Here is a 72,089-nt window from a genome sequence, read left to right as displayed (position 1 = left end):
TTTGGCCTGGGTTTCCGCAGTGATGTCTGGTGTGGAGAGATAAAGCTGAGTGTCGTCAGCATAAAGATCATAGTGGAAACCATACAATGAGATCAGGGAGCCCAGGGAAGAAGTGTAGATTGAAAAAAGAAGGGGTCCAAGGACAGATCCCTGAGGAACTCCAACAGAGAGCGGGATAGGGGTGGAGGATGATCCATGAGAGTGTACTCTGAAGGTACGATTGGAGAGATAAGAGGAGAACCAGGAGAGGACAGAGCCCTGGAACCCAAAAGAGGACAGTGTGTCAAGAAGTAAGTTGTGATTGACAGTGTCAAAAGCGGCAGAGAGGTCGAGGAGGATGAGAATGGAGTAGTGACCTTTGGATTTGGCAAGAAACAGGTCATTGCAGACTTTAGATAGTGCCGTTTCTGTCGAATGAAGGGGGCGAAAGCCGGATTGAAGCGGATCGAGGATGGCATGAGAGGAGAGAAAATCAAGGCAACGGCTGTGAACGGTGCGTTCAAGTATCTTGGAGAGGAAGGGTAGGAGAGAAATGGGGTGGTAGTTGGAGGGACAAGTAGGGTCAAGTGATGGTTTTTTGAGGAGTGGTTTAACTACAGCATGCTTGAAGGTGTCCGGGACAGTTGCCGTGGAGAGAGAGAGGTTGAGGATATGGCAGATGGTGGGGTGACAGTAGGAGAGATGGTGTTAAGTAAGTTGGTAGGGATGGGGGTCAGAAGAACAGGTGGTGCATTTCGAGGAGGAAAGAAGATGGGCGGTATCCTCTTCGGTGATATCAGGAAAAGAGGAGAAAGAGGCCTGGGTTGGTTGGTTGAGAGAGTGGGTTATAGGGTGAAGAGGAGGAGATGGTTTGGTGGTGAATTCAAGGTTGATCTTCTGCACCTTGTCGCGGAAGAAGTCAGCCAGTGATTGAGGAGAGAGTGAGGGGGGGTGGGAGTGGAGGGCACTTTGAGGAGAGAGTTAAGAGTGGCGAAGAGAAGACAGGGTTAGAGCTGAGGGAATTAGTTAATTGGGTGTAATAGTCCTGTTTGGCGAGGAATAGGGAGGACTGGAAGGAGGATAGCATGAATTTATAGTGAATGAAATCAGTATGGGTGCGAGATTTCCTCCAGAGGCGTTCAGCCAATCGGGCACAAGAGCGAAGGTATCAGGTGCAAGGGGTCAGCCAGGGCTGGCGATTAGTACGCCTTGTGGGACGGGAGATGGATGGTGCAAGGGTGTCCAGAGCAGAGGAGAGAGTGGCATTGTAAGTGGAGACAGCCTGGTCAACAGACTCGGAGGACATGATGGAAGGGAGGAGATTAGAGATACTAGAGGATAAGGTGGGAGGGTCAACAGCCTGGAGATTCCTGGAAGTAGTGGTTAGTGTTGGGCGGAATTGAGGGGGAAGGTGATGAAGTGTGAAGGTGATCAGATGATGGTCAGAGAGAGGAAGAGCTGAGGCGCAGAAATTGGAGGGTGAGCAGGTAGAGGAGAGGACAAGGTCAAGACAGTGGCCAGATTGGTGAGTAGGGGTGGTGGAGCTCAGTTGGAGGTTGAAGGAGGAGGTTAGAGTGAGAAACTGAGAAGTGTATGAGTTAGATAGGTTATCAGTGTGTATGTTAAAGTCTCCAAGAATGAGGGATGGGGATGAGGGCTCAAGAAAGACAGAGAGCCAGGCATCGAAGTCGGTAAGGAAGGAAGAGAGGGACTTATCGGGGGGCAGTAAATGACTGCAACTCTGAGTGGCAGTGGGTAGAATAGACGGATGGAGTGAACTTCAAAGGATGAGAAGCAGTGAGACTGCGTTAGGAGGAGAGGTTGAAAACTGCAGGAAGGCGAGAGTAGTAACCCGGCGCCGCCACCGCGGCCAACTGGGCGGGGAGAATGAGAGAAAAGATAACCTCCATGACATAAGGCCGCGACTGAGGCAGAGTCATCAGGGGTGAGCCAGGTTTCAGTTAGGGCGAGCAGTTGAAGGGAACGGGAGATGAAGAGATCATGGGTGAAAGAAAGATTGTTGCAGACCAAGCGGGCATTCCACAGGGCACACGAGAAGGGGAGAGAGGAGGGGGGAGGAGGGGAATAGAGATGAGATTGGAGACATCTCGGAAACGTTTGCAGGGATGAGACGAGGACAGGTGTGGGGGACCTGGGTTGGGATTGATGTCTCCCGCGGATAGCAGGAGAAGGAGCAAGAGAGTGCGGAGGAGGGTGGGGGAGGTAGGGTGACGAAGACGGGATGCGCTTCTACAACACAGCTTACCATATAGCTGAGGGGCCAAATGCAGATGGGGACAAGATGCATGGTACAGAATCAGTTGAGATAAATAAATGGGTGGCTAAACTAAAGGCAAGTTCTTTGTACAGTTAATCAAGATATAAGGAACTTGTCTATTTTACAGTGCATGTAACAAGCTAGTCCAGGTGCAGAAAGGTTGTATACTCAGTCACCCTATATATTAAATGCTTGGGAGAAGAGCCAGGCTTTTCCCTGCTTCCTGTAGTAGAGGTAGTCTCAATTAGAATAAATTCCAGAGTGTGGGGTCTGCTCCTGAGAAGGCTCACTGGCGGGTATAACATCGTACATATTATTTTGATGAGAGGACAGATAGTGATGATCCTAGAGAGAATCTTAGAGGTTTCAAAAATGTGTAAAGGGCTATCTTATTCTTACGTACTCTGCCCAATTTGTCTGAATACCTTGAAAATCAGACATAGGGTTTTCAATTTAGCCCTTTAAGGAGGGGGTATAGGACGAAGGTGAAAAGAGATAGACTCAGAAGTAATCTGAGGAAATATTTATGGAAAGGGTGGTGATTTCAAGGAACGGCCTCCCATGGGAAGTGGACATGAAAACAGTATCTTAACACAAGAATAGCCATACATGGGTCAGACCAATGATCTATCTAGCTCAGTATCCTGTTTCCAACAGTGGCCAAGCCAGGTCACAAGTACATGGCAGAAACCCAAATAATAGCAATATTCCATTCTATCAATCCCAGGGCAACTACTACTACTACCACTATTTAGCATTTCTATAGCGCTACAAGGTGTACGCAGCGCTGCACAAACATAGAAGAAAGACAGTCCCTGCTCAAAGAGCTTACAATCTAATAGACAAAAAAAAGTAAGCAAATCAAATCAATTAATGTGTACAGGAGGAGGAGAGGAGGGTAGGTGGAGGCAAGTGGTTACAAGTGGTTACGAGTCAAAAGCAATGTTAAATAGGTGGGCTTTCAGTCTAGATTTAAAGATGGCCAAGGATGGGGCAAGCCTTAGGGGCTCAGGAAGTTTATCCCAGGGCAAACAGTAGCAGAGTCCATAGTCCATAGCAGACTATGGACTTTTCTTCCATGAATTTGTCCAAACCATTTTAAACCCAGAGCTTAACTAATCTTGGAGTGAAAAAAAATATTTTCTCCCATTTGTTTTAAATTATATCCATGTAAATTCCTTGAGTGTACCTTAGTCTTTGTACTTTTGGAATGAGTAATAAATTGATTCACTTCTACTAGTTCTCCACATCTCTGGATTTTGTAGATCTCAGTCATACCTCTCCTCATTCATCTCTTTTTTACGCTGTAGAATAACCTCTTTAGCCCTTTCTCTTATGAGAGGAGTTCCATCCTCTTTATCATTTTTAATTCAAAATAGCTTACTACAAGTAAATTTGCTTCCAGATTCTATATATGATGCGTGAAGGCATGTGTGTAGATTAGTGTGCACGTCTAATCTATGCAAGCACCTAAGTTGGTTAATGTGCCACTTAGTCTTTATAATTGGCATATAACAACCCTTATCAATACCAATAGGACATAATTGGAATTTACATGCGCACTTTGCTAGGTGTATGCTGAAAAGCAGTACGTGTAAATTCTACTGCATGCAGCCAAACAGAGTCAAGCGCACACTGTGGGCATCCTGGACCTATCAATCAAATCTACAGAATTTATGCCAGTACACACAATGATTTTGGTGTACACATTTACACCATCTTTTCACTAGTGTAAATGAATATATGTCAATTTCTGTATGTCCACCAGCCCAATGCATATTCTATATACTGCATCTGAATGTAGGCACATCTTACAGAATATGCCTAGGCATCTATATTGGATGCACCTAGATTCTAGGTGCCATATTTAAAATCTTGTCCAGAATCTCTAAGGGAGTGATAGAGAGAGTAGATGGCATGGATGGGCAGATTGGATAGACAATCTAGCTTATTTTCGAAAGGGAAGGATGCCCATCTTCCGACACAAATCGGGAGATGGGCGTCCTTCTCCCAAGGTCACCCAAATCGGCATAATTGAAAGCCAATTTTTTGCATCCTCAACTGCTTTCCATCGCAGGGATGACCAAAGTTCATGGGGGTGTGTCGTCAGCGTAGCGAAGGCGGGACAGGGACGTGGTTAAGAGATGGGTGTCCTCAGCCGATAATGGAAAAAAGAAGGGCGTCCCTCACGAGCATTTGGTTGACTTTACTTGATCCTTTTTTTTCACGACCAAGCCTCAAATAGGTGCCCGAACTGACCAGATGACCACTGGAGGGAATCGGGGATGATCTCCCCTTACTCCCCCAGTGGTCACCAACCCCCCTCCCACCCAAAAAAAAATTTTTTCCAGCTTCTATGCCAGCTTCAAGGGTCATACCCAGCTCCCTGACAGCAGTATGCAGGTCCCTGGAGCAGTTTTTAGTGGGTGCAGTGGCGGACCCAGGCCCATCCCCCCCACCTGTTACACTTGTGGTGGTAAATGTGAGCCCTCCAAAACCCACTCGAAACCCACTGTACCCACATGTAGGTGCCTCCCTTCATCCCTAAGGGCTATGGTAGTGGTGTACAGTTGTAGGAAGTGGGTTTTAGGGGGGGTATGGGGGGCTCAGCACCCAAGGTAAGGGAACTATGTACCTGGGAGCAATTTGTGAAGTCCACTGCAGTGCCCCCTAGAGTGTCCGGTTGGTGTCCTGGCAGATGAGGGGGAGCAGTGCACTATGAATGCTGGTTCCTACCACAATTGGATTTGGTCGTTTTTGAGATGGGTGTCCTCGGTTTCCATTATCGCCAAAAACCAGGGACGACTATCTCTAAGGATGACCTAAATGTTGAGATTTTGGCATCCCTGACCGTATTATCGAAACAAAAGATGAATGTCCATCTTGTTTCGATAATACGGGTTTCTCCGCCCCTTTGCCGGAACGTCCTTAGAGATGGACGCCCGTAGAGATGGTCGTCCCCGTTCGATTATGCCCCTCCACATGGTCTTTATCTGCCTTCATTTCTTCTATTTCTATGTTTTCTTTCAATTAGCATGCAGTAACTGTTTGGAAGAGGAATACTTCCTGAGCTGTTACTGCCTAAAAAATGTGCTCGTATGACAATTTTTTAAAATGGTCGCATACTGATTGCAACATTAGCACAAAGCCATTAATGAACAGAATGAACAGGAAGGTCACAAACAATCCACACAAACCAAGAAACGACAACTAACAAAAGTCCACATTACACTGAACGCAGAAGACCTATACCAAAAACTTCAAATAGGCTATGTCAACGCCAGATCCATAGTAAACAAAACAACAATAATAACAGACTGGATCACGTCAGCGAAACTTGATTTACTCTTCATCACTGAAACCTGGATTCATGATCAGAACGACCCTATCATCTTAAACCTATGTCCCCAGGATATAAAATCACTCAATGGACCAGAAAAGAAAAAAGAGGAGGGGGTTAGCGCTTATATACCGATCTCATCTCACGATTGAAACCACTGCAGAATCTACAACAACCCACCTCGAAATAGCCTCAATCAGAATCCAACATAAAACCCTGCTCGACCACCTAAATTGCGTCCTATTCTACAGACCACCATGTAATTGGAACGAAAGCCAGGCGGACTTTATGGACTTCGTTTCAAATATATGTGTATCCAACTCCAATATACTAGTATTAGGAGACATTAACCTTCACCTTGAAGACCCAAACTCTACCAACGCATGGGAATGCAAGGATTTCCTTCATCTATGTGATCTTACATGGCCACACATGCAAACAACCCACGCGAAGGGTCATACACTCGACCTCATCTCATACAAACTGTTCACTGATCAGAACCTAACCATAACACAAACTAGATGGACAGAAACACCATGGACCGACCATTACAAACTAAACCTATCCCTAAAATGGAGAAAAAGGGGTTCTCTCCACACACGAGAACACACAACTCACACCACGAGAGGCCAAATAGACCCGGTTACTTTCTGGCAACAAATATACAACAGCGATTGGACAACACAAACGGAATCCATACATTACCTCTCAGAATGGGACAAAAGATGCAGACACATACTAGATGAAATAATACCCTTAGAAACAAGAACTTCACGTAGACACAACTTGATACCGTGGTTCAATGAAGAACTGAAAAAACTAAAAACACAATCTAGGAAACTGGAACGCGCATGGAAAAAAATAAAAGACAAGCACACTCTCAACGCAGGGAAACAACTACAAAGGAAATACAAATACGCAATAAAACAGACCAAAAGGTCGTACTTCAAAACTAAAATTGGGCTGGACTACAAAAACACGAAAAACTATACCGCCTCATGAACAAACTACTAGACACATCACCAGTCACCACAACCAACACTGACATCCCATCTGCAGACAACCTTGCTAAATACTGTGATAAGGAAGAGGCTGTCCTACCCTGGTTAGGCCCCTAGAGGGCGCTGTTCCCCTAAAATGTCCATGGAGAAGGGCTGGGTGAGTCACTAAAGGGAGCCAGTAAGGGGAGGTATAGCTGGAGGTCGCTAGGACCGGGGAGAGTCCTGGAGGTGGAAACAGGTGCAGCAGGTTATGGGCTGGGTCCTGTTTGGCCATTAACCACTTAAGACCCCACCTGAGTTGTGAGGGAGAGAGGAGAGCTAGCAGCTGAAGAAGAGAGCTGGTAACTGAAGCAGGGGGATCCCCATGAGAAGTACTGGCTGTGCCCTTTGGACTGGTGGTAGAACTGTGTGTTCCCAAGAAGGAAGCTGGCTGGGGTAAGAAGGCCCTAGAGTATCAAGAATAAGAACTATGTGTTCAAGGAGAGACTGTGTGTCTAGAACAGTGAAGAGGTACTGTGTGTCCCAGCTGAAAAGACTGTGTGTCTAGAACAGTGAAGAGGTACTGTGTGTCCCAGAGGAAAAGACTGTGTGTCTAGAACAGTGAAGAGGGACTGTGTGTCCAAGATGAAAAGACTGTGTGTCTAGAGCTGTGTGCTACAAGGAGGGACTGTGTGTCCAGGGACTGAGTTAGTACTGAGCCCAAATGCCTGTGTGAGAGGGCTCAGGGGGAAGAAATCTATGGATATTGAACTGTGCAAGAAGAAATGTTTAAAATGGAAGATTGCACTGAGTAGGAAGAAATGAAATGGTTAAGCTGGAAGAACTGTTTAAGCTTGTGAAAGTGTTTTAAGCTAAAAGAAGTGTGCCCCAGAGGCTGGAATAAAGATGTGTATGAAAATAGCCTGATTGGTGAGACCTGACGATGTTTGCCTTTTGAGAAGCAGGTCACCCTGAGCAGAAAAGGGTAGTAGATTAATTTGCATAAAATCTGCATATTGAGAACCAGCTCACCCTGAGTGAAAGAGGGATCTGGGATCCTGAGGTGGGAGCTTCATCATCACAATAGCCTGATCTTCACAATACTTCAATAAAAAAAATTGTAAATCTACAAAATATTCAGCTGCTATAATCAATGTTTTTAAATGCTGGCAGCAGGAGCTACTATAAAAGAAATATGGCTATTCCGTGCTGGTATCAAGACTGCATCTGGTGCTGAATATCTGTGCGATGCAGCACTGCCTTTATAGCCATAATATTGAGCCCATTTCACATAGGACAGTATCATTTGTTTTGTTGGGAATATTGAAGCATTACATTTCCAAAGAAAATGATAAAAATCAAGAACAAATGTATCAATAAAAAACAAACAATCAAACATAATTTGTTCCCCCATCATACAAAAGTAGCCCACATTGAAGAGGACAGTAATCAAGGTCAGAAGTACAGCAAATGCCACACTACAACATATTACAGTGATTTAAAATACAGAACAATAATTTATCTAGTTCAAAATGTTTTATTACGTTTTACAACACAAAATATAACTTACAACTATTAGTGAACAATAGCAACTACAAACAACACAGCAGATAGTTGTTAACATCTTCCAATTTTGTGAAGAGGTGCTATATGTATTGATCGAAGGAAGGCCACCACCAACTCCGACACAATACAGGTGGATTTTTATTATCCATAATGTTCTCATATAGACAAATCATGTTCCACCAAAAGTTGTAATCCATGGCAACATTGTATTCCCAGAGATTGATTATCATCTTGGTTGCACTGGTTAAAAGAAAGTCTTGTAAGTTCATATTTATTTATTTCTTTATTGCATTTGTATCCCACATTTTTCCACCTCTTTGCAGGCTCAGTATGGCTTACAATACATCATAGATAGTGGAAATAAGAAGAGAATATCTGATTTTGACAGAAGGTTATCTAAAACAGTTCAAAGGAAGGTGAAAAATGGCATGAAAATACATATGAGACCTGAAATGTATATCCAAGAGGAAAGGAGGGAGAGAAGAGATATGATACAAATCTTTAAATACTTGAAATATATTAATATACGAACAAATCTTTTTCAGAGATGGTACAGTGATTGAACTAGAGGATATGAACGGAAATTTATGTGTGGTAAACCTGCATTCAACAGTTAACAATGAAGGATTTATGGAATGAATTGAAATGGACAGGGATTAATTTACACATTCAAAAATGGGTGCAGGAAAAAGATTTGCAATAAGTATTCTTTTATAAAGGGTGCTTAGCACTTATTCCTGTGCACCAGACTTACACCTGCTGAAACCTAACGTAAATCCCAGTCATCAAGTTAGATGTGGAGACCCATTATTCTTTAACACTGTAAGCAACTTTTTGGAAAAACTCTGACCTGCCCCTCCCATGGTCTTACCCCCTTTTGGGTTGCTCATTGTGGTAATTAGACGCCTACCCAGATTGTATGCATGGTGAGCAGAGTAGCACATGTAAATTTGTGCATATGGCCAATTTTCAATTTACAAGAGAAAAAGGAAACCGATATGGTTCTCCAAGCAAGTGGCTGAAAAAATAAAGGCTAAAGAGTTGGTGTTCCTGAAGTACAAAAAAACTCAAGAAGAGGAACACGGAGAGGAATACCGGATGAAACTAAAAGACGCCAAGAGAGAGAGACGTCTGGCGAAAGCACAAGCGGAAGAACAAATGGCTAGAAAGGTAGGAGGGGTGACAAAAATTTCTTCAGGTATATTAGTGAAAGGAGGAAGACTAAAAAGGGAATTATGAGACTGAAAGATGCTGTGAACCGCTATGTAGAAAATGATGAAGAAAAAGCAAATTTGCTAAACAACTACTTTTGTTCTGTTTTCACAGAAGAAAATCCTGGAGAAGGACCACGATTGACTGAGAAAAGTACATATGAAAATGGAGTGGATAGAGCACCATTCACAGAACAGAGTATGTATGAACAACTTAAAAATCTAAAGGTGGACAAAGCCATAGGACCGGACGAGATCCACCCCAGGATATTGAGGGAGCTCAGAGAGGTTCTGGCGGGTCCTCTTAAAGATTTGTTTCATAAATCCTTAGAGATGGGAGAGGTTCCATGGGAGTGGAGAACGGCGGATGTGATTCCTCTTCACAAAAGTGGTGATAGGGAAGAAGCTGGGAACTACAGGCCGGTAAGCCTCACTTCGGTTATTGGAAAAGTAATGGAAGCGATGCTGAAGGAAAGAATAGAAAAGTTTTTGGAAGACAATAAGTTGCAAGATCCGAGACAACATGGTTTTACCAAAGGTAAATCGTGCCAAATGAATCTCATTGAATTCTTTGACTGGGTGACCGGAGAATTGAATTGTGGATGTGCTAGGAACGTAATCTACTTAGATTTCAGAAAAGCTTTTGACACCGTTCCCCACAGGAGGCTCATAAATAAACTTGATGGGCTGAAAATAGGACCCGATGTGGTAAACTGGATTAGGAACTGGTTGACAGACAGATGCCAGAGGGTGGTGGTAAATGGAATTCGCTCTGAGGAGGGAAAGGTGAGTAGTGGAGTGCCTCAGGGATCGGTGTTGGGGCCGATTTTGTTCAATATATTTGTGAGTGACATTGCCGAAGGGTTAGAAGGTAAAGTTTGCCTTTTTGCGGATGATACTAAGATTTGTAACAAAGTGGACACCCGGGAGGGAGTGGAAAACATAAAAAAGGACCTGCGAAAGCTAGAAGAATGGTCTAAGGTTTGGCAATTAAAATTCAATGCGAAGAAATGCAAAGTGATGCACTTAGGGTGTAGAAATCCACGGGAGACAAATGTGTTAAGCGGAGAGAGTTTGATATGTACGGACGGGGAGAGGGATCTTGGGGTGATAGTAGCTGAGGATCTGAAGGCAACGAAACAGTGTGACAAGGTGGTGGCCGTAGCTAGAAGGTTACTAGGATGTATAGAGAGGTGTGACCAGCAGAAGAAAAGAGCTTTTGATGCCCCTGTATAAAGTCATTGGTGAGGCCCCACCTGGAGTATTGTGTTCAGTTTTGGAGGCCGAATCTTGCTAAGGATGTAAAAAGAATTGAAGCGGTGCAAAGAAAAGCTATGAGAATGGTATGGGATTTGCGTTACATGACGTATGAGGAGAGACTTGCGTACCTGAACATGTATACCCTGGAGGAGAGGAGAAACAGGGGTGATATGATATAGATGTTCAAATATTTGAAAGGTATAAATCCACAAACGAACCTTTTCCAGAGATGCGAAGGCGATAAAACGAGAGGACATGAAATGAGATTGAATTGGGGAAGACTATGCCCTCCCACGGGAGGTGGTGGAGATGAAAACGGTAACGGAATTCAAAAATGCATGGGATAAACATAAAGGAATCCTGTTTGGAAGGAATGGATCCTCAGAAGCTTAGCCAAGATTGGGTGGCAGAGCTGGTGGGGGAGAGGCGGGGCTGGTCAGGGCCGTGCCAACACGGTAAGCGAGGTAAGCATGGCAGGGGGGTGCTTCCCTCTAGGGGGCGCCGCCGCACCATGCTCACCTCGCTCGCCCTCCCCCCAACATCCCTTTTCTTTTTTTTCCTTTTTAAATGTATCTCCGTAGCGGTTCTGGCAGCGCAGCGTCAGTGAAGGAGGCGGCGCTCCCGACGTCGCTAGCCTTCCCTTCGTTGTGTTCCGCCTTCTTCTGACGTCATTTCCTTGATGTCAGAAGAAGGCGGAACACAGCGAAAGGAAGGCTAGAGACGTAGGGAGCGCCGCCTCCTTCACTGACGCTGCGCTGCTGGAACCGCTACGGAGGTAAATTTAAAAAGAAAAAAAAAGAAAAGGGATGTTGGGGGGAGAGAAGAGGGCGGGCAGTTGAACAATGGGAGTGGGAGGGCAGGGGAGAGATGAGAGCATGGATGCGAAGGGGGAGGGGAGAAGAGGGCGGGCCAGGCCAACTGGGACATAATGGGACATTGGAGCGAGAGGAGAGAGAGGAGCATGGATGCGAGGGGGGTCATGGAAGGGAGAGAGGGGAATTGCTGGATAGTGATTAATGGAGGGTGACAGAGGAGCATGGATGGGAGGGGCAGGGCTCAGGGAGAGAGGGGAATTGCTGGATAGGGATTAATGGAGGGGGGCAGAGGAGCATGGATGGGAGGGCAGGGCTCAGGGAGAGAGGGGAATTGCTGGATAGGAATGAATGGAGGGGGAAGGGGACAGAGGAGCATGGATGGGCATGGATTGGGAGGGCAGGACTCAGGGAGAGAGGGAAATTGCTGGATAGGGATGAATAGAGGGGACAGATGGGCATGGATGGATATGGATTGCAGGGCAGGCCTCAGGGAGACAGGGCAATTGCTGGATAGAGAAAAATGGAGGGGCCAGGTGACAGATGAGCATGGATGGGCATGGATTGGGAGGGCAGGGCTCAGGGAGAGAGGGGAATTGCTGGAAAGGGATGAATGGAGGGGGCAGGGGACATAGGAGCATGGATGGGCATGGATTGGGAGGGCAGGGCTCAGGGAGAGAGGGGAATTGCTGGATAGGGATGAATGGAGGGGGCAGGGGACAGAGGAGCATGGATGGGCATGGATTGGGAGGGCAGGGCTCAGGGAGAGAGGGGAATTGCTGGAAAAGGATGAATGGAGGGGCAGGGGACAGAGGAGCATGGATGGGCATGGATTGGGAGGGCAGGGCTCAGGGAGAGAGGGGAATTGCTGGAAAAGGATGAATGGAGGGGGCAGGGGACAGAGGAGCATGGATGGGCATGGATTGGGAGGGCAGGGCTCAGGGAGAGAGGGGAATTGCTGGAAAGGGATGAATGGAGGGGGCAGGGGACAGAGGAGCATGGATGGGAGGGCAGGGCTCAGGGAGAGAGGAGAAATTGCTGGACATAGAGGGGAGGGAAGAGAGATGAAGGAGATGAAATGAGGGAAAAGGAAGAGAGGAGAAAAACTGCACATGGATGAAGAAAATAGGCAGAAGCTGAGGACCAGAAATGAAGAAGAAAGGAGGAAAGGAAAGAAATAAATGGAAAGGAAGCCCTGGAAACGGAGTTAAGAGGACAGATAGCAGCAGAATCAGATACTGGGCCAGCATGATCAGAAAAAGAAAGTCACCAGACAACAAAGGAAGAAAAAAAATCATTTTATTTTCATTTTAGTGTTTGGAATATGTCCACTTTGAGAATTTACATCTATCTTATTTTGCAATGTATAGGAATTTGTTTCTAAGAATATTGCTGACAATTCCTGTCAGTGTGGCAAGTGGTGAGCGATCATTTTCACGGGGGGGAGGGCCACCGCCGCCGCCGCTGCCAACTGATAGTCTGCAGGGGGGCGCCAGAGACCCTAGGCACAGCCCTGGGGCTGGTGGTTGGGAGGTGGGCCTCATGCTGAGCAGACTTCTACGGTCTGTGCCCTGAAAATGGCAGAAACAAATCAAGGTCAGGTGTACACATAAAATAGCACATATGAATTTAAATTGTTGGGCAGACTAGATGGACCGTGCAGGTCTTTTTCTGCCGTCATCTACTATGTTACTATGTTACACGTGCTACTAAATTGTTTAACATCATGATATGTGGCCGGTAATAACAAATTATCATCACTAATTGCAATTAATTCAAATTTATGATTCTTATTTCTAGGCATATTCTATAAAAACCTTTTTTCCCAAGAAGCATCTTCCGTACCCTAGTACAATCATTAGTAATAAGCCATCTGGACTACTGTAACATTCTTTTTTTTATTATTTCTTTATTCATATATTTCCATATATCATCACAATACGTGAATATGCAATCGGCATTTATACAAAAGGCAAAAATAAAAAATAAAGAGAAATATCATTAACAGCCTTTCTGTCCACAAGTTTAGGAAATTTTGGAATCCAAGAATGTAGAATTTAAAGTAAAACATATAGCAATAATTAAGGACTAGTGGTTGCAACCTCTGGTTCAGACCCCAGCCTGCATTTAGGGAGGGCACACAACATTCAATTCCACTCTAGCATCTAGAAATTGTTTTAACTGTTTTGGGTCTACAAATTGAAACTGTTTACCCTCAAGCATTACATTACAATAACAAGGAAAACGTAATATAAAAGTTGCTCCCAGTGCCACCACCCTAGGGCGGAGTTCCAGAAAGGCAGCGGCAGGTGGAAGCGGACCTCGGCTGGCGGGGGTTGGGGTCCTCCACCAGCAAAAGTAAGCAACGGCAGCGGGGGAGGGTTGATGGCGGTAGGGGGGTCCAGGGCAAAATCTGCGGGGGCCCAGGCCCCTGAGGCCCCACGCAGATACGCCCCTGGTGCCTAGATTTAACGTGCCATGTATAGAATAGGGTCCCTTGTATTATAGAAGAGCACACAATCAGAGGGGAACACAAATTCTAATTGGTGCCAATTAATGTCAATAATTGGTTGTTAGCATCCAGTTATTAATGGTTAACAGCTCATTAGCTAATTAAGTTGTGTGAGCAACTTTTAAGTGTGACCAGATCTGAGCACCATACATAGAATCCAGAGGTTAATGTGGAGTTAACTGTCATGTGTTAACTGTAAATGAACAAACTATAGAAGAGTTAACACCATGCAATTAATTTGCAATCTCAACTTTTTACTATCGCATGTAAGGCCCTGTTTACTAAAGCGCACTTGGTAAAAATTAGTGTGTACCTCTAGCGCGGCTTAGTAAACAGGGCAATTTTTTTATGACAGCAGCAGTCAGGCCCAGAATCAGATTTTGTTTTATAAATACTACTAGTAAAAAAGTCCCGTTTCTGTTTTAAAGGAAACGTGCGCTAGCAAGGTTTTCCTCGGAGTGAGTATGTTTGAGAGAGAGTGTGTGAGAGTGACTGTGTGAGAGAGAGTGAATGTGCGACTGTATGTGTTTGTGACAGAGAGAGAGTGAGACTGGTGCGAGTGTGTGTGTGAGAAGGAGAATATGTGCCAGGGTCCCCCCTCCCTCCCAGTTCCAGGGTCGCCCCCCGGTCTGTCTCCCAGTTGCAGGGGGGTCCCCCCTCTCTCCCTTCCTTCCTTCCTTTTTCCCATTTGCAGGGTCTCCCTTCCTCTCTCCCAGTTGCAGGGTCTGTCTCCCCCCTCCTTTTGTCCTCCACGTTTTAAGGCACTGTCTATCCAGTTGAAACAGCTTTAGACTTGTTTCACATGGAACAACAATTTTAAAACAACAATGTGAAGCAGCAGCTCCTAGGTTTGCTTATTTTTGAGTGTATACGAATGACGGCTGCGAAAGGGAGTGGAAACAGAGATTAACCAATGGGCTTTCTTGCTTACCATAGACTTGCTTTGCTCACTTCCACTGCTGTCTATTAAACGTCCTGCAGCATCTCATAGGTTTGCTTGCTTTGTTTTGAGTGAACGTGGATGACGGCTGCGCTGAAGTCGGACCCGCTGCTCTTTCCCTCCCCCCTCTTCCGAGGTGCCACTGGACCCCGACCCCCGCCCTGAGCCCTCACCCACCTCCTCCACATTGGACACTCGCAGCAGCCACTCGCTCAGCGTCTCGCCGCTCTCCCTCCTCGTCCTCTCCGACAGTCTGAATCCAGACTTGGAGAGGAGAGGGAGGGTGGCGGCAGTATTTTGAGGGTGGTTAGTGTGCGTGGGTGTTTCGGGATGTTGGCAGCCAGTCTCGAGCGATTCCTAGGCAGTGTTTCCCTACTCCTCCCCCTGCCTGGGTCGCTGTTTGCTGCTGGCTGGGTCGCGGTTTGTAGCTGTGCATCCGGCTGATGACTTCACCCGAGGCGCAGCCAATCAGTGGGATTCATGACATCAGTTTGATCTACAGCACCTAGCAGACCACTGTTCCAGGCAGCCTCAGAACATTAGAGGTGAGAATTATTATATACTAGGAAAAAATGCCCGTTTCTGAGCGGAATGAAACGGGCGCTAGCAAGGGGCCCCCTCCCTCCGTCCCTCGAAGCTACTTGCCTTGTTCGCTGTGGGCCGTTTCGGCCCTCGAGTGTCAATAGCTCCGCCCTCGACGTCATGACGTTTTGACGCGTCATGACGTTTTGACGCGAGGGCGGTGCACACACTCCAGGGCACACCGGATATCTCAGGCGCCTCAACTTCCGTGGAGGCTTCAGAACATTGGGGTTGCCTTTTATATATATAGATAAGTAATGCCACACTGGGAAAAAAACAAGGGTCCATCGAGCCCAGCATCCTGTCCACGACAGCGGCAATCCAGGCCAAGGCACCTGGCAAGCTTCCCAAATGTACAAACATTCTATACATGTTATTCCTGGAATTGTGGATTTTTCCAAGTCTGTTTAGTAGTGGTTTATGGACTTGTCCCTTAGGAAACCTTCCAACCCCTTTTTAAACTCTGCTAAGCTAACCGCCTTCACCACATTTTCCGGCAATGAATTCCAGAGTTTAATTACATGTTGGGTGAAGAAACCTTTTCTCCGATTTGTTTTAAATTTACTACACTGTAGTTTCATCTCATGCCCCCTAGTCCTAGTATTTTTGGAAAGCGTGAACAGACACTTCACATCCACCTGTTCCACTCCACTCATTATTTTACATACCTCTATCATGTCTCCCCTCAGCCGCCTCTTCTCCAAGTTGAAAAGCCCTAGCCTCCTTAGTCTTTTTTCATAGGGAAGTCGTCCCATCCCCGCTATCATTTTAGTCGCCCTTCGCTGCACCTTTTCCAATTCTGCTATATCTTTCTTGAGATGCGGCGACCAGAATTGAACACAATACTCAAGGTGCATTCGCACCATGGAGCGATATAACGGCATTATAACATCTCACACCTGTTTTCCATACCTTTCCTAATAATACCCAACATTCTATTCACTTTCCTAGCCGCAGCAGCACACTGAGCAGAAGGTTTCAGTGTATTATCGACGACGACACCCAGATCCCTTTCTTGGTCCATAACTCCTAACGTGGAACCTTGCATGACATAGCTATAATTCGGGTTCTTTTTTCCCACATGCATCACCTTGCACTTGCTCACATTAAACGTCATCTGCCATTTAGCCGCCCAGTCTCCCAGTCTCTTAAGGTCCTCTTGTAATTTTTCACAATCCTGTCGCAATTTAACGACTTTGAATAACTTTGTGTCATCAGCAAATTTTATTACCTCGCTAGTTACACCCATCTCTAAATCATTTATAAATATATTAAAAAGCAGCAGTCCTAGCACAGACCCCTGAGGAACCCCACTAACAACTCTTCTCCATTGTGAATACTGCCCATTTAACCCCACTCTCTGTTTCCTATCCTTCAACTAGTTTTTAATCCAGAATAGGACATTTCCTCCTATCCCATGACCCTCCAATTTCCTCTGTAGCCTTTCATGAGGTACCTTGTCAAACGCCTTTTGAAAATCCAGATACACGATATCAACTGGCTCCCCTTTGTCCACATGTTTGTTTACTCCTTCAAAGAATTGAAGTAAATTGGTCAGGCAAGATTTCCCCACACAAAAGCCGTGCTGACTTGGTCTCAGTAATCCATGTCCTTGGATGTGCTCTGTAATTTTGTTTTTAATAATAGCCTCTACCATTTTCCCCGGCACCGACGTCAGACTCACCGGTCTATAATTTCCCGGATCTCCCCTGGAGCCTTTTTAAAAAATCGGCGTTACATTGGCCACCCTCCAATCTTCCGGTACCACGCTCGATTTTAAGGATAAATTGCATATCACTAGCAGTAGCTCCGCAAGCTCATTTTTCAGTTCTATCAGTACTCTAGGATGAATACCATCCGGTCCAGGAGATTTGCTACTCTTCAGTTTGCTGAACTGCCCCATTATGTCCTCCAGGTTTACTGTGAAGTCAGTAAGTTTCTACGACTCGTCCGCTTGAAATACCATTTCTGACACCGGTATCCCACTCAAATCTTCCTCGGTGAAGACCGAAGCAAAGAATTCATTCAGTCTCTCCGCTACATCTTTGTCTTCTTTGATCGCCCCTTTTACACATAGGATGACTGTATGTTTTGTAGTTCTCTTCTAGTTTTAATATCTCTCTCTACTATTTGAAATGGTGTTCCTTTTTTGTTTGTGTTTTTAGACTCTGTAAATCACTGAGATTTGGCTTGACCATGAATCAGCGATTAATCAAACCCCAAACAAACTTAAACATAATCGTGGTAATTAAATATCCTCTGTATTAACTGAACTGGGAAATGCTAGAAACACTGAGCTTTTACATTCACCACATATTGGTTTTGGAAAAATCTTACTACACTTTAGTAAATAGGCCCTTTTATGTACTTTAGGGGTCCTTTTACTAAGTTGCAGCAAAAACTGGTCTGCAGCAGTGCGAGCGCATCTTTTGGGTGTACACCAGGCCGGTTTGAATCACAACTAGGAAAAAAGACTATTTTTTAATGGGACAGAAATGGATGTGTGGCAAAATAAAAACCAGCACAAGTCCTTTTTTGGCCTGAGACCTTACCCCCAACCATTGACTTAGTGATAAGGTTTCATGCGCTACCCGAGCGGTAAGCGTGCAGCACACACCAACTGCTGTTTACCTCCCGGTAAGTGCCCCGCAGTAGAAAATAGAAAATATTTTCTTCTGCATGTTTTCGGCGAGTGCCAAATTCAGAATTACCTCCTGGGGCATGTGGTAGCCAGGCAGTAATGCCAATTTGGCGTACGCTGGATGTGCATTAGCCCTTATGCACCTTTGTAAAAGGGCCCCTAAGTCAGGTGTGGTGATAGTATGGGGATTAATTATTCCTAATTATTAATCTAGAACTTTTATTCTCAACCCAAACCTTGAGACATAGCCAGGCAGTTGGATTTTTCAGGATAACCTGATTGAACATGCAGTGAATGCAAATCTTTCTCATGCATATTAATTGTGAATAACCTGAAAACTTGATAATCTAGGTGTGTCCTGAGGTTCAGATGGATACCTTCTGATCTGGAAATTAAAACTTTAGAAAGAGACAACTTTTATTTTTATTTCAAATTAATCTTACCTACATTTACATAAAGTAAAAGTAAATAATTCCACAGCAATGGAGAAAGAACAGAGAACAAGAAGAAAAAACATAATCAGATGTATAAAACATTTATATCATAGTGCTAACTAAGAAGACAATAAACTAACTTATTACTCATTTCCTTTATCAAGCAATAAACACGCCAACTTATCAGGGTTCATACAATATTTTCTCCTGTCCAGTGATGAAAGACACCAAGAGATTACACCTTTCAGATATATTATCTTGGGAAGTTTCTAAAAATGTTGCCAAATCCGGAGACTCCATAATTGACAAAGATAACGTTTAATTCCTCAGCATCATGATTTACAATCCAGGATTAAAATAAATGTCACCAGAGTGTTATTTAGGACTGGATGAGTAGCTAAATGGTTCTCATAATAGCTCTCTGTGACTCTTGGCAGGTCACTTAACCCACAATAGCACAGGTACAAATAACTATCTGTATGTAATATGTAAACCACTTTGATCGCAACCACAAAAAGGCGTAATATCAAATCCCATCCCCTTTCTTATTTTCACAATAGAGCATGATTCCATGAAAGTGATAAAAAATTATTTGGTTCTTTATCATTGTTTAACAAACCTAACTTTTCTAAATGCATTCTTTACTTCCTGATTTCTCAGACTATAAATAATAGGGTTTAACATTGGAACAAAAACTGTATAGAGAAAGGAGAACAGTTTGTCTAGCTCTGGTGAGTGCAGTGAGGATGGTCTCATATACATACAGCTCGAGGTCACACAGAATACATTAACCACAATGAGGTGAGAGGAACAAGTAGAGAAAGCTTTGCTTCTGCTTTCTGTAGATCGGATTTTCAGGATAGATTTGATGATACAGGTATATGATATTAGGATTAACAGAAAGGGAAGGACTGCCACAAACATCCCTTCAATAAGTATCAAAATTTCAAGGCTGTACGCATCACTGCAGGCGAGTTTTATCAGTGCATTAGGGTCACAGAAGAAATGGTTAATCTCATTGAAGCTACAAAAATACAATTGAGATACAGACACCTCTACAGGAATTGCATCCAGAGCACCAGCTATCCATGAAGCAGCAATGAGGGAGCAACATATTTTCTTATTCATCATGAGCGCATAGTGCAATGGGTGGCAGATTGCCACATAGCGATCATAGGCCATGGCGGTGAGCAGAAAGAATTCTGTGTTTATAAAGTTCATGAAAAAGTAGAGCTGTGTCATGCACAGAGAAAAGGAAATGTATGTGTTTCCTGTGAAGAGGTTGTCCAGTAACGTTGAGAGAGTGACTGTAGTGTTACAGATATCTAAGAAGGACAGACTGCTGAGGAAGAAGTACATGGGTTTGTGGAGATGATGATCAAATAACATTAATATGAAAATCCCAATATTTCCCAAAACAGAGATAAAGAAGGCCAGTAAAACCATTATGGAAATGAGGACCTGCTGGTGAGAATATTCAGAGAAGCCCAAAAGAGTGAATCCTGTAGTCACCGTCTTATTTTCCTTCTTCATTGTTGCTGTCTGCTTAATCTGTTGATTTATTAAAGAATAGAAATATAATCAGCACAACTGAAAAAGCAATATACTCTGGTTTCTGTATTAATGTACAGTGCAAGAAGTTTGGTTAGTTTTTAGTTCATTTTGCCATTTCTCTAAATTTTCAAAAAAAATTTAGAGTTTGTTTCATACTTAATGAAAAAAAATCAATGTGCATTAAAACCTTTCATTGAGCACTGCTTGGTTTAACAGGAACTAAATTGTAGGTGTTTGGAACCCAAAAATGAACTAACGTGTGCTTATCGCAGGGAAATGGCCTAATGTGGGATGTGCTAAACTGTTCTGCATTAGTTTTATTACAAAGAGGAAGAGGAAAATATATTTAGATTGGTGTAATATACAGGTCACCTTCACAGTCAGAAGAGTTGGATAGAGTATTGAACGAACACATCCACAAGATAGCTAGGAAAAGGGAAGTACTACTGATGGGTGATTGGGGCATCCCTGCTGCGGTGTCATCTAGAAGCAAAGGATCTTGGATTCTCTACAGGAAGAATTGTTTCAGCAGTGGGTGACAGAACCTACGCAGGATGTAGCTATTCTAGACCCAGTGCTTACAAATGGAGACAATGTTTCTGATTTTACTGTGGAAGATCATTTGGCATCTAGTGATCACCGAATGGTGTGGTTCAATAGCAAGACAAAGGAGGAGAGGGCTTATTCGAGATTAACTAACTTTGCCGAGATGGGGAATTTCTTAAGTAAGATTTAGTTAGATGGGAACAGCTCAGTGGCATACCAAGTGCGGGGCGGTCCGCCCCGGGTCAGTGGGGGGGGGGGGGGGGTGCTCTGCTGGCGCTGCAGTCAGCCCTCGTCTCCTGCCACCTGCCTTTAACGAAAAAACTGTGAAGCGGCGTGGCAGGAAGCGCCTCACGTCTGCCTTGCTTGTAAACGATGTATATCTCCATTCTCCTCCTCGTCGTCGGGCTTTCACTCACTGGGTCCCGCCCTCCTCTGAGGTAACTTCCTATTTCCGCGAGGGCAGATGTGAGGCGCTGACTGCTACACCGCTTCACAGCTTTTTCTTTAAAGGCAGGGTGGTGGCAGGAGACTAGGGCTGTCCTCTCTGGATGAAGCAGGTGGTCATGTCAGGGGCTCAGATGGGAGAGGGGGTTTCAGGTGGGGAGGGGGGGTTTCAGATGGGAGAAGGGGAGGTGGGGAGGGGGCTTCAGATGGGAGAAGGGGGTGGGGGCTTTTCAGATGGGAGTGGAGATGAAACTGGGGGCTGGAAATGGGGGGGTAGGTGGGAGATGTGGGCTGGGGCTAGAACTAGGGGCAGGTGGGATAAGGGGGCTGGAACTGGGGGGCTGAAAAAAGGGGCAGAGAGAGGGGACAGATCTTGGATGACTGGATGGATGGATAGATGGGGGGGGGAGAGGGATGGCAAATGGTGGATTGAAGGGGCAGAGAAAAAGGGCAGACAGTGAATGGAAAGGGGAGAGAGAGAGGGCAGACGGGCAGATGGTGGATGGAAGGGACAGAGATAGAGGGCAGATGTGCATGGAAGGGGCAGGGACAGAGGGTAGACATTGGATGGAGGGGACAGCAGAGAGGGCAGATACTGGATGGCAGAGAAAGAACGAAGACAGATGCTAGATGGAAGGAAGACAGTGAAAAGAAGATGAGGAAAGCAGAAACCAGAGACAACAAACTGTAAATATATATTTTTATTATTTTGCTTTAGGATATAGTATTGTAGCTGTGTTAATGTTTATAAATAGAACATGTAAATAAGGTAATCTTTTTATTGGACTAATTTTAATAAATTTTGACTAACTTTCGGAGAGCAAAACCCCCTTCCTCAGGTCAGGATAGGACACTGTAACAGCACTATACTGTACTGACCTGAGGAAGAAGGTTTTGGCCTCTGAAAGCTAAACGTATTAGTCCAATAAAATGGTATGATTTTATTTTCCATATTTGTTTTAGTTCTTTTTCTTAATTTGTAAAGTGGTGATTGGTATTTGTTAGTTTTTTTTCAAATTTACATCTACTGTCTTTATATTTTGCACAGTACTAGGGGACATTTTCTGTTTCTGTGGTGTTGCATTGTATGCAGAGTCTGGCATCGGGGGTTCAGTTTAATTTTTGTCTAAATAGAAAGTTTATGATTACTTATTCTATAGTGGATTAGGGTGTATCTGTGTTTGTGAAAAAGACATGGCTTTCAGTTGGCATTGACTGTGCAGGATTGACGATCTGCACTATTCTGTCTGGTTTTGTTTTACAATAGGTGAATTGATGTTCTAGGGCTCACTGTAGTGTTTAAGATGCTTTCCTTTTCCTTGTGTGACTCATAGAAATGACTGCTTATGGTATGGTAGAATTGCTCTATAGGTCCTGAATGTTTTGTATTCTCGGTATGCCTAGTACTGGATTTTGGAGGGGAGTGTTAAAAAATGACCAGCCCCGGGTGTCAACTACCCTAGGTACGCCACTGGAACAGCTGAAGGAAGTAGAACAACAGTGGGCAAAACTGAAAGTTGCCATCTTATAGGCGACAAACCTTTATGTTAGAAAACTACATAAAATTTAGAGGAAAAGAAGACTGCTCAGGTTCTCAAACGTAGTAGCTGAAAAGGTAAGGGAAAGAAGGTTAGCATTCGTATGTTACAATAGGACTCAGAAAGAGGAAGACAGGCAGAGATACCTGTAGTTGTAGTGTAATTTAAAGGTGTACATTGTATAATTTGGTTGTAAACCGCTCAGACACACAAGTATTGTGTGATTTAGGAAATCAATAAAATTCAATCCACTCCAACTCTGGAGCTCTTAATGCCTCCTAAATAAGAGGAAGTCAGTGCTCCCTCCTTAATTTTTTCAACTGGTCACTGGCTAATGTTAACATTAGTGCATGGTAAGAATATCAACAAATAGAAAAATATTTCTTTTGGGTGGGCTCACAACGTTATCATTGTGACCAGATACTGTAACATCAGTGAACCAGAGCCATGCTGATGTTGTCTGCGAGAGGGGGGTTAGGGATAGGTGGGAGTGCAGGGGATTAAGGTTGGGTTGATGGAAAAGGCTATGCAGGTTAGGATGGAAGGGTGGATGTGATTGATTAGTTGTTGCTAAGGGTGAAAGGGTTTTTACTACCCTGTTTCCCTGAAAGTAAGACATCCCCCGAAAATAAGACCTAGTAGAGGTTTTCTTGAATTGGTAGATATACAGTGGGGGAAATAAGTATTTGATCCCTTGCTGATTTTGTAAGTTTGCCCACTGACAAAGACATGAGCAGCCCATAATTGAAGGGTAGGTTATTGGTAACAGTGAGAGATAGCACATCACAAATTAAATCCGGAAAATCACATTGTGGAAAGTATATGAATTTATTTGCATTCTGCAGAGGGAAATAAGTATTTGATCCCCCACCAACCAGTAAGAGATCTGGCCCCTACAGACCAGGTAGATGCTCCAAATCAACTCGTTACCTGCATGACAGACAGCTGTCGGCAATGGTCACCTGTATGAAAGACACCTGTCCACAGACTCAGTGAATCAGTCAGACTCTAACCTCTACAAAATGGCCAAGAGCAAGGAGCTGTCTAAGGATGTCAGGGACAAGATCATACACCTGCACAAGGAATGGGCTACAAAACCATCAGTAAGACGCTGGGCGAGAAGGAGACAACTGTTGGTGCCATAGTAAGAAAATGGAAGAAGTACAAAATGACTGTCAATCGACAAAGATCTGGGGCTCCACGCAAAATCTCACCTCGTGGGGTATCCTTGATCATGAGGAAGGTTAGAAATCAGCCTACAACTACAAGGGGGGAACTTGTCAATGATCTCAAGGCAGCTGGGACCACTGTCACCACGAAAACCATTGGTAACACATTACGACATAACGGATTGCAATCCTGCAGTGCCCGCAAGGTCCCCCTGCTCCGGAAGGCACATGTGACGGCCCGTCTGAAGTTTGCCAGTGAACACCTGGATGATGCCGAGAGTGATTGGGAGAAGGTGCTGTGGTCAGATGAGACAAAAATTGAGCTCTTTGGCATGAACTCAACTCGCCGTGTTTGGAGGAAGAGAAATGCTGCCTATGACCCAAAGAACACCGTCCCCACTGTCAAGCATGGAGGTGGAAATGTTATGTTTTGGGGGTGTTTCTCTGCTAAGGGCACAGGACTACTTCACCGCATCAATGGGAGAATGGATGGGGCCATGTACCGTACAATTCTGAGTGACAACCTCCTTCCCTCCGCCAGGGCCTTAAAAATGGGTCGTGGCTGGGTCTTCCAGCACGACAATGACCCAAAACATACAGCCAAGGCAACAAAGGAGTGGCTCAGGAAGAAGCACATTAGGGTCATGGAGTGGCCTAGCCAGTCACCAGACCTTAATCCCATTGAAAACTTATGGAGGGAGCTGAAGCTGCGAGTTGCCAAGCGACAGCCCAGAACTCTTAATGATTTAGAGATGATCTGCAAAGAGGAGTGGACCAAAATTCCTCCTGACATGTGTGCAAACCTCATCATCAACTACAGAAGACGTCTGACCGCTGTGCTTGCCAACAAGGGTTTTGCCACCAAGTATTAGGTCTTGTTTGCCAGAGGGATTAAATACTTATTTCCCTCTGCAGAATGCAAATAAATTCATATACTTTCCACAATGTGATTTTCCGGATTTAATTTGTGATGTGCTATCTCTCACTGTTACCAATAACCTACCCTTCAATTATGGGCTGCTCATGTCTTTGTCAGTGGGCAAACTTACAAAATCAGCAAGGGATCAAATACTTATTTCCCCCACTGTAAGGCCTCCCCCGAAAGTAAGACCTAGCAAATTTTTGTTTGAAAGCAGGGCCGCCAAGAGCCGGACAAGGCCGCCCCCGGGCCGCCCCCCCCACCCGAGGTCGCCGGGCCCCCCACTCCACCCACCCTCCGTCGCTCCCGGAACTAACCTTGAACGCCTTCTTTCACCTTCTCAGCAAGCAGCAACAGGGCAGACCTCTCCTTCCTTCCGTGCCCCGCCCTTGCGGACGTTACGTCAGGTGAGGGCGGGACACAGAAGGAAGGAGTGGCCTGCCCTGCTGTTGCTTGCTGCGAAGGTGAAAGGATGCGTTTAAGGTTAGTTCCGGGAGCGACAGAGGACAGGTGGGCCAACCCCGGTCCAACCCCGATGTTTCCCCGAAAAATAAGACAGCTCCTGAAAATAAGACCTAGCGTATTTTGGAGGGCAAAAATTAATATAAGACAGTGTCTTATTTTCGGGGAAACACGGTATGTGGGGTGAGTTTTGGTGGGCAGTAGTGGATTTGGGAGTAAGGAAAGGGAAAGGAGCAGGTTTGAAGTGAGGAAGACAGGCAGAGATACCTGTGGTTGTAGTGTAATTTGAAGGTGTGCATTGTATAATTTGGTTGTAAACCGCTCAGAGCCGGACAAGGCCGCCCCCGGGCCGCCCCCCCCCACCCGAGGTCGCCGGGCCCCCCACTCCACCCACCCTCCGTCGCTCCCGGAACTAACCTTGAACGCCTTCTTTCACCTTCTCAAGCAAGCAGCAACAGGGCAGACCTCTCCTTCCTTCCGTGCCCCGCCCTCGCGGACGTTACGTCAGGCGAGGGCGGGACACGGAAGGAAGGAGTGGCCTGCCCTGCTGCTGTTTGCTGCGAAAGTGAAAGGATGCGTTTAAGGTTAGTTCCGGGAGCGACAGAGGGCGGGCGGGCCAACCCCGATCCAACCCCGATGTTTCCCCGAAAAATAAGACAGCCCCTGAAAATAAGACCTAGCGCATTTTGGGGGGCAAAAATTAATATAAGACAGTGTCTTATTTTCGGGGAAACACGGTATGTGGGGTGAGTTTTGGCGGGCAGTAGTGGATTTGGGAGTAAGGAAAGGGAAAGGAGCAGGTTTGAAGTGGGGATGACAATTTTGCATCGTTTTCGTTCGGAAAAGTAATTTGACATCTTGCTGGCAGTGGGCGGATATCGATTTGTCAGTTTTATTATTTACTTTACCATGTGCTGGCAGCGTTTATTGCTCTGGAGCTTTGTTCAGTTCAATACGCCTCATTTGATCGGGCTGTGGACATGGTATGCTTAAGTCCTGGGGTTTTAATGGCTAAGGTGGATATTGAGGCTAGACTCCAGCATTTACCTGCTCATCCAGATTCTTTTTATTTGTTAGATTTCCAATTTGAAGGATTCTTTTATTTTTGCAAGTGCATGCCGATTGTCTGTTCAATTTCCTGTTCTTATTTTGAAACTTTCTATACGTCATTCACTGGGTGTTGGATCAGGTGTCTGGTTTTCATTCCGTAGTTCATTATTTATATGATTTTTTATTTGCTGGTCTGTCTGAGTTTACGCAATGTGCTATGATAGTGAAAGCTTTTGCAGTAGTATTGCGGGCATTCGGCATTCCTCTGGTGGTGGATAAATCAGTGGGGCCTTGTGACACTTTGGTGTTTTGGGGTATTGAGCTGGATTTGGTTTGTATGGAATCCAGACTTCCGTTGGCGAAAATAGAAGCATTGCAGGCTGCCGTTAATGGGGCTCGTGCTCGTTCAAAGCTGACTTTCAAGAGATTCAAGAGTTGGCGGGGCAGCTTGGGTTATTCAAATGGGCCAAATGTTTTCCCGGCGTTTGGCATTCTGTCTCATTGCTTATGGACAAAATATCATTGAGTTTGTTTGCCTCAGGTAATGCGTGATGATTTGTTACTCTTGCAACAATTTTTGTGTCATTTTAATGGGGTGCAGATATGGCAAAGGGTCTCTAGTTTCTAATGTTGATTTGGGTTTATTCACTGACGCATCTGGGGCAGGGGCTTTTGGTGCTTATTTTGGTGGTGCATGGTATACACACTCATGGCCTGGGTGGTGGAGGGAGCATGGATGGTGTACTAATATTGCCTTCCTTGAATTGTTTCCAGTTGTAGTGGCCTTGGTAATATAGGTTGTTCGTTTGTCAAACTGGAGGGTAATGTTATATTTGGATAATGAAGTGGTGTGAGCGATTAATTCTTTTACTGCTCATTGTCCTTTGCTGGTGGCTATTCTCTGCCTTATTGTTTTATACTGTTTGAACTTTAATGTGTCTTTAACAGGCAGGCAAGTTCTGGTCATTTTCAAAGACATTGCTGATGCCCTTTCCCGTTTACAGTGGACCCGATTTTGTTCCTTGGCTCTATCTACTGATCATTTGCCTACTGTGAAGCTGGATGAACTGTGGTTCTGCTCCCTGGAGCAGTCGGAGCACTGCTGAAGAGATCATTAGCACCAAGTACTTGGAACTCTTATGTTTCGGGATGGCAAATATTTTTGAGTTTTTTTGCTTTGAGGCCTTTCTTCTGCCTTGCCTGTTTCAGTCTCCCTGTTGGTAGAGTTTATTCTCTTTGCTGAGGCTCAGGGTTGATCTGTGGGCTTGTTGCATCAGACTTTGGCTAGTGTGAACTTATTCTCCCAGATTCGGGGTTTTCTGGATCTGGGGAATGTTTTTGTTTTTAAGAAATTACTTCATGGGTATGGTAGGCATTCCACCATTGACTGTTTCATCTGTTCAGTTGCCCCTGATGTATGGTCACGTGGCGGCACTGTTTGAGGACTTACTGGAGGTTTGTCATTCAATTTTTGAGGCTGTCCTTTTTCAGTTGGCTTTTAAAGTTTGTTTTATTTGAGGGGCTTTTCATGTTGGGAAGTTGGTAGCTTCTTCGAAGCATGCAGATGGATCCACTGGTCTGTTGATGGATAATGGCTTGTCTTCTAAGAGTTTATACTTGAAAATTCAGCGTTCCAACACAGACCAGGTGGACATTCACTCATATTCTGGGTCCAGAAGAGGGCAGTTGACTCTCGTTGGGGTGCGAACCTTGGCATGGCAGAACAAGGCATTTGGCTGCCCTAGCTGGGGATTCATGGTAAGACATGGGATCAACTGCTGCCCACTCTTCTTCAAGCACATTGATTTTCATCTCCTGAGTTTATATTAATTAATTTTGGGGGGGGGGGGGTGATTTAATTTGACATATGAAACAGGATTAGGCCATGGTTAAAAGTTATTTTCCTTCAGCATGTTTGGTGTGGTCTTCTATTCTTCCACATATGGTGTGGACGGAGGTGAGGAAAGCGAAGGATATTGAGCACCTTCAGAGAAGTGTGAATTCTTAGGTGGCTTGTTTTGTTGTGGGTTTAGGGGGTATGGTTCTTACCCATAAATTAATTTCCATGGATTGTCCTGGCCTGTTTAGGGGACATGGGGTCCATTTGTCTGATATTGGGCAGGGCATCTTCATTAGCAGTCTGCAGGATATTTTGAAGGCCATGTTAAATGGCAGATGGGGCCACAGCTTGTGTGTGGGGATGCAGCGACCACTTGTGGTGGGTTGGTGAGACTGTTGGTGAGGTCTTTGAAAGTTGGGGAAATTATACTAGATTTGTTACATTGTGTGTGTCACCGCCATGATTATTTTCGCCAAGTCCTGTGTTACTGCAGACTTTGGGATTGGAGGCTAAGTTTTTTCTGAGGCCTGTTGAGCACCAACTGACTTCATTTTGTAAGAATATAAAGGCCTCTCTAGGGTTTGTGATTTCTGTTAAATTATGTATGAAGTTTAAATGAATTTTCAATTATTGAAAGTGTTAATAAAGCTGCGGACCATTTATACACCAAAGAAGTGTTACTGGATTTATTTGTGTAATTGTTATGTGTAGCATGGCGTAGTGTGAATGCTGATGTTATGGCCATGTTGGAGATGGACTTGGTGCACGGGAAAGATGTGCATTAGGATACATTATTCTATATTCTATACATAGCACCTAAAAATTGGTAGCAAAAATTGAACACACTTAGCGTGATTCTGTAAGGGATATGTATCTTTTATAGAATTGTGCTTTAGCGAATAACTGAGCAGGCCTAGTTTTAGGCACCTACAGTTAGGTGTAATTGTATATGTATGCATGTAAAATTTAGGAATGCCCTCAGAATGCCCTCAAAACACCCCTAGCCACCACCAAATAGTTACGCATGTTAGGATTTATGTGCAGATCATTATAGAATGCAATATGTGCATAAATCTTAATTAGGGCAAATTAGTGCTGATAATTTATCACCAATTATAAATGCAGATTGGATTGTTATTCAATTAAGTTACGTATGTTAAACTGAGCACATGCCCAATTTACACGCATAACCATAGGTACCATCTGCTGGATTTATAAATCATGCCGAGATTTCCGCAAGGAAACAGAAGTGTTTTCCTTAACAATGCACATAACTTAATTAGTTATTGAGCAAGTTAGTGCTGATAATTGGATGTTAACAAGCAGTTAAAAGCACTAATTGGCATTAATCACAATTTACATGCCTAACTGTCAAAGCATATTCTGTAAGGTGATGAGCTTAAAGTTTTAAGTCACGTGGAAGGACATAATCGAACGGGGTGCCCAAGTTTTCCTGAGGGCATCCTCACAGGACATCCCTGCAAAGGGGCGGGGAAACCCATATTATTGAAACAAGATGTTCCACTCCTCTAATAATTGACTATAAATGAAGAGTTGCCCTAGGGGTGGGCGGGTAACTAAACTAGATCCTGCAGTGCCTGCTAGATTCTATCTGTTAATACTGTGGTACAAAGTTTTTAAAACTAAGGGGAAAAGACTATGGAGATTTTATTGATAAAATTTGCTTTATATTTTTATTTTGATTATTACTAACGTACAATTCCTCCTTTAAACCCCAATCTTTAAGTTTCCAAAGCACAAAGCAAAATAATGTTCACTTACCAGAGAAATGTCCTCTTCTCTCAGATAGCGTATTCTATAATCTGTAGAGAATTTTAGGATTATTCTATAAAGCACACCTAGATTTAAGCATATTATATAGAATATTCCTAGGTATATTTTTTCCATAGGGATTTTTCAGGTGCCATATACAGAATCTAGTCCCATATGTAGAATTTGGGGATAAGCCCATTTACTAGTGCAGCTTAGTAGAAGTGCCCTTTAATGTTTTGTCATTTCCTGGGTTGTTTCTTGGAGTGTGTTAGAATTTTTTTAATGTTAATAGTGTACACCTTTTCAGAAAGAGTGTGCCACTAGTCCTAAAAAATGTTGACTATTTCCAAAGAGTGTGTACTCTTCTGACACACAGAGAACGCAGTATTGATAATGACATGAAACATTGACATTTCCCACGTTGTTTCAAATGAATGCATATAGCTATTAGGTTAACATACACTAAATTGATTTAGAGCACATTAGAATTTTAGCACATACTCTCAGACTGAATGGACACTTATAAAAGCACACCCTTAATAGTTCCATAAATGTTTGTATGTAACTACTACTACTAATAATAATAATAATCATATCTATAGCGCTACTATATAAAAAGGGGCATATGAATTAAGGTGAGCTCTAAATGTACTGAAAGATTTCAACTTGAACTTTTCCAATTTGGTACCACTTGGCAGCCGAAGAAAGCCGGCTCGGTTGAATAACACTGCCTGTGAGGTGGCTAACAAGCAGCTTTATTCATTTACCATGGGAGTCAGCAACGTGTGGCACTGAGATACCATGGTAAATCAAAGTGTGGCAAAAGCTATCATTTTGCCACACGTTGACAACTTTTGCTCTAATTACCATTACTACCAATGTTTTCCTTGTGCATAGACTTCAATCCACACATGTATCAAAACAATCATCTGTTTTCTCAATCAGAGGTGGTGAAAAAAAGAAAGTGCAACTGAGAATATGACAGCAGATAACGACCATACTGCATATCTAGTATACCAAAGCCTGCCCCCCCCCCCCCCCCCTTCATGCAGTAGACTTCTTTATGGCTAGGAACATTTTTTCTTTAATTCTGCTATTGTAATCTCCCCATTGCTTCCTCCATAAAGCAGATCTATGCATGTACCTTCATTTCAGTGAATTATTTTATTTTCATTCTTTTAATTATTAAATCCTATATGCCACTGACTTCACTCGTAAATGGAAACATTGAAATACAGTACAAAAAGAAAGACCCAGAAAGGACAAGTTTGAATTTTGATTTAGCTCACATCTGACCCAGTAGTTCTCTAGTAGAGTAGAATGGAGGACCTTCCAAATGAGTAGAACAGTGGGCTAAGAACTAGGGAAGCTAGAGTTCAAATTCATCTGCCACTCCTTATGATCTTGGACAAGTTGCCAGGACTGCCGAGAGGGGGGACAGGGGGGACAAAAGTCCCCGGGCCCGGGCCTCCGGAGGGGGCCCAACGCCACCGCAGTCAGGCCCGCCCGCCATCCGTCGCTCCCGGAACTAACCTTAAACGCCTCCTTTCCTTCGCAGCAAGCAGCAGCAGGGCAGGTCACTCCTTCCTTCCGTGTCCCGCCCCCGCCTGACATAACGTCTGTGAGGGCGGGGCACGGAAGGAAGGAGAGGTATGTCCTGCTGCTGCTTGCTGCGAAGGAAAGGAGGCATTTAAGGTTAGTTCAGGGCCCGGTCCAGTAGCGGGTGGAGGGGGGCCCGGCGGTGGCGGCGACGACGACCTCAGGTGGGGGGGGGGCGGCCTTGTCCTGGGCCCGGCTCTGGCTCTCGGTGGCCCTGCAAGTTGCTTAACCTTACATTACTTAGGTATAAACTTAGGTCATGAGGACAAGAGAATAGCTACTAAACTTAAATGTAAGTAGTCTTGAATTAATGAGAAATGTGTCCGCAATGTTTAAATCCTTGAGTTTAACATTATTTGTCTCACTGGAGACAATCCAGCTTAGTCAAAATTGAGTGAATAGTAGACCACTGTTTTTCAATTTCTTCAAGTCAGGTATCCCCTAAGTCAAGCAAATTTCAGTCAAGTATTTCTGAATTCTGATGTGTCTTGCTCCCTATCTCACTTGCTGTATAACATGACATTTCTCTCTTTCCACTTGTCATGCAGCATCTCCTTGATTTCTGTCTCTCTCTCAATCTCTCTCCCTGGCTCTGTCTGTCTGTCTATTTCTAAAACCCACATGAGCCTTGGCATTCTGAGCTATTTGAAGGGCCTTCATCAGTGTAGTCCTCTAAAAATCATATCATATATGGCTGGATAAATATTTTCTGAACTTACCATGGGAGCCTAATAGCATGAATACTCAATCAAAAGCTTCATTTTCACTGGATATCTAAAATAAAGACAGAAGTGATTTTGTACTATATACATTGTCACACTAATATTTTCTGTTCATGATGCAGTTTGGATTATTCCTAAACTAAGTTCCTCTGCTAATTCAAACCAATCTAATTAGCAGAGCCTAAAATGAGAACCATAGCTTAACTGAACTGGATTGCTTTGAATTGACAGAGGAGTTGAATGCTCTTGATGGACCCAATACCATAATATTATTGAGAGAGTCAAGAAATGGGTATCAAAATTATCCCCTGGATTCTATAAATCACGCCTAGTATTCCACACCAAAATCCAAGTGTATTCTATAACAACACGCACAAGTTAATTGGCTTAACAAGCTAATCATCATTGATAACAGGTATTAATGAACAATAATGAGCATTAATTGGCAATAATTAGAATTTATGAGTACAACTCGCTAAGAGTATTCAGTAACGTGCTACGCTTAAATTATAATGTGCATAGCTAAAAAGGGCTTGGTTATATGTGGGAAAATGGGTGTTTTGTGGGCATTCCAAAATTTACACATATCGTTATAGAATATGTCCCTGTGCACCTAAATCTATACGCTGGCATTTACTCTCAACATTTCCCTTGGTGTAAAAGAATGCGCTTAGTTTTAAGCACTGTGATATCAACCAAGTATATTCTATACACTGTGCTAAATATAGGCTTTGCTTATAGACTATGCTTAGACAGAAATGTATTCTGCATGGAGTTTTCAGGCACCATATATCGAATCTGGCCATATATGTCACAAATATTCTTCCCCAATTTCTTCTACTTTTTCTTCTGTCTAGTAAAACAATTAGCTGTATGATATTCATGTTTCATACTTTGAATTGATTTTGGAAAACACAGTCTTAATCTCATCAGAATTAATCTTGTTTATAATTGAAGCTGAATAGCAGATAAATAACCTGGACTATGGCTTCTGGTGGGAAATTGGGCAGAAAGAATCAAAAATCTATGATTCATCAGATTGGTTGTCAATCTGCTATCGGGGATAATGATAAGGACCATCTATTTTAGTTTTGGGGTTTTTTTTTATAATAACAACGTCTTCCAACTCTGCACTGTTGAGTACAATAAAAAACATATTTCAAAATCATGGTTCCAGTATTTCTTCCTGAACAGGGTAGAAGAGTAGAAAAACTCAAAAATCACAAACTCAATCTTGGTTCTTATGATTATTTTCCACATCTGATCTAGGGTGAATTTATCTCAGAATGCAACATTTATGAAAGTTAAGTTTTATACACTTTTAGAAAAGGGAAAATGTATGGTGCACATTGCTATGAAATTTAAAAAAAACGTAATTTTTTCTTATTGTGAAATTGATATATTCTTGGTACTTTTAATTTGCCAATATGAATACCTTGGAATATTATCATTATTTGAGTCACATAGCTCTGCGAAACTTACAAAGTTTAAAAAGTAATGAGTAACTACATGGTAAACAAAATCATGAATTACCTTAACAGCATGAAATCTTGGGACACACTGCTCCTTCTTTCTCAAAACTCACAGATGTCCAATCGGCTAGGTTATAAATATTGTGAAAAGCTCCAGGGATCTGGTTACTGGATCATTAAGGAATTTGTAAGGATAGAAATTCAAACTATAGTCAATGGTTTTTTTTTTAATCTTTGCATTCAGTTTTCAGTGATCTTGATTGAAACATGTATTAAACATGGGTGTTTAGTAATAAGGTGAACATACTTTAGAAGCAGAGGTTGAAAGTCTGTAATATAGACATTGAACATTATTGTGCATCTTGTGATATTACAGAGGTTGTCTTTTCCAATATCTTTTTATACTCATTAAGTTTTGAATTAGAAGAGGTAAGCTATAAGAACTACAGCTATGCAAACAACATTATGTTTTAATTCCTTTTTGTTCGTTATCAAAAGAAGTGTTGTCTACAATTCAAAGATGTATTGCATTGATTGAAGCTTGGATGTTGCAACATAAGCAAAAGCTAAATAAAAAAAAAAGTCCCTCGTTATAGACAATAATCCAGATCTAAATTGCATGACATTCTCAATTGGTCAGCATACTTACACTCTTTCACCAACTATTAAGATACTGGGGGTACTTATTGACCAAACGCTATCGTTTAATGATCAAATTAATTATCTAACAAAGTAATTTAATGTAATGAGAAAACTCTGTAGAATCCAGGATTCTATATATCGGGATCAGTTTAGAATATTAACTCAAGTTTTAGTCTTATTGCAACTTGACTATTATAATCTTGCATATATCTTGCTTCCTCTAAATTCCTGCTGAAGACAATGAAAACAATTCAAAAAATGGTAGTTTGTTTGATTTTTTTTTCACTTAAAAAGTATGATACAGCTTACTATACCATCTTATGCTGGCTTCCTATTGCAGTTCAATTTTTTTTGTCTTCTATATAAACTTTTGTTTGGCCTTGCACAAACATATATGTATGATCACTTTCTGATGATGAATACAAGTCAACTTTGTCAGTCTAAAATTCTTAACTTTTTCATTTTTCCTTCAATAAAGGGCAACCCCCCCCCCCCCCCCCCAAAAAAAAAAAAAAAGGTTAAGGAGTGTTGACTTCCTTTTTTCTTAACAGGCTGCCAAGTATGGGATAGAATTGTTTGTGATTCCTCTAATTATCTGGATTTTAGGAAATGATTAAGGACTTTATTATTTTGTCAATTTGTTCTGAAACTCTATTAATGGCTAGGTTAATGCTGTTTTTTAATATATGATTATCTGATTTACTGTTGCTCCCAGATTATACCTGGTCTGTTATTATTGTACTTGGTTCTGAACTAATTAGGTATGAGTCGATTATAAATCCTAGTATAAGGTGATGTATAAAAAATATTTAATCTGTTTGAAAAATTGAAGATGTTTCAAGCACAAAAGATATGGAAAATGTATGTCATGTTTGGACAATATGAATAACTATCCTCTATTTAGGAAAAACCTTAAAACACTTCTTTATAAAAGATGCATTTAAACTGTAGTTGTTTTATGAAACTAGCTGGTAACTTTGTAGTATCTTGAGGATTTGCCTTGGCTTCTTGAGTTTGTAAACTGCTTAGAACTATATGGTACTAGCAGTCTATAAGTATGATGTAATATAATGTAAAAATGAGATGCATAATATGAAAGCATGCAACAGGAAAATGACTACACAGCAGGATTTCTGAGTATTAGCCCACTGAACATCACCGTTAACTGAACAGCACTTCCAGGTCAACACTGGATCCATGTACCAAACCTGAATATCTGGATTAATGTTTCCCTGCCATGGCAGCAGGCACTTTATTTAACCTCTGACAACTGCTGTTATACATAGAGGGGCATTTTTGAAAGAAACGTCTAAGTTGGAATTTGGGCGTCTTTGTAAAATGAAAATTTGGAGGCGAGGAAAAGGTCATTTTCGAAAAAAGATGGACGTACGTCTTTTGTTTCGAAAACACCAAGGACGTCCTTGGTTTTTGGCGATTTTCGAAACCAAAGACATCCATGTCTAAAACGTCTAAATGCAAGCCATTTGGACGTGGGAGGAGCCAGCATTTGTAGTACACTGGTCTCCCTGACATGCCAGAATAGCAGTCGGGCACCCTAGGGGGCACTGCAGTGGACTTCATAAAATGCTCCCAGGTAGACAGCTCCCTTACCTTGTGTGCTGAGTCCCCCCCAAAACCCACTACCCCCAACTGTACACCACTACCATAGCCCTTACGGGTGAAGGGGGCACCTAGATGGGGGTACAGAGGGTTTCTGGTGGGTTTTGGAGGGCTCACTGTTTCCTCCACAAATGTAACAGATAGGGGGGCATGGACCTGGGTCCACCTGTCTGAAGTGCACTGCACCTACTAAAACTGCTCCAGGGACCTGCATGTGCTGTCATGGACCTGAGTATGACATCTGAGGCTGGCAAGTAATATTTTTAATAATGTTTTGAGGGTAGGAGGGGGTTAGAGATCACTGGAAGAGTAACGGAGGTCATCCCCGATTCCCTACAGTGGTCATCTGGTCATTCCGGGCACCTTTTTGTGCCTTATTCATAATAAAAACAGGTCTGGGTGAAAATGTCCAAGTTTTAGTCATGCTTTTTTCGATTATGGCTCAAAGACGTCCAAGTTTTAGGAACGCCCAAGTCCCACCTTCACCATGCCTCCGATACACCACCTTGAGATTTGGATGTCCTTGCGATGGACTTCCGCTAGAGACGTCCAAAATCAGGTTTTGATTATACCAATTTGGACGTCTCTGAGAGATGGATGTCCAAGTGCCGATTTATGTCACTTTTTAGATGTCCATCTCTTTTGAAAATGAGCCTGATAGGGTCCTTTACTTTTATCGGTCATAGCAAAGCTCTGATCTTTTGAGAAATAGGAGGTATATTTTTTCCTGATCCATACAAATGTGTAGAAAGAATGGATGGTTCATAGAACAGAGTTATGGCCAATTTGTAGGCATTTCCCTGATGTGTGGTGTGAAGAATAAGGGGCTGTCCTATCCTGGTTAGGCCACTAGAGGGCGCTGGTCCCATAGAAATAAGGGAAAATGTCCAGGTCATGTCATTAGTGAGGAGTCACTAGAGGGAGCCAGTAGGGGAAGGTCCAGGTGGAGGTTTCTAGGACCAAGGAGAGTCCTGGGCTGGAAACAGGTGGAAGTTGTTATGGGCTGGGTCCTGCCTGGAATTAATAGGGAAGAGCCTGAAAGGGGTGGAGAAGCTAATTAACCACCATATACCTGCCTGAGTAGGAAAGAGAAGGGGAGAAGCTGGAGACCTGGCAGCTGGAGGAAGAGGATCCCCTTGAAGGTACTGGCTGAACTCTGTGGACGTTTGGAAACTCTCTGCTGAAAAGGTGACAGCTGCACTACCATCTGAGGAAGTCTTGAAATGAAAAGTAAATGCTTTTGTTTGGCTGTTTGAACTATGAAAGTTTGAGGAGCTGCTTTAAGTCTGGAAAGGGTTTAATTAGGAGACTCTGAGTAATGCCTTTTTGTTATGTTTGAGTTGAAGAAGAAATGTTTGAGTTAAAGAAGAAATAAACCCTGAAGAGTATGTTAAATGGCAACTAATAAAAGCTTTGGTTATAAGAAGCCTGGTGTTGGTGAACATTTGTGAAGGAAGCTAAGCAGGGTCAGCCCTGGCCAGGTCTTGGAAGGGTGACCAGTTTACAGTGGAAGCTGTTTCCATTTCAAGCTTTCTCTCAGTTTGATTAAGATCTCAAAAGTTAGGGTTGTTGGTACTTTGACCTGAAACAGTAGAGAGATAATCATACAAGTTCTCATGGGTACAGACCACCTGAATTATAGTAGAATATTTGCAAAGATTACTAATGACAATCTTATTACTGGGTTAGCTTCTAAGGGTTTATTTGAAACAGTCTCCTTAGAATTTAAACTATATAGAGAGGAAAGATCCTACTTTCTTTCTGAGAAATTATGAGAGAAGAATACAGTTATCTGGATAAGTGACATTATTTTATTCTGTGCTTGGTAACTTAAAGATTGGATTTAAAAGAGGAATTATAGGTTATTGATAAACACAAAATTTTAAAAAAGTTAAAAAGAACAAGCAAACTTTATTAACTAGTATTCATACCATTTTCCCCATAGTTTTAAAACTTGACCTTTCTGGCACAGCATTAACAGATAGACTATAGAAAGCACAGCAGGACCTAGTTCAGGCCTCATTCCCACCCACACTCCCCAGCTCCCACCCATCCCTACCTCAACTCTTTATTTATAGTCAATTTTCAATATAGTTTTAATTACATTTAATTAGTTCTGAGAAGTAAACATTAAATACATTATGTAATATACCATATAATCTTGAGTCTCTTTCTATTAAACAGCTCTACAAGATGCAATAGTGGTGCTATCCAGTCTTTCACACTGAGTGTCAAATGTATGAATATCTCCCAGTTGGTGAGAGTTTATATGTGTGTACTCAATGCAAAGAGCTCTTAGTTCTCAGAGAATGAGTCCGTTCTCTTGAGGCTATAGTAGCAGACTTGGGAGGAGCTGAGGGAGCTGGCACTTAGAGGAGGCCTACAGGAACATTGTAGAGGAGTCCCACTTCCAGTATGGCAATGCCTATGCTGCTTGTAGGAGAGAGGTCTTCTAAAAGGAGAGTATCACCCTGGTGAAACTGGAAGTAATCCTGTAGCCAGGACCAGCCCACCAGGGGATGCAATATCCTCTCACACCAAGGATGTGTCTCTAGGAGCTTCTGCCCTGGAGGAAAAGTCTAGGATGGCTATTATAGATGGTGATTTGATGATTAGGTACATAGCTGGGTGTCTGATGGACATGAGGATCACCTGGTCACTTGCCTGCCTGATGCGAAGGTGTCAGACCTCATGTAGCACCTAGATAGAATTTTAGATAGTTCTGGTACATGTCTTGGTACATGTGGGTACCAATGACATAGGAAAATATGGAATGAAGTTTCTAGAGGCCACATTTAGACTGTTAGATAGAAAGCTTAAATCCTTCTGGGGTAGGGTAGCATTTTCAAAAGTGCTCCCCATTCAATGCACAGAGCCAAAGAGACAGGCAGAGCTCTGGAGTCTCAATTTATGGATGAGGTGATAGTGCAGGGAGGAGGGTTTTAGATTTGTAAGAAACTGGGCAACATTCTGGGGAAGGGGGAACCTATTCTGGAATGGTGTGGGACCAGGCTGCTGTTATTGGATTTATTTGTGTAATTGGTATGTGTAGCATGGCGTAGTGTGAATTTAAAAAGGAGATAGAACAACTTTTAGACTAGAAACTGGGGGAAGGCCGACAGTCATTCAAAAGTGCATAGTTCAGAACAAGTTGTCTTTATTTATTTATTTATTTATTTATTTATTACTTTTGTAACAAACTTGTTCTGAACAAGTTGTCTTTCAAAGGTATGACCAAAACATAGGAAGACAGGGCATCCCAATAGCAAGGTTGCAATAGAGACTATATAATAGACCAGGAGGTGCAACTTTAGATCTGCAAGACCAGATAAAATATTTGGTACAGATGAAGCTACAACAGGGTATGTTGACATCTAAACAGGCTCAGTTTCTAGTTGAACAGCATCCGAGTTCAGTATTTGAACTTCTTTCCAAGTTTATTGACTGGTTTTTGCAAAATGAAGTGATGCAAGTACCTTCCTATTTAAAGGATTCTTCACATTTTTTATAGATATTAGATACTTATTCGGGATCAGTAAATACTGTTTGGATGGTCAAATTAGATGTTACATCAATATAAACTTAGATACCACAGCAAGATATTGGTGTTAGACATAGTTTAATGAAAGACCAGTGATGAGTGAGTACATAAAGCTTAGAGCAATGAAAGTTTTGAGCTTGAAGTTGCGCTGCTGAGGTCTATAAGTGAATAACGGAGTGAGTTTTTTGGATCCTAAGTGGCTGTGGATATATTTGATTACTTGAAGTGCAAGGCATAAAATCCAATAGGTTCTCTATTTTATTCCCTCTTTCATTCAAGGATAATTTCTGTCTCAGAAAATCACAGTTTTGTTGTTGTTTAACGTTTGAAACTTTTACATATGTAATTTTGATATATATTCAATTACCCATGGACCTGAAGGGAGAAATTATTTTTATACATTCTAGAAAGAAACTAAGGGGACCTTTTACTAAGCCACATAGAGGGGCATAATCGAATGGGGACGGCCATCTCTAAGGGCGCCCATCTCTAAGAATGTGCCGGTGAAGGGGCGCGGCTACCCGTATTATCAAAACAAGATGGGCGACCATCTTTCATGTTGATAATACAGTCGGGGATTCCCCAATCATGAAATTTAGGTCGACCTTAGAGATGGACGTCCTTAGGTCGTTTTTGAGATGGTCATCCCCGGTTTTCGGCGATAATGGAAACCGAGGACGCCATTTGGTTGTGGGAGAAGCCAGCATTCATAGTGCACTGATTCCACTGACATGCCAGGACACCAACCGGGCACCCTAGGGGGCACTGCAGTGGACTTCAAAAATTGTTCCCAGGTGCATAGCTCCCTTACCTTGTGTGCTGAGCCCCCCCACCCCCCCAAACCCACTCCCCACAACTGTACACCAGTACTGTAGCCCTAAGGGGTGAAGGGGGCACATATATGTGGGTACAGTGGGTTTCGGGTGGGTTTTGGAGGGCCCACATTTACCACTACAAATGTAGCAGGTGGGGGGGGGGGAATGGGCCTGGGTCTGCCTGCCTGAAGTACACTGCACCCACTACAACTGCTCCAGGGACCTGCATACTGCTGCAATGGACCTGAGTATGGTATTTGAGGCTGGCATAGAGGCTGGGAAAAAAGTATTTTAAAACTTTTTTTATGGTGGGAGGGGGTTAGTGACCACTGGGGGAGTAAGAGGAGGTCATCCCCAATTCCCTCCGGTAGTCATCTGGTCAGTTCGGGCACCTATTTGAGGCTTGGTCATGAAAAAAAATGGACCAAGTAAAGTCGTCCAAGTGCTCGTCAGGGACGCCCTTCTTTTTTCTGTTGTGGGCCGAGGACGCCCATCTCCTAAGCACGCCCCAGTCCTGCCTTCATTACACTGCCGACACACCCCAATGAACTTTGGTCGTCCCCACGACGGAAAAAAAACAGTTGAGGGTGCCCAAAATCAGCTTTCGATTATGCTGATTTGTGCGACCTTGAGAGAAGGACGCCCATCTCCCGATTTGTGTCGGAAGATGGGCGCCCTTCTCTTTCGAAAATTCACCTGATAGGTGCCTATGTGCATCCAACTCATGTCACTTTTGAACTACCGTCCAGCTACCATGTGGCCCCGGTGGTAATTTCATTGTTTACATTCATCCACTATGTGTGCAGGATAACTGATTTTATTTTCTGGCGTACAGCACTATCCGGGCGGTAATCAGCATTCTACGCTCATTGATGATTACTGCCCAGTCAACACGTGAGACCTTACCACTAAGTGAATGGGTAGTGGTAAGATCTCAGATCCAAAATGGACACACACCAATTTTCATTTTGCCACATGTCAATTTTCAGCCCCCAAAAAGGCATTTTTTACAGGTGCGCTGAAAAATGGATCTGCGCGCATCCAAAACATGAGCCTACACTAGCGCAGGCCATTTTTCACTGCACCTTAGTAAAAGGACCCCTAAAATCTTAAGAACTTTTATGCATTTGAAAGTAAATTTTATTAAACTTTTAAGGATAACAAATACACAATACAAGAACAATGTTTTCCGACTTTCATTCCATATGAGAAACTATATGATAAGACAGTTCTTATAAATGTATTGATAATGTAGAACAATAATACATATAATTGGATGAAAATTGAATAATGTTATGACAGTTCAAAAGTTTGAATTCAATGAATACAAATTCTCAAGAAATATGCTGATGAAATTAACAATGTACTTTAATGGAAGTTATATGAATAGTAAGTTAAAAAATGTAGAAGTAAATATTTTTAAAAAAATTGAATGTTTGTGCTCAGGTGGCTAGTTAGTTGGATCTGACTCCCAAAATTGTTGTAAAGGTGACCACATTTTATGATTAGATATGTGAAAATTACCAGTAGTGGCTGTACGATATTTGTGAATTTGTAAGACATTATTCCACCAAACATTTGTATTGTGAATTATCTTTCCAGCTGGATAGTGCATATTTAAGGGTGATTGCTATCAATATGTCAAAAAGTATAGATTTGTGAACATCTAAAGAATGATCTAATGTCAATGAACCAAAGATAAGCTTTTTAGGATTCATGGTTTCAGTAAAGTTGAATATGAATGAGATAACTTGTCATACTTTGGTCCAAAATAAATTGGCACAATGGCATTTGAACATTAAATGTAGAGAAGTACTTTGATGTTCATTGCAAGATCAACATAAGTTATCTTTCGACAGATCTCCAATCTTCATTTTTTTGAGGAGTCCATAAAATTATATTATGTAGAAAAAAAGAGATTACAGGAAGGTTGATAAAGAAATGGGTTTACTTATTTGAGCCCAAAAAGTATTCCACTGATGATTAGTGAGAGAAGAATGTATTTAGGATTACCATACTGAACAAAGACCTGTCTTCTTTAAAGGTTGATTTAGTTAAAAAAAAAAAAAAATTATAAAGTTGAGATGTGAACTGTCCTTTTTCGTGAACTGAGATGGTAATTTCAAGTAGGAAGGGTTGAAGTGTACATAGCGAACTTGGATAATGATTGAAACTCATAAAATGTAACTGTATTCAACAAAATTGTTGCTTTGGGTGTAATACAAATTGTCTTTGTAGCATTGGGAAAGGTTTCAATTTATTATCAATTAAGATTCCTTTATTAAACCATTCTTTCCAGAGTATCAGTTTATTATTCATTAAAATTGATGAATTATTCCAGATCATTGAATGAATGTTGAAATCATATGGAATTTCTATTAGTTTGTTTAACTTGAAAAGACAAGTAAAGGAAGAAGAGATTATGATATTACCCTTCAGAATATCTAATATTCTATTTATTTGAGGACCTATATTCAAAGCGATTTAAGAAGCAGTAGAGGCTCCTGCCTACTTAATTCCCTTGGGACCATTTAACCCCCAATGTTCAGCAGCACTAAATCAGGCAGTGCTGCTGAATATCACCTCTGACTATTCGCAAAAAAAGTGGGCAGGTCAGGTGGGGATGGTGTTGGGGAGGAGTCTGGGGTTATGAGGGGAATGGCAGTATGGAGTGCAGGCAACCCTGTCAGACTGTGCATCAAATGTTTCATAGTACTGAAACAAAGAGGGGCATTTTCAAAATGACGTCTAAATCCGACTTTGGATGTTTTGCAAAAAGTATCCAAAATATGAATAGGAAAGAAGGTCATTTTCAAAAAAAGAAAAAAAACATCTAGCTTTTGTTTTAAAAAAAAATACAAGGTTTTGTATTTGGATGTTTTGTTTTTTTGGTCCATTTTCAAACAAAAAAATGTCCAAGTTCAAAACACACAAAATCAAGCCATTGGGATGAAGGAGGACCAGCATTTTTATTAGACTGGTCCTCCAGACATCCCAGGAAAACAATAGGGCACCCTAAGGGGCACAACAGTGGACTTCATAAAATGCACCCAGGTACATATCTCACCACTGCTTCCTTATTTTGTCTGTTGAACCCCTCAAAACCCACTACCCCCAACAGTTCACCACTATCATAGCCCTTACGGGGTACAGTGGGTTTCTGGTGAGTTTTGGAGGGCTCACAGTTTCCTCCACAAGTGTAACAGGTAGGAAGAGGTAGGAGGCTGGGTCCACCTGTCTGCAGTGCACTTCACCCACCAATAGACTTCCAGGGACCTGCATGCTGTTCTAATGGACCTGAGTATAACATCTGAGGTTGGCATAGAGGCTGGCAAGTAATGTTTTTAATCACATTTTTTGGGGGTGGGTGGGAGTTAGTGACCACTAGGGGAGTAAGGGGAAGTCACCCCTGAATTCCTCCAGTGGTTATCTGGTCATTTCAAGCACCTTTTTGTGCCTTATTTTTTATAAAAACAGGTCTGGCTCAAAACATCTTAGTGTTAGTCTTGGACGGTTTTGTTCTGTTCCATTATGACTGAAAAACGTCTAAGTGTTAGGAACACCCAAATCACACCCTTAACATGCTCCTGACACACCCCTTTATGATTTGAATACACTTCTGACATACTTCATAGAAAAATGTCTAAAAATTAGTTTTGAAAATACCAATTTGGATGTTTTTGTGAGAAATGTCCAAATGCAGATTTATGCCACTTTTTGGATATTTTTCTCTTTTGAAAATGAACCCTTCCCTGGACATAGCATTCCCAGAAGCAGACTCCAAAAATATGCTTAAAACCGCTTTATTTCATCAGCAAAGCCAAGATATTTCTTCTTTCAGACACAGTCCTTGGTTACAGCACATATCACCCCTTGCCCCCCCCCCCCCCCCCCGGCCATAGTTTCTGGATACAATTTAAATCACTCACTGTTTCACCAGCATGGCAGTGTTCTGAACACAGTTCAAGTCACTCACTGTTTCCCCAGTATGGCACCACTTCTGGACACAGTTTAAATCACTCACTGCTTCCCCAGCATGGCATGACTTCTGGACACAGTTTAAATCACTCACTGCTTCCCCAGCATGGCATGACTTCTAGACACAGTTCAAATCACTAACTGATTCCCCAGCATGGCATGACTTCTGGACACAGTTCAAATCACTCACTGCTTCCCCAGCATGGCGTGACTTCTGGACACAGTTTAAACCACTCACTGCTTCCCCAGCATGACCAGGTTCCTGGACACAGTTCAAGTCACTACCTGTTTCTCCAGCCGGGTCTGACTTCTGGCCACAGCTGAAATCATTCACTGCTTTACAGCACAGCACCTCTCTCCCCCTTGAGTGAAACAGCTGCTTACTTTTCCTCCAAGCTTTCCCCAGCCTTGAAGAAGGTTTGTTATGAAGCCTTTCAACTTCTTCCCTTGTACCTGAGCTAGAGCAGCAATCTCCATGGGCTCACTTCCCCAGTCATCTTTGGCTTGGATCTCCTCTCCGACCTCTTTCTCCACCTCCCATTCCATGGGCTCCTCTCCCTTTATGGTCCCCAGCTGGTCATCTCCCTCCTGATTATTCATCCTCAGCCAATCCCCCTCCTCTCCCTTGGGATCCTGGGACTTGTAGCTCCCTTGCTGCTCCCTTTGCTTGCCCCCAGGGCTTTGCAGGGGTTCTTGGGAACTGTAGTCCTCCTCCCTTCTCCAGCTCTTGGGAAACTTAAGCCTCTTTGGGGGCGTGGCTTCCCAGCCCCTAGGATTCTGAGACTTGTAGTTGGAATCCCGGGTATGAAACCTACCCATCTTGCTCCTTTCCTGAATCCCTTCTTCCCTGACCCTCAGAGGTTCCTCACAAGGGGTAGCATTGTATACTAAGGAGAGCCTTAAATCAAATAGATTGAAAATTCTGCAGGAAAAAACACTTCTTGGAATCACTGTGGATTTAAATTTCATGTGTAAGGGGGGAAAGGTTAGTGATAGGAGTGTACTACCGTCCACCTGAACAGGATGAACAGACAGATGCAGAAATGTTAAAGGAAATTAGGGACGAAAACTAGGCAACACAATAATAATGGGTGATTTCAATTACCCCGATAATGACTGGGTAAATGTAACATCGGGGCATGCTAGGGAGGTAAAATTCCTTGATGAAATCAAGGACAGCTTTATGGAGCAGTTGGTACAGGAGCCGATGAGAGAAGGAAAAATTCTAGACCTAGTCCTTAGTGGAGCACATGATCTGGTGCGGGAGGTAATTGTGCTGGGGCCACTTGATAACAGTGATCATTATATGATCGGATTTGATATTAGCTTTGAAGTAAGTATACATAAGAAATCAAATATGTTAGCGTTTAACTTTAAAAAAGGAGACTTTGATAAAATGAGAAGAACGGTGAAAAAAAAAAAACTTAGAGGAGCAGCTGCGAGGGTCAAAAATTTACATCAGACATGGATGCTGTTCAAAAACACCATCCTGGAAGCCCAGGCCAAATATATTCCGTGTATTAAAAAAGGAGGACGGAAGACCAAACGACAGCCGGCATGGTTAAAAACTGAGGTGAAGGAAGCTATTAGAGCTAAAAGAAAATCCTTCAGAAAATGGAAGAAGGAACCGACTGAAAATAATAAGAAACGTCTCTGAGGACGTCTCGGCGAAGGGGCGGGGCAACCCGTATTATCGAAACAAGATGGGCGTCCATCTTTCGTTTCGATAATACGGTTGACCTTGTTTAAACCTCCTCGTCTAAACTTGTTTACTGAGTATCTTCACCAAAAAAGAATAAAGAATAAAATAAAGAAATAAAAGCAAAAATTCTGTATAATTTTTCTTTTTATTCAACTGCCATTTGGATGACAGGGCTATGCAAGAATATTACATAGGAAGCAAGTTAGGAACAATCTCATCAAATACAGAGATGAAGTTGCCTGTTAAGAAGTTGCTTGCTAATACAAATGTCTCCTTTCATATATACACATAATTCTGGCATCATCATACATTCCTTGCATTTCATTTAGCTCGTTACTAGTTTATCTCAAACCTTCTGGCGTCTAACTTTCTCTCCCCTTTTTTTCCCTTCTGCAGTACTATCAGACACCTGTTTCACATGTCTTGCCAACCTCTGTTCTTACTTTCATCTCATGGTCATGCTGTAGACATCCTGCCTCTACTCCCTTTTTACTCAGGGTTCTCAGTACATTCTTTATAAAGGTTATTATAATGTCAGATTTTCAGTGTCAGCTATTCCAGCTGCACTTCTGGAGTCCATTTTATATTTGTGACTCCATTTTGTCAGTTTTAATATATACAATCCTCCCTTGAACGCTGTATGCAGCGTTCACAATTTTTTTTGGCAAACACTATAGTATGTCTAGCATGTTTGAGCTCTATGGGGATATAGTATTTCTCATTACTCCCTTTCTAGAGGCCGTCATAGCTAGCATACAGTTTCTGTCAAGTGTTATTCATGATTAATCTTTGAATAGATTTTATTACATGCCATTCTTTCCTTTGTCTGTCCATGTCCTGGATATATGTTAACATGTTCCCTATGTGTTATCATAGTAGTATTTGTTATCTTTGTCATCATGTTCCCACATAGTTTCATACAGCATGGGATAAGACAAAGCAACAACAGTATTACAACTATGAAGACCATTGTGACTGAAACAAGACCCTTTAACCATGGGCTCAGGGATCCAAACCATCCGGTTATTGAATCCCACCAAGATGTGTCTAAAATTCCCCTATAATCACTCACTTCAATTCTTGCCAGTGAAAGGATGCACTGCATTGCATTTTTTACAATTATTGATTGATTTCTAATAAGTGAACAACACGATGTATCATTCACTATGCCGCACACTCCTCCAGATTGGGCTAACATAAAGTCAACCGCCATGCGTGTGTGCATTGCATATCTCGCTGTATCATCAATTTCCTCTTGAAGTGCTGTTATAGCTATATCTAATTCATGTGTTACAACATGTAATAGTGATTGTAAGCGTCTGATTGACATACCCATTTCAGCTGCAATAGCAGATCCTGCAAATGGAAGCCATCCAGTGGCTGACAAAGCATCTAAACGTGTCTTAGTCATAGGATAGGTACTGTTAATATAATCTAATGCTAATTGTAAAGCTTGGTCATCTCCTGTCAAAGCACTAAAGGAGGTACTAGAAACATCTCTTTTACGTCGTCTCTGACTATTAGAACTATGAGATGTGTCATTTAATGGAATAATCAAATCAAATAAATTTAGTTGAACAAGAGTGCAGAACTTATAACATGATGGAAGATAGGTGTACAGGATATTATCACATAACAAATAATCTCCCAACCGTAAAGACTATAGAGAAGTTAGGTTGTGATATAAAGCATATGTTTGAGAAAAAGGAAAAATAGGATTATTTAGTGCCTTAAGTGAAGAACACGCAGTAGGCATAGCAGTAATGGCTTGTATAGAAGAGGCATTAAATTGACATAATGAAAAGAAGAAAGTCAAATTTGTAAGAGTAAGGTTAGTAGAAGTCACATAAGAAGTTGTCAGTGTCCGGTTACAGAACATTTTGTTAGCACAAGCTATAGATGTTGCAGTCTGATTTATGACATAGGATCCTTGTAACACAGTCCAATTTCGAGATTGTATGTCATAAGTATAATTACATAAAACATTAGGCATCATACCCTGAAGTGAACTAGAGTTTATCAGACACCAATAGTTTAGTGCAGGAATGGTATGAGCAAACAAAGAAGGCAGGCGTTGAGCAGTAACATTGGTCCAATATTGTCTGTGTTCATGACCCCGACCCAAATAACAGGTACCATTACTGAAACAGTTATGAATACCTTGTAACTTAATCATAGAGTAAGGATGAACATGTGCTGGAATGGTAAGTACAGAAGTAACAAGTGGAGTGCAAACAATACAGTTAGTCAGATTAAGAGTCTTTGAGGCATGTTGAATTCTCTCAACATATGTATTGAGTCCATAAGTAAGTCCTACCAGCAAACAGATTACAAAAGCCTTCATAATCCTTTTTCACTGGTAATGTTGTTAATCAATGTTCTCTATTCTCTGGAGGTGCAATAGTGGTTTCTATTTCCTCAGGTAGTCCTAGATCATGAACCTTACGTATATCAGATAAATGTACCCAAGTAGTATGGTCTGATAATCTTGCTGTTGTATGAGTTAATTCCTTAATCTCAAATGGTCCTACATAGATAGGATCTTTCCAGGTTTTGTGTGTGAAATTCTTCCGAAGAACTTTCTGACCTACAGAAAAAGATGAACAAAAAGTCATGTTAGGAACTTCTTTAGATTTGGCTATTGCCATATCTCTTGTCAAATTTATTATTGGATTTATTTGTTTCCAATAGTTAGTCACTCCTTCATTATCGTTATTAATTTCTTCGACAGGTACCCCTCTGGGGTCTCGTCCTGTATGCAACTGGAAGGGTGAAATCTGTAGCTTTGTGCTAGGATGGGATCTTAATTGAAATATCGCCAATGGTAACACATCCATCCATGTATATTTCTTTTCCTTTCCTGCTAGTGCTTGCAAGAGCACACGTAATCTAGTCTTTAAAAGACCATTGTATCGTTCTACTAGGCCATTGGAAGTGGGCCTATACACTGCCACCCTTCGGTGCAGTATCCCACACAATTCAGTCATATCTTTGACCAAAGCGTTAACAAAATGAGTACCATTATCTGTAACAAGTTTCTGAGGACAGCCATGTGCTGGCAATATTCTCTGCAAAAAAGTTTCAATTACTACTTGTGCATTTTCCTTTTTACAGGGGAACGCTTCTACCCATTTTGTAAAAGCGTCCACCCAGACCAAGAGATACCTTTTACCTTTTACCGGTATTACCATATCTGTGAAATCCACATGCCATTCTACTCCGGGTCCGGTGGGAATTGGAATGGATCCGGGAGAAATAACTGGTCCCCTGTGTACTATATTTTTGGAACAAACTAAACAATTTAGTACAACTCTTGTGGCATAAGAAAGCATATTAGGATGCCAAAATGAAGCTTCCATTGCTTTACTCATGTCAGAAGCAGACAAATGTAATGTAACATGCCAATTATAGAAATTATTAATTAATTCTGAAGTACACATGCATATTTTTCCACTAGGATGTATCCATTTACTTTTGTCAGGGTGTGTTGTACAATCCAAATTCTGCCATTTCAATTTTTCAGTTTCAGTTGGTTTTTCTCGGGGTTGTGAGACATCTGGTGGATATGGTGTCTCAGTACACTGTATATGAGCACGGGTAATTACCATGGTAGAAAGTACCTCTTTAGCTGCCTTATCAGCTAGATCATTCCCTTTTGCTTCAAATGTCTGTTCTCCTGTATGGGCAGGAACCCAAACAATGGCTGTATGTAATCCTCTTCCTTCTCTATCACTCAAACAGTTTAACAATTGTTCCCACAAACTTTCATGTTTCAGGGGCTTTCCATTTGCTGTTAAAAATCCCCTTCTTTTCCATTTTAACAAATGATATTGCAATGAACTAACTACATATGAACTATCAGTATATATAGTCCCTTTCTTTTCTGTCCCTAATTGTTTCACAGCTTCTAGTACTGCTGTTAGTTCTGCTTCTTGAGCTGTTGTGCCTACTGGTAATCGTTTTTGAATCTTTTTACAAATTTCAGTGTTTCCTTGATTTGATTGAACCTTAAGTGCTGAAAATGAAGCATGCTCGCCTGTTTGTGCTCCATCAGTAAACCAAATGTCTCCTTTTCCTTCAAGAGGTTCAAATATAAGTAACCGAAAAACTGGAATATCCTTTAACCCATCTAGATGTTCCTGAGTCTCTTGTTCTAATTTAAATAATGCATCCATTCGTTTAGTATTTTCTTTAGTCAATGGCTGGGTACGAACATCTTGTCCTATTAATATGGCCTGATATTTTCCAAATCTCGTACTAGTTAATGCTATCTGGCTAGTAGACAGCAAGTTGTGGACTGTATGGTCAGAATGAATAATGATAGGACCGAAAGGCATAACTGCTCTCCATTTCTCAACGGCCGCAACTGCGGCTACCAGGAAACGAGGAATGTTCTCCATTCCCCTTTCTACTGGACTAAAGGTTCCTGATAAAAATGATACAGGTGACACAAAGGTGTCTTGTTGATTTACCATTGCTGCCCAAGTAGTACCCATATCTTTAATCCATAAATGTATCTCTTCTTTGGGGTCTACTGTGGTTAATGGATTATATGATACTAAATGTTTTACTAACAATTGTATAATAACAATATCACTCTGGGTAAGCTGAATATGAGTCTTATGCGGTGTGCCAGCCGGTACACGCAAGTGTCGATATAGTGGGCTAACTAATTGAGAATAATTAGGGATCCATTGTCTACAATAATTAAGAGAGCCCAGCAATCCTCTCAATTGTGTAAGTGTCTTTGGCAATGGGGATTTCAAAATTTCTGTTAGGGCTTCTCGTGTTATAACCTTAGCTTTACTTGAAACTGTTTGCCCTAGGAAGGTAACTTCTTCCCTGCACACAAAGCACTTATTTCGATTACACTTATAACCCTTTGATAGTAATTGATAAAACAGCGCCACTGTCCATGAAAGACATTCCTCCCTTGTGGATGCAGATAATAAAATATCATCCACATACACGAACAGAGACACAGTGTCAGGTAACAATTGTTTAAATGATTTCAAGTCTTCTGTTATCTGCTTAAAGAAAACAGATGGACTTTCGGTATATCCCTGTGGCATTCTTGTCCAACGATACGCTTTATTGTCTAAGGTAAATGAGGTTAAATCTCGTGATTCCTCTGCTAAAGGAATGGCAAAGAAAGCATTTGACAAGTCTATAACCGAATTAAATGCATAGATAGGCTGTGATTGTAATAATGTCAAAGGATTTGGACATACTGGAAACTGAGCTTTTACCAAATCATTCAAACCTCGTAAATCATGAACAATTCTTACGTCACCATGTGGTTTAGGAACTGGAAAAAGAGGTGTATTATACGGTGAATTTGATGGTTCTATGATATTATGTTTCAACAATTTATCAATATGCTGCAAAGTTTTGGATAATAATTGCGGCCTTATAGGGTATGGTGGCCAGACAGGACCATCACCCTCATGTTTAAGGCGAATCACATGGGGCTCCATTTTAGCTAATCCATAGGGATCATCAGATGTGCTCCATAAATCTGCTGGTAATCTTTGCATCACCTGCATACCCTCATCATCCTCGTCAACATAAAACATATCTTGTACAACTGAAATCAGCAAACTTTGTTTACATCTGGGAAATTTTAAAGTAAGTCCTAACTGTGAAAGTAAATCTCGGCCACATAAATTTACAGGACAATTTTCTGCCAACACAAAATCAATAATTCCCTTCCTGTTCATTTCCCTCATATTAGGTCCAGATGCTTTTAAAGTTACTTCAGTGGGCACAGTAACACGCTTATCCTGCTTTTTTCCTTCAAATCCTACCAATGTGTCTATCCTTTTGCTTAAGGGTACACCCCTAACTCTAGTACTCAATACTGATCTAGTGGCTCCGGTGTCAATTAAAAAGGACATAGGAATCTTTTCAGGCCCTACAAACAATGTGATAAAGGGTTCTTGGTTGGACAAAGAAAAAGTAAAATCATCATTTCCCTCTTCGGTTAGTCAGTAAACATCTTCCTCATCTTTCTCCTGTTCCCATAAAGGGAATTGTTGGAGTGGTATATTCTGCTGATTCTGAGTTTCTGGAATCGCATTTTGTGTCTGTACAAATGGATTGTTAGACCCTATCATTTGCCCTAAGTTCTGGGGCATCTGTGTTAACTGCTGAGGCTGACTAATAGGATTTGGCACTATTGGAAATGCTGGCTGTCTTGCTGGACATTCATTCGCATAATGTCCCCAATTTTGACATACCCAACATTGAACGTTAGCTCGTCTGTTGGGAGAGGGTTGACTAAAACCCCTTCCTCTATTCCCTCTTCCTCGTCCCATACCTCTACCACGATTATTCTGATTATAAGGTTGTTGATATCCCTGTTGGTATGGTGCCGGAGGATAAGCTTGACTTTGATTTTGACCAGGAGGTGTTATATAATAAATAGGTTGCTGTACCTTAGTGGGTCGTTGTATTTTCTTATCCTCTATCTCTTTTATCTGCATGGCCAGCAACTTATCTGATAATTTTTGTTGTTCCTTTGCTGGTGTTTCTATCATTTTTATATGTATAGCACTGAAATGTAACAATGTAGCTCGAATTTCAGGCCATGGCTTGGTTGCTAAAGCCACCACATTGTCTAAGTTCCTTCTCATACTCATGGGTAGTGTCACTAGAAATAAATGCAGAAAAATAGCAGAGGCCGGAGCAACGTCAGGGTCGTCTCCGGTCTGAGCCTTATAAATCTGCATGCATTTCATCAAGTGAGTAGTAAAATCTTCCTTTCCGTTCCATTTGGTAGTAGTAATGGCTGAAAAATCTATCTCAGTGGGGTACATAATTTGTAATGCGGCTGTCAACTCTCGCCTAGCATTCCCTACTAAGGCTGCACCATCTTGGGTGTGGTTCAATATTGCAGGGTTCTGTGACTGCACGGCAAGTTGTGCCAGACTAACGCCGGCAGCAGAACAAAATGCTTTAAAATCACCAACTGCTAATTGTGTTCCTGCTGTTAGTGTATCCATTTGCTCTAACCAAATTCGTGCCCCTTTCTGAATATTTGGTAATTTATTAATCATGGTACTGATATCAACTGGATTATATGGTTTATAGACTTCCAATCTCCGTCCTACTGGATCAGTGCGTGTAAATATAGGATACGCACTCTTAACCACGGATTGGTCTTTATTTGTCTCAGCCCCATCTTGCTCTTCTGCCTGCAATAAACCTCTCCATAAATTGAGTCCCTCCAATATTTCTATTTGATTTGACCAATCAATTCCCTTCGTTTGGACCTTGTTTATTAATTTATCAACCTCAGCCAGACTAGTCGGTCCTTTCACATTAGTGGGTAAACGTGTGTTTTCTTCTGAAAAGGTCTGGACTACAGTATCCCAAAATGCATACCCAAAGCGATTTTTATATGACATTGGTATGCGAAAAATCAATCCTTTAAAGAAACAATCTTTATCTGCTGACCATCGTTCGATCGTATCTTCTCCTGGAATCTCTCCCTTTTCCTTATCCTCCTTTTTCTTACTAGTTTTAGGTCTAGTGACAGGGTCTCGTAACTCCTCGCCTTCTGTATTATCCTTCTTTAACATTTCAACATTCCCTTTCATCGTAAACGTGCCTTTCATTTCAACATCCGCCCTCTGTCTATTTTTACTTTTCTTATCCTTTTTCCTTGTCTTGGGAATGGATGTTTGGGTTTTATCTCCGCTATCAGTGTCATGGTCTGAATCAGTCTCATTATTAGAACAATCTGTTTCTATGACAATCTGCTTTGGTTGTTTAGACTTGGGTTTCGGTTTAGACCCCCAAGGTTCATAACCCGCAGCTGTCCTGTCAGCAACCGTGGCTTCAGCTTGTATTTGAGATAAATCTTTTAAATTTGGATATATACCTGGTGTGTCCAACTGACCAGCACCCTCATATGGAGGTGGTGCGGATGGAGTAACAGATTGGAAAGGGGAGATCCCCTGCCTTTCCCTTTCTCGCTCTGCCACAAAAGCTTTATTTTGGCATTGCTGTTTATCATAGTGCCACATGTCAGCAGTTACTGTAAATAGATTCCAAACATGTAAATGCTTTTTCAAGGAATCCTTAGTCTTATTATCTTGGAGGTATTTAAGCAACTGCCATAGTATAGGTTTTTCAAAGGAGCCATGCTCTGGCCAACCTAGAAATGAATTCTTCTTGCTATATGTTAACCATTTTTTATGTAAATCTTTAATGCGCTTTTCATCAAAAGGAAAAGCGGCTATAACATGTTGCACAGGAGTAAATGTGCTAGAACTATCTACAAACAAGGTATATTTAGATTCAGAATCCTGTGCAGGTACTTCTATGTCAATGTTAATGTTAGCCATTTTACAGCAGGTACAATAATATTGTAAATAATATCCAATAATAAACAATAAAAGAAAATATAAACAAAAAAGCGGGAAGAAAGAAAGCAGCGTTAAAACGTGAAGAAAAGAGTTAAGAATGACGTCACTATTTTATACTCACCGTCCGTTGGTATCGGAAGATTGCAGTGGACCTCTCACGAGCTGATCAGTATCGTAAGACCGGGACACCTTAATGCAAAAATCAAACCAAAAATAATGGCTGTGCGTGCACGGTCCTGCCGCGGTCGCCAATTGTTTAAACCTCCTCGTCTAAACTTGTTTACTGAGTATCTTCACCAAAAAAGAATAAAGAATAAAATAAAGAAATAAAAGCAAAAATTCTGTATAATTTTTCTTTTTATTCAACTGCCATTTGGATGACAGGGCTATGCAAGAATATTACATAGGAAGCAAGTTAGGAACAATCTCATCAAATACAGAGATGAAGTTGCCTGTTAAGAAGTTGCTTGCTAATACAAATGTCTCCTTTCATATATACACATAATTCTGGCATCATCATACATTCCTTGCATTTCATTTAGCTCGTTACTAGTTTATCTCAAACCTTCTGGCGTCTAACTTTCTCTCCCCTTTTTTTCCCTTCTGCAGTACTATCAGACACCTGTTTCACATGTCTTGCCAACCTCTGTTCTTACTTTCATCTCATGGTCATGCTGTAGACATCCTGCCTCTACTCCCTTTTTACTCAGGGTTCTCAGTACATTCTTTATAAAGGTTATTATAATGTCAGATTTTCAGTGTCAGCTATTCCAGCTGCACTTCTGGAGTCCATTTTATATTTGTGACTCCATTTTGTCAGTTTTAATATATACAACCTAAATGTTGAGATCGCCGACCTTAGAGATGGGCGCCCTCAGTTTTTGCTGATAATGGAAACCGAGGACGCCCATCTCCAAAACGACCAAATCCAAGCCCTTTGATCGTGAGAGGAACAAGCATTCGTAGTGCACTGGTCCTCCTCACATGCCAGGACACCAACCAGGCACCCTAGGGGGCACTGCAGTGGACTTCACAAATTGCTCCCAAGTCCATAGTTCCCTTACCTTGTGTGCTGAGCCCCCCAAACCCCACTCCCCACAACTGTACACCACTGCCATAGCCCTTATGAAGGTGGCACCTAAATGTGGGTACAGTGGGTTTTGAGGGGGTTTGGAGGGCTCAACATTTACCACCACAAGTGTAAGAGGTAGGGGGGATGGGCCTGGGTCCGCCTGCATGAAGTTCACTGCACCCACTAAAAACTGCTCCCCGATTCCCTCCGGTGGTCATCTTGTCAATTCGGGCAACTTTTCAAGATTTGGTCATGGAAAAAAGGGACCAGGTAAAGTCAGACAAATGTTCATCAGGGACGCCCTTCTTTTTTCCATTATCGGCCAAGGACACCCATCTGTTAAGCACACCTCCGACACGTCCCTGGGAACTTTGGTCATCTCTGCAACGGAAAGCAATTGAGGACGTCCAAAATTGGCTTTCGATTATGCCGATTTGGGCGAACTTGCGAGAAAGACGCCCATTTCCCGATTTGTGTCGGAAGATAGGCGCCCTTCTCTTTCGAAAATTCACCAGAAAGTCAACATGGGGTCTATGCTGGGACCGCTGCTATTTAACATATTTATAAATTACCTAAAGATGGGAGTAACTAGTGAAGTAATTAAATTTGCTGATGACACAAAGTTATTCAAAGTCATTAAATCACGGGAGGATTGTGAAAAATTACAAGAGGACCTTATGAGCCTGGGAGACTGGGCGTCTAAATGGTAAATGACGTTTAATGTGAGCAAGTGCAAAGTGATGCATGTGGGAAAGAGGAATCCGAATTACAGCTACGTCATGCAAGGTTCCACATTAGGAGTCACAGACCAAGAAAGGTATCTAGGTGTCGTCGTTGATGATACGTTGAAACCTGCTTAGTGTGCTGCTGCGTCTAAGAAAGCAAATAGAATGTTAGGTATTTTTTGGAAAGCAATGGAACACAAAAATGAGGATATTATAATGCCTTTGTATCGCTCCATGGTGCGACCGCACCTCGAATATTGTGTTCAATTCTGGTCGCCGCATCTCAAAAAAGATATGGAGGGGCATAATCGAACGGTGCCGGCCAAATAGATGGCTGGTTATCTTCGGGGCTGGCTCTGCAAAATGGCAGAGCCAGCCGTATTTTTGAAATACGGTTGGGGCCGGCTAAATCGATTGCCGGGTTTAGAGGCCGGCTTCATTTTTCAGCTATAATGGAAACCGGGCCCGGCCATCTCTATCCCGGCGAAATGCAATCCCTTTGGTCATGGGAGGAGCCAGCATTTGTAGTGCACTGGCCACCCTGACATGCCAGGACACCAACCGGGCACCCTAGGGGGCACTTTTAAAAATTAAAAAATAAAAATAGCTCCCAGGTGCATAGCTCCCTTACCTTGGGTGCTGAGCCCCCCAAATCCCCCCAAAAAACCTGTGTTTCCTATACTATAGGCATTGGTAAACAATATTCTCCAGATATCCTTTTTTCCCATTTCTATAAAGGAATTTGATGTCTTACATTCCTGAGGGCTATTAATGACGTTGTGACATTTTCACCCATCCCCAACAAATTTAGTTTAAATCTCTCTTCAGTACATTAGCTAGCCTGTTTTGAAAGACACTTTGATAGAAGGACACCATCTCTGCTCAGTAGCTCTTGGAAAATCATCCCATGGTCTAGGAAACTGAAGTGCTCGAGTTGACACCATCCACACAGCCACTCATTCAGTTCCAGGATGCAAGATTCCCTCATTTGGCATTTACCACCAATAGAAATAATGAATGAGAACAATGCCAGTGCACCCAACTGCTTCACTCTCAGTCCCAGAGCCAAGAAGTCATGTTTGATACATTCAGTGGGATGCCTAGCAGTATCATTTGTGCCAACATGGATGAATAGCATAGGATAATGGTCAGGTTGCTCACACCCTTTACAAAAGTGTGCTTAGCACTGATTTTTTTTTCCAGCACTTAATTTAGAGCACCATTTATAGAATCCAGCCTTCTTTAGATAACTATATTGTTTTGCTGTCCTAACTATATCAAGATATGCTATCTGGAATCACCATTAAAAATTGCCACTTACTGAGTAACTTCTATCTCTGTGTCTACTCTGTCCCCAGACCACCCCAACACTATCTTAATAGTACTGAGGTGGTCTGTATTCAGCAACACTATCCTAGCAGCTGAACATCATTTAACCAGGTAGGAGCCTCCCATTCCTGGATATATTACGTTAGTGACTTTTTACTAAAGCTTAGCATGTATTAAATCCTGAAATGTATATTTTATGCCTATAGCCCTTCCAACCATAGCAATCCCCCAATGGTTCACCTTCCTGATGCACCCCACCCCAATTGTGATCCCACCCAATGGTACCCCCTTCAGGAAATCCTCCCCTTTTATGGGAGGCTGCCCTCTGCTCCCTCACATGTGAGCATGTGCCTGTGGTTCCCTCCCCCTAAAGCAACTATTCTTCCATAGCCAAACCATCATTATAACCCCCCTTGCAGGTACACCCCCAACACAAACATACACACTGACACATACACTGATGCTATCTCTGGTTTTATAGGGGCTCACTGGGGTCTACTGGGGTGGGGTTTTGTAATGTTATTTTTATGGCTTTTAATTTTGTTGTTTATAATTTATTGTACATCATTCTGATGTTAGACAAAAGACTGATAATACAAATTAAATATTAGATGTATTTCTTATTGTCCTGATTTTGGAAGAACCCCCAGTGTTTCATTTTTTGCATGTGAAAGCCCATATAGGTATTCTGCTGTTTGGCTTTCAAAATCAGTTTCTCTCTTTTTAGCTTTATATTAATGAGATCAAATGTCTATAGAGAATGTTGTTGATAATCCATTAGGGAGCAAAATAAAACAAACACAATTTGAATTGATCGTCCTTTGAGCATCTGGGACTGCAGTTGGGTCCCAGATGCTTTGACATCTTTATAGACATGGCTGAGCTAAACTTTAATAGACAGTATCACGGTGGACTCTATCTTTTTTTGCATTGGTGTCATTGTGCTACTGTTACTTTGACCAAAATACATCTACTGCCCAATTCCTAACTTTTTATAGAATCAAAAGAGAGTATCAAATTCAGCATTCTGTCATAGTAAACTCACATTCTAAGTAAAATTATGGCTACAGAAATTGAGTCAAGCTGTTCCCTGATTCTCTGGGGGAAATTGATTCTGATGTGACAGAGGATGGAGTGAGGCAGAGACATCATATCAGATCATCCCTTAGTTCCTCTTTTCATGTTCCTATACCTCAGAAACAAACAGCACAACTTTTACACAGCAACTGTATCAAAAAAGTAAGTCACAGATTATCTTCAATATAATTCAATGTTTTATAAGTATGCAGATATGTATCAAACTCTGTCAGGAACCAAGTAAGCATTCTGAGCAGCATTCCTCTGTTATTCAAGATATCAGGTTTTATGCATTGTTTCACTGAGCATGAAAAGAAAATGCAATTTGCTCTTTCTGAGTGGAATCAAGTTCAGTTAACCCCTGATGAATTTCGAGATGTCGGGTTTATCCAAGTCATAGTAGACTAAAATGCATATTTTCAAAGTTCCATAGATTACTCAAGTAACTTAGACTTACAAAGTTACTTGAGTAATCAGTGGAACTTTGTAAGTCTAAGTGCTTTGAAAAGGAGCACCTATGGCTCTTATTTTAGAAGCGCCATTTGTATTCTGAACATCTGAAAACCTGACTTTAGACATCCATATTGCATGGAAACTCAAATCTAAAGTTAGGATATGTCCTTGTAGCAAGTAGGTATGGTCTGGGTGTGTTTTGGGTAGAAATAGATAGGAGTCAAAATATGGATGCCCAACTCTGATTTCAGAAGGGGAACGGATGTTTACAGGTATGTCCTAAAAGATAGACATCAGTATATAAACCTTGGCTTGGCCACTGTTGGAAACAAGATACTGGGTTAGATGAGCCATTGGTCTGGCCCAGTATGGCTATTATTATGTTCTTAACCTCACCATGTAAAATCTTAAAAACCATAACCTCCATTTTAAATTGGACCTTAGCGTCAACTGGCAACCAATGTAATTTAGATATATATTGAGATAAAGAATCAAACCTGCCTACAGAAAAAAATCAGTCTGATTGCAGCATTCTGTAAATGCCTCAAGGAAGCTTTTGCACAACCAGAAAAGACTACATTACATTAGTCAATTTTGAACAATATATGAGATTGCACAATAAGCCTAGATAAAGATGTATTCAAATATTTTTAATAGTTCATTATTTTTAAACACATAAAAAGATTCCTTAATCACCAAATTAATATGAGACATCATCATAAGGGTACTGTCAACTCCAAGAACTCTGGAGGAATTCTCATGTCATTGCATGCTGTTAAAACCTGAGAAAAAACATAAAAAACAATGTGTGATTTTCATTTGCTGATAATAGTGCACACTCTTTTGAAAGAGGACAACATAATTTATCAAAAGGGACACACTCTTTGTTGATAGTGCACCATGGCATATGCTCGACCCATCATGCATGCGTGAACACTGTGGATGTGCATGTTATCAGAATAAATGTGTGTGCTATAGGAGAAAGGGTGCACACTCAGGACTAAATTTTATAAATGGCACCCAAATGTGGGCATTGTTTATAGAACAGTGCTTAGCCCCAGGATCTGCACCCAATTTTAGGCATGAGGATTTACACCAACTGAAACCTGATGTAAATCCTCATTCCTAAATTAGATGCAGACCTACCAAATTTTATAACATTATACGCAATTTTTAAGAACACCCCTGATCTTCCCATGTCACTCCCATGGTCACACCCACTTCTGGATCCATGCGTAAAATTTACGTACATATCCTTATAGAATCCCAACTAGGAAGATGCATGTTAATTTTAATTCTTTCCAATAAGCACCAAAAATGTCTTATTAGAGCCCAAGTGTTACCAATTAGCTGCTCATTTTTCAATTGAGCTGCACACAGAATTATAGAATATGCCCAATGCATGCAAAGTTTGGGTGCACAATTTTGGGCACCATATACAGAATCTGGGGCTCAGTGACTTGTTCCTGAGATGAAAAAAATGACCAATTGGCCAATGAAAATGACTGAAACAAACATCCCCAGACGCAGTATGGAAAATGACACAAAATAAAAATGTTATGGCTTCCCATCCCTAATGACTAAATGGTACAGAGTACTGAAATACAGATTTCTAACTTCAGCTATAATAATATACATTATTTGTTTATTTTTGCTTTACATTTCAACAGATTAGCAGCTTGAATTTATGGAGAAGAGAGATGGTACATTGCTTAAAGAATTCACCCTCCTGGGATTCTCAGACAATTCTTACCTGCAGTTCCTCATTTCTGTGATAGTATTATTGATGTTCCTGATCTCGATGCTGGGAAATTCAATGTTCTTAATGCTAATTTGTGTCAACTCTAACCTGCAGAAGCCAATGTACTTTTTTCTCAGTAATCTTTCCTCCTTAGATATCTGTATCACCTCAGCCAGTCTCTCTACCATGTTGAATCATCTTACTACAGGAAATAAATTGATTTCTTTCTCGACATAAGTACATAAGTAGTGCCATACTGGGAAAGACCAAAGGTCCATCTAGCCCAGCATCCTGTCACCGACAGTGGCCAATCCAGGTCAAGGGCACCTGGCACGCTCCCCAAACGTAAAAACATTCCAGACAAGTTATACCTAAAAATGCGGAATTTTTCCAAGTCCATTTAATAGCGGTCTATGGACTTGTCCTTTAGGAATCTATCTAACCCCTTTTTAAACTCCGTCAAGCTAACCGCCCGTACCACGTTCTCCGGCAATGAATTCCAGAGTCTAATTACACGTTGGGTGAAGAAAAATTTTCTCGGATTCGTTTTAAATTTACCACACTGTAGCTTCAACTCATGCCCTCTAGTCCTAGTATTTTTGGATAGCGTGAACAGTCGCTTCACATCCACCCGATCCATTCCACTCATTATTTTATACACTTCTATCATATCTCCCCTCAGCCGTCTCTTCTCCAAGCTGAAAAGCCCTAGCCTTCTCAGCCTCTCTTCATAGGAAAGTCGTCCCATCCCCACTATCATGTCACAACTCTATTTTTTCATATCTTTTACAAGCACTGAATTCTTCCTTCTAACCACCATGGCCTACGATCGCTACATAGCAATCTGTCACCCACTGCATTACATGCTTGTCATGAATAAGAGACTCTGTGGCCTGCTGACAGCTGCCTCTTGGACGCTTGGCTTCCTGGATATGATTCCACAGGTGGTTTTGACATCTCAGTTCTCTTTCTGCATGACCAATGAGATTAACCATTTCTTCTGTGACCTTACAGCCCTTATGAAGATCTCCTGCAGCGACACAAGCAGTCTTGAGATGGTAATATTCACAGAGGGGGTAATTGTGGGACTTGCCCCCTTTCTATTAACTCTCACATCTTATATTTACATCATTTCCGCCATCCTGAAAATTCAGTCCACTGAAGGAAGACTCAGAGCTTTCTCTACTTGCTCCTCCCACCTCACGGTTGTTCTCCTTTTCTATGGGACCACTATCTGTATTTATGTGAGGCCAACCTCAATGTACTCTCTAAATGAGAACAAGCTGTTCTCCCTGCTCTACACAGCTCTGATTCCAATGTTAAACCCTATAGTTTATAGTCTGAGAAATCAAGAAGTAAAAAATGCCCTTAAAAAGTTCAGATGTAGGAAATATAGGAGGTAATAGTCAGCCCACAGTGATCAGTGTTGTTTTTTCTTAAGCCACTAACAGTTATAGGTTGAATTAAGCCCAGATATTCAATACTGGGCCATGTCCAGGCTCTGACATTAAATATCTGGAAGTTAACCAGGTACTAGTCAATATTCACATTGGTGTGCAGTTAGCACAAAGGATAAAGGTAGACGGCCTTTTTTCTGGCTTAACTTTATACATGTATTTAATTGGTTAGCAGACTGAATATTGCCACTGACTGGTCGAGTGCTGGCACTTTCTAAGTTCCGCCCCTGGACATCCATGGTATTGCCCAGATTCCACTTGAGCAGTTAAAGTTGCTATTCATCAACACAGCATACTTGAGTGCTGATGAGCAGTGGCGTAGCCACAGGTGGGCCTGGGTGGGCCCACCCAGTTTGGACTCAGGCCCACCCAAAGTTGTGACAATTTTGCTGTGGCTGGTGGGGATCCCCAAACCTTGCCAGCTGAAGATTTTCTCTCCTTGGGTAGCTAGCACTCTTCCAAATGTCAGCCAGAAGTATTTGCCTTAAGCTGACGCTGAGTGGAGGAGTAGCCTAGTGGTTAGTGCAGTGGACTTTGATCCTGGGGAACTGAGTTCGATTCCCACTGCAGCTCCTTGTGACTCTGGGCAAGTCACTTAACCCTCCATTGCCCCTGGTACAAAATAAGTACCTGAATATATGTAAACCGCTTTGAATGTAATTGCAAAAACCTCAGAAAGGCAGTATATCAAGTCCCATTTCCCTTCCCTTCCCTTCTGCACATGCTCAGTTTTCACACATTCAAAAGCACTGAGCATGCATGGCCTGCAGGCAGCAGCCTCAGTTTGAGGCAAGTACTACCAGCTGCTGTTTGGAAGAGAGCTGACTGCTGGAGGAGGAAATCTTCAGTATTTAATATAAACAGACATCATTGAAAATATTATACTAGTATAGGAGAACAAAATAACGTGATTTTTTTTCTTTATAAATAATTTCTGTAAGCTTTTACAGCTCCAGTATACCCAGTGCTAATAAGACAGCAGATGTAAGTTCTCAAATTGGACATATTTCAAACACTAAAATGAAAATAAAATGATTTTTTTTCTACCTTTGGTGACTTTGTTTTTCTTTCCATATTGGTCCCAGTCTCTGATTCTGCTGCTCTCTATCTGTTCCCTTAACTCCGTTTCCAGGGCTTCCTTTCCATTAATTTTTTTACTTTCCGCCTTTTTTCTTCATTTCTTGTCCTACATCCGTAAGTAAAAGCTGTCCACTGGATCCAGCTTCTGCCTATTTTCTTCATCCATGTGCAGTTTTTCTCCTCTCTTCCTTTTCCCTCATCTCATCTCATTCCTCACTCTTCCCTCCACACCAACCATGTCCAGCATTTCTTCTCTCACCCTTCCCTCTCCGCCATCCATACCCACCCAGCGATTCCCTTGGCTCCCCTGCCCCCCCTCCAGGCATCTATCCCTCTCTCCCTGAGCCCTGCCCTCCCATGCTCCTCTGTCCCCTCCATTCATCCCTATCCAGCAATTCCTCTCTCTCCCTGAGCCCTGCCCTCCCATCCATGCTCCTCTGTCCCCTGCCCCCTCCATTCATCCCTATCCAGCAATTCCCCTCTCTCCCTGAGCCCTACCATCCATGTCCAGATGGTCCTCTCTCACTTGCCCTCCTGCTCCCATGTCCAACTGCCTGCCTGCCCGCCCTGGCGCCCTCTTCTCCCCCCAAGGATCCTTTTTCTTTTATTTTAAATTTACCTGACCTCCGAGTCCGACCGCATGGGCAGCAGCGTCACTGAAAGCGCTCCCCTCCCGAGTCCTGACGTCTCTATCAGAAGCTTCCTGATTTGAACGAATAAGGAAGCTTCTGCTAGAGACGTCGGGACTCGGGAGGGGAGCACTTCCAGGGACGCTGCTGCCCATTCGGTCGGACTCGGACGGAGGTTAGGTAAATTTAAAATAAAAGAAAAAGGATCCTTGGGGGGAGAAGAGGGCGCCAGGGCAGGCAGATAAGTGGCGGTAAGCATGGTGCGGCGGCGCCCTCCAGAGGTTGGCGCCCCCCCTGCCATGCTTACCTTGCTTACTGTGTCGGACCGGCCCTGCGGCTCCAGCACACCACGCCCCTGGGGGACTGAGAGGAAGTGCAGGGCAAAAAAAAGATGCCGGTACGCCGTACCGTTGCTTACCGGCACAAAAAAAGCACTGACTTAAATGAAGACTTCTTTGGTCTCCTCTCTTCTAGAATATCATATATTCAGTTACCAACTGATTTTGAAATGGCGATGCCAAAAAAAGCCTCCTCTCTTGTAAAATATCGTATGTTCAGTTATCAACTGATACTGAACATACAATATTTTAAAAGAGAGGAGGCTTTTTTTTGGCTTCGCCATTTCAAAATCGGTTGGTAACTGAATATATGATATTCTAGAAGAGAGGAGACCAAAGTAGTCTTCGTTTAAGTAAAATATCAACAGTGTATGTCCATACACTAGATCATCCGAGATTGTTCAAGATCCCTGAGGCAGGCCTTAGGGCCGAAACACGGCCGTATAGGGTTGGAACTGGAACCTGAGGGGGCTGAAAAGAGGGGCAGGTGGAGGCTGGGGCGATTCACTGGACATGGATGGGCGGGGAGGTTAAGAGGCAAAGAAGAATCGCTGGACATGGAGGGGAGGGCAGATGAGAGAGGAGAGATCACTGGATATGGGTGGTTAGGGGAGGGCAGAGGAGAATCGCTGTGCATGGATGGGAGGGGAAGGCAGAGGAGAATTGCTGGACATGGATGGAAGGGGAGGGCAGGGGAGAGAGGAGAGTCTGTACATGGATGGATAGAGGCGAGGGCAGGAAAAATGCTGGACATGGATGTAGGAGAGGGAAGACAGGAAGGAGATGCACATGGAGGGGAGGGGAAGAGGATAAATACTGGACATGGATGGAGTGGAAGGTAGGGAAGAGAGGAGAAATGTTGGAGGGAAGGAAAGACAGAGGAATGAGATACACACAGATGGGAGGGAGAAAGGAGAAATGCTGGACATAAATGGAGGGAAGGGAAGACAGAGGAGGAGATGCAAATGGATGGAGGGGAGAGAGTTGAAATACTGGACGTGGCTGGAGGGGAGGGAAGAGAGAGGAAGTGATATGAACATGAATGGAGGGGAGGGGGAGAGGAGAAATTCTGGATATGGGTGGAGAGGAGGAGATGCACATAAATCACATGAGGTCTCCAATGAGAGCCAACAATTCTAGTATATTCAAAACACCAACAGACTAAATTCTCATTTTCTAACAATATTATAATTTGTGCACATTGCTTTGATTAAGGCACTTTTTACATCTTTGTTTTTCAGACTATAGATAACGGGGTTAAACAGAGGAATTAAAGTTACATATAGCATGGAAAATAATTTGCTTTTTTCTTGTGACTGCATTGATGAAGGACTGCATACAATCCAATTACAGACCCACAGAGAAGAATAACCACTATTAAATGGGATGAACAAGTAGAAAAGGCTTTGTATCTCCCTTCTGTGGAATGGATTCTCAATATGGCAAAGATAATGTAGATGTAAGACATCAGGATTACAAGAAAAGAACTAAGTCCCAAGAAAGAACCCATAACATAACTCATTATCTCTACAAGAAAAGTACTAGAGCAAGACAGATTCAGAATTGTTGCAAGATCGCAAAATAAATGGTCTATTTCATTGGAGTAACAAAAATTCATTGAAGACATAAGAATGGTGTAACAGGGTCCAGGAAACCAAGTACCAGTGCTTTATTTGTGCCGGTACGCAACGGTACGGCGTACCGGCACCTTTTAAAACTTGTCACGTGACAGCACTCTCTCGGGACGGGGCGACTGAACTGGCCCAGCAACAGCACGCACCCAATAGAAAGGAAAACGTCACCTGATCGATGGCGCGTGGTCCCGATCTTGCCTGCCTCGAGGATCACTTTCTCAACGTCAGAGTCTTGCTGCACGGCTCCGCTGGGGCGGCTGAACTGGCCCAGCAACAGCACACACCCGATAGAAAGAAAGAGACGTCACCACGATGGTGCATGCATGTTGTCAAGCAGGTCCCGATCTTGCCTGCCTCGTGCACCTCACTGCTGTGCTGTCTGTTGGATCGTGCGGGAGAGAAGCGAACTAGCGAAGTGAAACAACTTCAAGTGCACACCAGCTCCCTCCGAGTCGGTTCCGATTGTAAAAAAGGCAGGGTTCAGCCTACACCTAAGGCTGTTTGTGCTGCCTGCCGCGTCCCTCCCCCCCCCCCAGCGACACATCAGAAAGGCTGGTTCAGCTGTACCCCCCCTCCCCCAGGCTCCTTGAGAGGACAAGGAAGGACAACTGGACAAGTGTCTGCTCTGGAAGCAAGGAAAGAAAAATGCGCCTAAAAAAAACTGAAGGAATGGGAATGGTTGAGGGGCTGTATGGGGGGTGGGGGAAGGGGACAAAGTTGGAATTATGTTGGATGTGTAGGGGGGGGGGGGGGGATGCAGATGCCACACTATGGAGGATGGGTAGGGCTTGGAGGTAGGGTAGGGCTGGTCTGGGCTACAGGGAGGAGTGGGGGCAGGGCTGATGCTGGGCTACAGAGATGGATGGGGGACTGGGAAGGTTAGGGTTGGTTGATTCTGGACTATAGGGGATAGGTGATGTATTTTGTGTTATTGCTGCTGCCTGCTGCTGCCATTCGAATTTCAAAGACTTTCTACAATATTGTAAAGAAAATAAGATGATACCTTTTTTATTGGACATAACTTAATACATTTCTTGATTAGCTTTCGAAGGTTGCCCTTCTTCCTCAGATCGGAAATAAGCACTTACAGATCCTGTGTACTTGTTCCAAGCTTTCCGGAATTCAGATAGAGTTTTAATCTCCACTACCTCCACCGGGAGAGGCATTTCCACAAATTTACTACCCTTTCCATAATGAAGTAATTCCACAGGCAGTGGTGTGCTGGTAAATTTTTAACTACAGGCTCTTTCCCTGGGTATAGCCAGCCCTGCAATTTGTGTGTGTGTGTGGGGGGGCAGAGGTGGACTGTCCCAAGTCCACCTCTGTGCCCCCACCCCCAAAAAAAAAAAATTGCAAGGCTGGCTATACCTGGGGGGGGGGGGGGGGGCAATGCATTACTCTCTCCAGGAAAAAAAATTAAAATCTCCCAGGTTCCAATCTAATTCATGTTTAATGTGGGATAAGAATCATAAGATAGATAGAAACTCTGAATGTTGAGCACCTCATTATTATAACATGATGACTGCTTTAGTGGCTCTTTACCAGGAGAAAAAAAATCTCTGCACAAATATAACACGTGCTAGGGTGTCCCTATAAACAAGCCCTTCCAAATGACACACCTATTACGATGTATAACAAATTACTACTCTATTTATGAAAAGTTATTCTTTTATTATTATACTTCCTCTGTGTACATCCGTATGCACAAGCCGGCATGTTTGAAAATGTAAATGAACTGAGATAAAATAAAAATGCACACTTTTTAAATTGTATTCTCACCCCACCTACCTAACTATTCCAGACCTCCTCCCTGCTCCCCCAGTCCCCTGAGCCTCAGTGTCCCGACACATACCTGAATTGAAGCTACCCTGCTGGTCTAGTGGATTCTTCTGGGCAGGAAAGATCCCCAGTCTTTCCTGCCCACTGCCGGCACTGACCCTCCTTCAGCTGCATCTTCTTTAAAATGGCTGTCGAGACTTACAACGGTGGCCTCGCTATGTGACTGCAGGAGGGTCAGCGCTGGCAGCGAGCAGGAAAAACTAGGGATCTCTCCTGCCCAGAAGAATCCACTAGACCAACAGGTGGCTGCCTTCAGGTATGTGCAGGGATCCTGTGGTTCGGGGAGGGAGAGCTTAACAGGGAGTGGGAGCAAGAGTGAGCAGCTCGCTCTGTCTGAACAACCAGCTCACAAAATTTTAACAGCTGACTCTTGCGAGCCGGCTCCAGCACACCACTGTCCAAAGGTTACTTCTTCTGAGTCTATCCTCTTTCATCTTGGTCCTATGCCCCCTTTTTCCAGAGCTTCTTTTCAATTAAAAGAGACTTGCCTCCTGAACATGTAGGTATTTAAACGTCTCCATCATATCTCCCCTCTCCTGCCTTTCATCCAAAGTATACATATTAGATCTTTCTCTGTCCCCATACACTTTGGGGGTATTTTACTAAAGCTTAGGTCAAGTTATCTGCAGCAGAACCCATAAGAATAAAATGAGCCCTGATGCAGATAATTCAAGTTAAGCTTTAGTAAAGACCCCCTTTATGACGAAGAGCACTGACCATTTTAGTAGCTGCCCTTTGGTCCGACTCAATCCTGTTTCCTGTTTATATTTTTTTGAAGGGAAGGGCTGATGCTGGCATATGGGAATGGTTGTAGGGAGTATATTGTTAAGTAGTGGAAATTAGTGTCTTTATGGACTGTCCAACAAAAATAGAACCTTTTGTCCAGAATCAGAGTTTAGTGCCTTTATGACGTGAGGTTTGTTAGGTTCTGAGATTTTGATTACATATTTTTTCAGATTTGACAAGACTGTTCTGCTATTTCCTGGTCTGAGTGCTAGTCTGGTTTGTGTCAGTTGGGTGTACTGGAGCTGTAACAGCTTACAGAAATTGTTTATAATGAAAAAAATCACAAGTTACTTTTCGTCTCCTATACCTACTAAAAGGAAATTAGTCGATAATGAAGACGAAATCAGTGAGCCTGACGTACTTGCTTCATCATCGTCTTGTATTGAACAACAAAATAATGACAATCATTGGCTTACTTGTTGGACTTTAGAACAAAAGAATGAATTTTGCCAAAAATATGATTGGCTCTCTATACAAAATAAAAAACTTGGTTGTAAGCAATGTCAAAAAGTTGGAATTCTTGGTGTTGAGAAAAAGATGGGAATGAAAATATCAAGAGTGGGCCAATAATGAAATCACTTATTTTGGTGAAACACGACAGCAGCAGCTAACATCCTACGTAAGAAATTATTTGACCACAAGGAAAGTTCATCTCATAAAGCTGCTTTGAAATTGGTGGCAGAAGCCAACAAAGAGGTGTTAGAGAATGTATGTATAAAATCTATTGGTCGTGAGAAAGAGATAACTGCCAAAATCTTTCGCACAGCTTACAAAGTGGTAAAGAAGAACCAGTGCTTTAATAATTTCGAAGCTGAAATGGATGTACAGGATCTTAATGGTCTTGACATGGGCCACATACTTCACTCTACAAATGCATGCATCAACATTGTTCATCATATTAGTAGTGGAATGAGAAAAAACTTGTTTCAAAAAATTGTAAATTCTAAATGTAAAATATCATTAATAATTGATGAAGGAACAACCCTCAGTCAAAAATCGACATTGATTGTATACGTCTGGGTATTTATCACAGATTGCGGAATGCCTGCACCAGTAAATGTATTTCTTGATTTGATTGAATTACCAGATGTAACAGCGAAAGGAATTTTCAGCTCTTTGCTTCATAATCTCAATTCTATTGGTATGACAGAGGAATACCTGCAGGATTATTTGGTTTCTGTTGCTTGTGATGGAGCAAATGTAACGTTGGGGGCTCGTGGTGGAGTTAAGAAATTGCTAAAAGACAAATTTCCTTCAGTTCTTGTATGGCATTGTGCTAATCACAGATTAGAATTGTCAGTCCATGATGCTGTAAAAGCAGTTTAAGGAATAAATAGATTCAAATCATTCATTGATAAGCTATATGTGCTGTACCATGCTTCGCTGAAAAATGGTAGAGAATTACAATTGTGTGCAAATACACTAGATATTCAGCTTTTGAAAATTGGTCGGATTTTAAGCACTCGCTGGGTAGCGTCTAGTTTTCGATCTGTTTCTGCAGTATGGCAGGACTATGAAGCATTGGTACTTCATTTTGAAGAAGCTAAGAAGGATTGTACCAGAGACAGTAAAGACAGAAGCATGTATGATGGTCTACAAAGGAAACTTACGTCTGTAGAATTTGTGTTAGACTTAGGATTAATGTGTGATGCACTTCAAGAACTATCTGAACTAAGCCTAAATCTACAAGAACGTAATATGGATCTGTACAGAGCAAACAACAAAATTAAAAGTCTCATTCAGATTTTTGAAGAGAGAAAACAAAATCCTGGACCTTACTACAAAACATCAATTACTGCTGCCAATAGTCTCATATTCAAAGGAACTGCCCTCCACCGAAAAGATAGGAAAGATGACCCTCCAATCTGTCCAGATGCATTTTATGAAAACATGAAAATCTTTATAGCAAAGAGACTGCTTGACGCTGAAGAAGCTGATCTACCTAAATGGGCCAAAGTGCTTGATCCCAAACAGTGGCCAGAGGACATCCAGAAGCATTTAACATTTGGTGAAACAGAAATAAGACATTTATCCAAAAGGTTCCACCTGAATGAAAGGGAGATGATTCATGGATTCCGAGAATATCTGAGTGAAAAAACAATTCCAGACAAATTTATTGCCTTTAAAACTTACTCTTGACACCATTCCAATTTCCTCAAATGAGTGTAAGCGAGGTTTTTCACAGATGAACCTTATTGTGACTCCATCAAGATCTTCTTTGTTGGTAACAACAATATCAGCACTGATGTTCATCAAAATAGTTGGGCCTCCTCTAACTCAGTTTGATCCAACAAAATACGTTCAGTCTTGGATGCTTCGTGGACATCGTTCTGCAATAGACACGAGAAGCAAGCAACGAAATCGAGACACTGAACCTATTCCTGGTATGACGCAGATTTGGAGCTTCATGTGAAAAAGCAATTATTAATATTTTAGTTTTAGAATTTACAATTTTAAAAATACATGGTTGACATATTCAATAATATGAGTAGTGGACAAAATGACACACTCTCTAACTCCACTTTTTTAAACAAGAAGAATTTCTCACAACCTCAAGAGAGTATCAGAATGCCAACATGGACTTTAAACAAGTTAGGCACGATTTATACCCTAGATTTGGATTTACGGCTGACATCATATTCAAGGCATCTAAAAATGGCTATATAAAAGAGGCTACTTGTTGATTAAAAAAAGGAAAAAAAAGATCTGTCATCTACCTAAATGGACCCTGGTGTTACGCTCTGCTACACTTCTCCGGGATGGGTCGGTTTCTGTTTCCTAACCTGGCAGCCGTCATCTGGCTTGGAGCAAGAGCAGCAGCCATCTTGGCTAGCTCAGGAGGGGGCAGCCATCTTGTCTAAACGAGAACAGGAAGGAACTCCATATCTGGTCATGGGAGGATCTCCTATGGGGGCTGCCATGTTGGATGCACCTGAGTTTGGTTTGCTCTGATTGCTTCACTATTTAAAGCACTGCCTCCAGGCCTTCTTTGCTTTGGCCTCAATTGTTCTGAGGAGTTGCTGTTGGAGTGCTGTTCACCGGCTATCTTCTGTTCCTGATTTCCTGTGTACCGGACCTTGGCTACTTCTTGGATTTCACTTGTTTGCTGCCTGCCTTGACCCTGGACTGATTTTTGACTATTCTTGCCTATTCGGAGTTCTGGTGCTGGACTGTGTCTGTATTCCTGCCATCCTGGTCAGCGGCTGTGCAACCCCGCCGGTTCCAGAAGTCCTGGTGGCCACCTGCAGCTGAGGGCTCAACTCTCGGTGAACGGTGGTCGCTTCCCAGGTGAAGCTAGGGGTTGTCTGGCTGCCTGACCAAGTACGGCATCTCTCCATCTTCACCGTGCTCAGTCGGGGCACAAGGGCTCACACATCTCCAGTCATAACACCTGGTGGTAGATGCACAGATGAACTTTATTGTGGTTCTAAGATCCCTAGCCTTTGCTATTAAACACATGTGTGTAAGATAACTGGAGGCTTCTTGAGTTGAAGACATGAACCTCAAGTAGCAACTTATCGTGAAGGATTATGCCTATCTGTGGCTAGACATGCAAAACCTGGTCACCTGCAGTAATGATGTTCATCGAAAAATCTTTGGGCGAGTTTGCAGTAGACACCAAAAGCCAACAAGCTG

The 72,089-nt window shown here is 42.3% G+C and overlaps 1 protein-coding gene and 1 long non-coding RNA gene across 3 annotated transcripts; one reads left to right on the top strand and one right to left on the bottom strand.

Moving 5' to 3' along the window:
- Positions 1-18,590: 18,590 nt before the first annotated feature.
- LOC115457550 (olfactory receptor 1C1-like) lies at positions 18,591-60,787 on the bottom strand. 2 transcript variants are annotated; one of them, XM_030187005.1, is made up of 6 exons: positions 60,703-60,787; positions 59,646-59,731; positions 33,685-33,791; positions 32,149-32,203; positions 29,840-29,880; positions 18,591-20,086 (listed from the first exon to the last, which is right to left on the bottom strand). In XM_030187005.1, exons 4-6 carry the CDS (start codon positions 32,165-32,167, stop codon positions 19,139-19,141), a joined length of 1,008 nt encoding a protein of 335 aa, XP_030042865.1. In that variant the 5' UTR covers positions 32,168-32,203; positions 33,685-33,791; positions 59,646-59,731; positions 60,703-60,787; the 3' UTR covers positions 18,591-19,138. The 2 variants fall into 2 exon arrangements, with proteins under 2 accessions (XP_030042865.1, XP_030042866.1); XM_030187006.1 differs by lacking the exon at positions 59,646-59,731 and having other exon boundaries at positions 60,703-60,770.
- On the top strand, positions 37,310-55,352 carry LOC115457577. The gene is made up of 3 exons (XR_003939980.1): positions 37,310-37,391; positions 38,483-38,485; positions 55,342-55,352. It is a non-coding gene; the product is annotated as an uncharacterized LOC115457577 (long non-coding RNA).
- Positions 60,788-72,089: the final 11,302 nt, after the last annotated feature.

The sequence above is a fragment of the Microcaecilia unicolor genome, chromosome 14, assembly GCF_901765095.1.
Source record: "Microcaecilia unicolor chromosome 14, aMicUni1.1, whole genome shotgun sequence".
In the NCBI taxonomy this organism is placed as follows: Eukaryota; Metazoa; Chordata; class Amphibia; order Gymnophiona; family Siphonopidae; genus Microcaecilia; species Microcaecilia unicolor.
The sequence above is the reverse complement of the archived record's forward strand: the minus strand, read 5'-3'. Positions and strand labels throughout refer to the sequence as shown.

Coding starts and splice junctions, on each gene's coding strand:
- LOC115457550 (XM_030187005.1), bottom strand. Junction 20,087..29,839: donor GAGAAGAGGACATTTCTCTG/GTAAGTGAACAT, acceptor ATAAATCAACAG/ATTAAGCAGACAGCAACAAT.